Source organism: Danio aesculapii, chromosome 15, assembly GCF_903798145.1.
Source record: "Danio aesculapii chromosome 15, fDanAes4.1, whole genome shotgun sequence".
NCBI classification, from domain to species: Eukaryota; Metazoa; Chordata; class Actinopteri; order Cypriniformes; family Danionidae; genus Danio; species Danio aesculapii.
This window is the reverse complement of record NC_079449.1, coordinates 30,752,731-30,824,819: the sequence shown is the minus strand read 5'-3', so window position 1 is coordinate 30,824,819 and position 72,089 is coordinate 30,752,731. Positions and strand designations below refer to the sequence as shown.

Below are 72,089 nucleotides of genomic sequence, written 5' to 3'. Positions count from 1 at the left end.
GAGCTCCTTTTGAAGGCTTCTTTCACAGAACTCATATCTGATGCTCTTCCACAAATGTGCAACACTGTACCAGGTGAGCTACCAAGCAAGTTTACTATATCTGAAAAGTCCTACCCTGCATTTACATTTATTCTATGGTCTGTTTAAATTCTTAACTCTGATTGACTGGAAGGTGTGCAATAAAGTTGTTTAATGCAAAGTTAGTTCCAGTGAGTTTGGATTATAGTTTAAAATAAATGTGCTTCCCTCGAACATTAGAAGTATTCAGTAACTCACTAACAGTTGCCAGAGCCTTCATTCCAATGTGTGATGCCGAGGACACATGTGTGCTTCAACAAAGAGCTGATGTTTAACCTACTCACAAATGTGCTCAAAAATATTTGTGATGAGGTAGCTAACGCTGGTTACTATGAGCTATTAGATATGTCCATGTCATTTACATAAAAAAGAAGAATATCAAAGAATATTCCATTAATGCAACACTATGGGTATTTCCTGGCTTTCCACAGCGCCTTCTAGCTTTTGGGGGAGATTTACTGCTGAACACAACTGTGCTTCCCTAACAAGATGTGCAGGAAAATCGTAGGTATGATCAATCACTTTTGGGATCTTACTTTAATTATCACTGAGCCCTACGTGTGTTTTTTTATTCTCTCAATTTAACTATATTATCATTGACTTGCATATTGTGAATCGTCAGTTTAATCAAAAAAATTTACTAATATTCTACCCAAGAAAAAAATCTTACCTACAATCTGTATGACCTGAGGGTGATTAAATTAAAGGCACATCGTAATTTTTGAGTGAACTATCCCTTTAATGTGACCACTCATTGTTCAGCATGCAAGCAGAAAGGAACCAGTGCTCCATTGTGGTTTGCTTGTGGTGTGTCAGTTGTGCAGAGACTCTCCCATGAAGTCATGAGAGATGAGGTCAGTGTTGTCATTATATGTCCAGCAGAAGCAGAGGTCCCGTCTGTCTCTCTCTGCATGAACACAGGTGCAGGACTCTGGCAGAAACTACTGCTCTCAGTACTACAGAACATTGAAAACACGACTGTCAAGAGTAATATTCGCCTGCGTACATGCCTGCTCCGCTTACACCATAGAGCATGTAAATCCCAGTGCAGGAAAGAACATGCATATTACTGCACATGCTACACTCGAATATGGGTCAAAGCAAAGAATGGCTTTTCAAGTATTGAAACAACAATCTTTATTTTCCTATTGAATTTACTTTCTAAGAAAAAAATATTTTATATTTTAAATACTATATACATAATACTAACTACAGTGCTCAGAATAAATAAGTACACCCCTCACAAATCTATCTTTTCAATTAAAGCTTTTAATAAGGAGCTATTCAATATTATATTTGTGCATATACATTAGATTAAGTCAGTACTGAAGCCAAATCTTGAGCTTATCTAACAAAATAACTTACTATAACGGTCCAAAAACTAGTACAGCAAATTTATGTGTTGTGAAAAAATATTAAATACAAATTTAAAAAAGAGGAAAAAATCAAGAGAAGCAAAACTATTGAAAAATTTATTTGAAATTTTGTAGGTTGTAATTTTTTTTTCAATATTTTGCTTGAATTTAATTGTATTATCTTTCTGTTTCTAAATATGCTTAGTGACTAAAATATTATTTTCATAAATACATCTGTTTAAAAAATCAGTTTTGTTAAAATCCACCAAAATACACTGCCTTTATTCACTGAGAAATGGATAAAAATATTCATTATCAAAAAGGGGTGTACTAAATTATGCTGAGAACTGTATATATACATTTAAATACTATATACATTTTTGTCGTTTTTTAAAGAACACACATTTGATAGCATCTTAAAAATAACATATTAAATCAGAATCACTATGCAGTCCCAACGTACTAAATCACTGACGTTTTAAATGTTTAGATTTTTGCCACTATCCTTCAAACCACTAGGTCTAGCCCAGTTGTAGACAAAAAGTTTTGATATTTTAAAAAAATCATGTTCAATTGCTTATTCTTTTAATTTGATGCAAAAAATTACATCTTATATTATATATACTATTATTTTAAATTGTACAAAATATGGTGTAATTCATTACACAATAAACTGCAGAAACGTGGATTCAACTGTGAATATGCAGGAAAATAAGTATCGAACACGTCATGTTTTTTCCTGATAATAATATTTCTAAAGGAGCTGTTGACATGGAATTGAACCAGATTTTAGTAAAAACCCAAACAATACAAACATAAAAATAAAACAAAACAAAAAAATCTGAAAAATGAGTGATGCGTAATAACAATTGTTGAGACAGTGAGTGAGTATAAATACCTGGGCACCAACCTGGATGATAAACTGAACTTTAAGGTTCAACAAAAATTTTATTTGTAAAAAGGCAAAAAGAATCAACGATTGTTTTACTTGAGGAAGTTGAAAGGATTTAATGTGGATAGGCCTCTTCTTAGGACATTTTATTCTTCTTTTATTGAGTCTCTTTTAACTTTTGCAGTAATATGCTGGTATGATAATTTGAGGGTGACAAGTAAAAACAGACTTTAAAAACTGTTCATCTATCTCGAAAGATTTTGAGCACAAATCTTAACAGTACTGGACACGTGTATGAGGTGAGAGTCATAAAGAGGGCTATGTCTATTTTAGCACATAAGAACCATCCGCTTTATTCAAAGTTTTTCCTCCTGCAACATATATTTGCATTTATTTGTTCCAACTGCATTTGGGTTATTTAACAACTTAAGGTTTATGTTTTTTGTTTGGTTGTTTTTTTTTTTTTTACTTGATTATGATTAAATGTATTGTTTCTGTTACTTCCATGTTGTTCGAGTGTGACCTGTTGCTGTTAACTGTCAGCTATTGTTGTTAACCTATTTGCCCTTCGGAACAATAAAGACATTTTCAATCCAATGGAATGACACAAGGAGAAAGTACTGAACTACTGAAATGTATTTAATACTTTATATAAAAGGCTTTTTTGGTGATGGCAGCTTAAAGACGCTTCTCATAAGGAAAATGAAGTCACATGAATTCCTCAGGTGTGATTTTATTCACAGACTTTAACAGAGTGTAATAATCTTGATGGTTCTGTGGGTCTCGTCCATCAAATCTGATCTTTAGTTTGTATTTTCTATTCGATTCAAGTCAGGTGATTGGCTGGGCCATTCTACAGCTTGATTTTCTTTTTCTGAAAGCATGTGAGAGTTTTCTCGGCTGTGTTTTGGATCAGTGTCTTGCTGAAATGTCCACTCTGGTTTCATCTTCATCATCCTGATTATGAAGATGTTGGACTGAAGCAGCTAATAATAATTTACAATGACAAAGGGCAGAGGGTTGCTGAATAACTACTGAGAGATTTCAGCTGCTGTCTGGTCTTTTACTGCCTTTCTACACCTTCTTTTTTTCATTTGTTCAATACTTTTTTCTTGTGTCATTTCATTTTATTACACATGACTTAATTTGTAAACTAATTAAATTTGTTTTCTTTGGTCAAGTAAATTTTATATTTCCAAAAAGTGTGTGTGTGTGTGTGTGTGTGTGTTTAAAAAATGGCATTTGCTGTTAGTTCAAACTGCTACTTTTCATTTAAAATGAGCTGAAACAACACAATTCTTGTTTTTTGTGACAACTTAATTGCTTTATGTTCAATTCACTTAAATTTGTAAAAACTAATAAGTTAGCTTAATTCCTGTCTCAAAACAAATGAATTGGTGGAACCCAGCATTTTTTACAATGTGTGTGTGTGAATCATTAAATTATGCAGCTATTTTGATCTAAATAAAATGTTTTGTTATAAAAAAAAAAACTACACTCAACACAAGAACAATTGATATACAGCTTGTGTCTGAGATCCACTGAAGCAGCAATAATTTATGACGAATTCCACGAACGGTGCGTCACACTAATGCAATCATTTTTCATGTGCGATAATTATATCTTGCATGTATCCTGTTGAATGAGGAGGAGAGATGCCTCCCATCATCCTGTTTCACTCAGAATGTATCTAACTTATCATTAAATTGGCAGTACGGCACACTTCATCTCCAGCCAGTCTCCCACGGCAAGTTGCACATAGCTGCATGTCAAAGATTCAAAGCACATGGTGGGAAGGCTGATTGAGCTGGGTATGATCGCATCCTTCAGCCGAAACCTGAGACTCAGCTGAGGAAACGAGTCACATCAACACCCAGCATCCCTCAGTCTGTACAGCGGGTCAGAAGGCCAGGGCTGTTGTGCAAGAGTCCATTACCTCATTAGAAAAGCATGCGAACGTCGACAGATACTGTATTTCTGTTTCCCAAACAAACCTGTGTCACAATGCCAAGAACACTGCACATGATAAGGAGTGACATATTTCAGCGCTCGCATTAGGAAAAAACTGCCACTTCACTGTTTATAAACGCTTCTCACACAAATTGATCTCACACAGACAAAATGTTAAGTGAAATCATGCACTGAGGAAACTAATTTGAGACACTGCATGCAAAAACCTTTCAATTTTGAGATTTCATAAAGTGTTTCAGTCTAATGTAAGGAAAACAGCTAAAATACATGTTTCATTTGTTACTCTTAATCAATGTGTTTGTATGTCAACTTCAATATAAATTTTAAAGGCTGCTTTCTCAAAAAGAGTTTTTTTTTCTCCTGCACTGAGCCATAAATCACTTCTGCAGCACTTCATAAACATTCATATCTGTATTTTGAGGATTTTTATAAAGGGATTTGTCCATACTTCATTTGCATAACTTTATTATGTCAGCAAAATGAAACAAGAATAGTAAACCTGACAGCATCTCACGTTTAGATTATAGTGCTAGAAATGTATGCACTGTAAAACCCAAAAAGTTAAGGTAACTCAAACCATTTGAGAAGACTGATTGCAACAAACCATTTGAGTGAAAAAAAAAAACAAATCCTAATGAGTACTGTGAACTTAACTCATTTGAGTAAATGAAGCAATCTGAGCACAGTAAAACCTAATAAAGAAGAGAACTCAAACCAATTGAGTACTGTAAAAGCCAATAAGTTAAGGCAACTCAAACTGTTTGAGGAAACCTATTGCTACAAACCATTTGAGTTAAAAAAAAACCTAATCTATATGAGTATTCAATTCAGTTCAATTAAATTCAATTCAATTCAATTCACCTTTATTTTTATAGCGCTTATACAATGTAGATTGTGTCAAAGCAGCTTCACATAAAAGGTCATATTAAATAGGAACAGTGTAGTTCAGTTTGTAGTGTTTAAGTTTCAGTTTAGCTCAGTTCAGTGTGGTTGATAATCACTACTGAGAGTCCAAATACTGAAGAGCAAATCCAACGATGCGCAGCTCTATAGATCCCGAACCATGCAAGCCAGTGTCGACAGTGGAGAGGGAAAAAAAAAAAAATTCACTAAATGGCGAAAGTGAAGAAAAAAAACCTTGAGAGAAACCAGACTCAGTTGGGCACGACCATTTTTTTTTTTTACTGTGAACTTACTCCTTTTAAGTTGAAGTAATGAGGTATTTAATTAACTCATTACCTTCAAAACTGAGTTCAAAACTCTTTTCAAATGAGTAGAATTAACTTTCAGTCAATTTTGAGTTAACTACACTCATTTGATAAAGTTGACTGTTGGGTTTTACAGTGTGGAGATCAGTGCATATACTGAAATAATACCTCGTTTGCATATTTAAACAGTTTAAAAGTAACATGGGTAACAAGTGAATATTACATTTTAGAACACCTCTTATAATTAATTGAACTGTTAATGCAATCAATTAATGGGATTAGTTATTTTAATTAAAAATATGAGTAAACCCATTGCCTTAAGTTGACTTTAAAACATGAGCCATTTTGCGCCAGATCGCACACAACACACCAGCTGATTGGTGGAGAGGAGACAGAGGGATTAAGCCAATTATGATATGGGGATAGTTAAGAGGCCATGATGGACAGAGGCCAGTGGGCAGATTTGGACAGGATGCTGGGGTTAAACCCCTACTCTTTTTTTCGAAGGACATCCTGGGATTGATGGGAGGAGTGTGGGTCAGTCGATCGGTCAGTCGACAGCGGTCTCTGGTTGACAAGAAAAATTTGAGATCTGAAAAAGCGTACACAGCAACCTCTGGTGGATTCACAAAAACAAAACCTGCCAAAAACGTAGCTCCTGAGATGTATTTGGCACTCTTCAGAAATGTATATAGAGGCACGATTTCAGAATGAGCCTGGGTTGGAGGCAACAGTACTAACCACTTAGCCATTGTGCCACCCACACATAGTTTACTTATAATTGTAATGCAACAGGTTTACTCACTATTTTTTAAGTAAAGTCAACTAATTGCTTTAAAAGCCACTGGTTTATTCACTTTTCAACGTAAAGTCAACTAATCACTGTAGTGTCTTGCCTTAACTATTTATAAATGCTTCTCACAAAACCTGACCTCATGCAGACAAAATGTCCATTATATAACTGTGTGGTCAGAAAATTTTCGTGACCCTTAAGGTAAAACAGAATCGATCCTGTAAATATTTCAAGGGAGCCATGTGTGATTAAAACAAGCAAGCGAAATTTGGACAAAAAAGTCTCTCAGTTTCAGTTACTAGAGACATAATGTTCTCCCACAGGAGGATGACAAAATATAAAAGCATTTTCCCACCAAAGAGCTGAGCAGAAGGAGCAGGTGCGATCGACAAATAAATTGACGGAAGAAAAAACTTTCTCCCACAAGGATCAGGTTTAAATTGTTCTAAGTTTGCTAATGTCTTGAGCTGTGGTCAGATGCTTGAAGTATCACTTATGATCAAGGACAGCAAAAAAAAAAAAAACAATTTAGATGTTGAGGAGCACGTCTTGCACATCATACACTATGATAAAAATGGCATTCAAGAATATTATGGTCACACTTTACAATAATGTTCATTAGTTAATGTTAATTAATGCATTTCCTAACATGAACAAACAATGAACAATACATTTACTACAGTATTTATTCATGTTAGTTAACGTTAGTTAATGAAAATACAGTTGTTCATTGTTAGTTCATGTTAACTCACGGTGCATTAACTAATGTTAACAAGCATGGACTTGGATGTTAATAATGCATTAGTAAATGTTCAATTATGATTAATAAATGCTGTACAAGTGTTGTTCATGATTAGTTCATGTTAGTAAATGCATTAACTAATGAACCTTATTGTAAAGTGTTACCAATTGTATTGTATAAGACAATATACATGGTACTGTGGGGTGTTATGTTGTTTAAACATTACATACAGTTAAAGACAGAATTATTAGCACTCCTGAATTATTAGCCCACTTTATATTTTTCCCCCAATTTTCGTTTAACGGAAAGGTTTTTTCAATACATTTCTAAACATAGTTTAAATAACTATTATTAGACTAATGAATTCATTTAATTTTTAATAACTGATTTCTTTCATCTTTGCCATAATGACAGCACATAATATTTTACTAGATATTTTTTCAAGATAGTATTCAGCTTAAAGTGCCATTTAATGGCTTAACTAGGTTAATTAGGAAGGTTAAGGTAATTAGGCAAGTCATTGTATAATGATGGTTTGTTCTGTTAACAATAGAAAAAAAAAAAAAATATATATATATATATATATATATATATATATATATATATATATATATATATATATATAAATATAGCTAAATATATAAATAAAATTGACCTCAAAAAGATTTTAACAAAACTAATAACTGCTTTTATTCTAGCTGAAATTAAAATAAGACTTCCTCCAGAAGAAAAAGTTTTATAGGAAATACTGTGAAAATTCTTGCTCTGTTAATCATCATTTGGGAAATATTTAAAAAAAGAAAGAATCAAAAATTAAAGAAGGGCTAATAATTTTGACTTCAACTATATACAACAGCATACAATGTTGTAGGTATTATTCTTGATTAATTTATTAATAGAGTGTCTAAAAGAGATTGTCCGATATGTTGGTTTGGTGATATTTTTTCCCAATATATAAGCATTTTAACTGTATTTAAGCATTACCATAATCAGATATCTGTTTTATAATATTGAATTTCCTCATGTTGATAAAAATTAAGTTGTTTGTTACTATTTTGTTTAAATACATTTTTTTTATATACTGTTGGTAATTGTGCACATAAACAATCGGTATCTGTTTAAAAAAAAAAATCATATTAGACAATCATAGTCCAATTAATCTCTTGAAAGTTATAACTGAATTAAAGTCAAAATGGAAAAGTTGTTAACACATGAAGTAAATGCTTTTAAAAGCAAAGTCAAGAGTTGTGCAATGCCACTGTTATGGAAGCAGACGGACAAACAAGGGGAGTAAGTATAAACGATGTTAATTACAACAGATGAGCATAAGTGGATAATTGAGAGTTGAATTGAGTTCGGAGGAACTGATGATCTTCTGTGGCAGGTGGGATGACAGACACTGAAGGATGACCGAATGCACACACCAGAGGACTTGCGGGGAAGACAGACTGACGAGACACACAACGCTGACAGGACACCGGGAACACTAGACGGACTGGAAGGAAACAGAGTAAAGGTAAGTATATTTGCTAAGATCGCAGGGGAGTGAAACCTAGGAAGTGATTCACTCAGAGTCCGCTTCGTAGGAACGAGACAGGACAATGAGTGAAGTGCGGTGTGTGCTTTTATAGTGAGTCTGAGTGATTGGGTGCAGCTGTGCATGGTTAGAACTCAGGTGAAGGTGCTCGTTGCGTGATACTGGTGGAAGAGCCTGGCCAATCCGTGACAGCCACCTTACAAGGCAAGAAAAAATAGAACTGTGAGATAAAAGCACAATAGTTTTTAGTTTTTTCATTTTTGTTTATTTTATTCTATATGGTGGAAAACTGCCTCCTATTGTATAGACATGAAATAACCCAGCAAACATGCTACTTTGGGGCCCATAAGGGACCCATGTGGGCTACACACTGTGGGCCCAGATACCGGCGTGAAATGTGGGGCACGTGTGGGCCCCCTTTGGGATAGCCCAAAAGTGTGGGCTGACTGTGGGCTATCCCACACTAATCAGAGCGGGTTAGCCCACAGTCAGCCCACACTTTTGGGCTGTCCCAAAGGGGGCCCACACGTGTCCCACACTTCACGCCAGTGTAGGCCCAGATACCGGCGTGAAATGTGGGGCACATCTGGGCACCCTTTGGGGCAGCCCAAAAGTGTGGGCTGACTGTGGGTTAACCCGCTCTGTCTTAAAGGGGCCCCACAAGTGCCCCACAGTTGGGTCCCACAGTCAGCCCACACCATTGGGCCCACAGTGGGCTGCTTGCAATGAGCCTGGTTCTACTTTGTACATACAGAAAACCATTATACAATGCATTTTCAGAACAATTTCACTTGACAATAAACTGGGTCATGTTAATAATTATTTATTTACAGAGTTTAATAACAAAAAAATGAACAACTGTATTATATTGAAACAGAATTATATTTTATACAAAATCAAACATGAATAAACACACAAAAGAAAATGCAATTTTTAACTCCAAAAAAATTAAATTAAATTCCCTTCCTTGGCGCCCACCATCTCTGTCTCTTGACTTTCTTAACCATGATTTTATTGTTGCTTTTAGTTCGTAAGACGTTCCTTTGCTGGTTTTTGTTACAGCGTCTGAGAAAGAAAACAAGTGAAATACAAATGTTAAAATCAATATAATGTTATTTAAGTTCTATGGACCCTTTTCACATTTCCTGGTTGCTTTGTAGCAGAAGTCATCATAGTAAACTTAAGAGTTTTGCATTCTAATTTGCTTTCAGAAAAAGCAATAAATAAATAAATAAAAATAGTGTGAGAAAGTATAGAGTATATTCAGTATACAGCAGTATAAAACTATAGTGGTTTGGTGAAAGTGTACTTACTCGTAGCCTAGTGGATAGAGAGTTAGACTTATGATTCCAAGGTTGCAGCTTTGCATCCTGGCACCTCAAGGAATTGTGTTTGTGTGTGTATTTTTTATTAGTGTGCAGTTGTAATGGTTAAGTGCAATGGTCAAGTTCTGAGCATAGAATAGAGTAGAGAAACTAAATATTTACAACAAGTATTATAAAAGTACACTACTCAGGAGTTAACTTGCAGTACAAATGAAAAATGTCATTGTGTACTTGTGTACTTTTCAAGTAGTACACTTACAATTATACTAGTAGTTAATACATAAAGTATATCACCTCTATTGAATCTGAGATTAGATTTTCTTTTAAGGGTTTTTCTGTTTCTAAATTGTTAATACTCAGAGCAAAAATATTATGATTATGAAAGAGATGTGCTCGACAGGCTTGAAAATGAGACAAATTGACCAACATTATAAATTAAGTTAAAAACTTATAGTATTATTTGTAGTTGTTACAAAGCCCCTGGGGTTGTAAAAAGACTCCAGGATAATGAAAAGTGTTTCAATCTGTGAAAATTCTGACAAATAAACGTTACTTACATGTAACTGGTTCTACTGTTCTTACTGTACATGACTAGTAATTTTTCCTTCAGATTTCCTTTATTACTCCTGTTACAGAGGGTTATTAACAAACATTAAATACTCTACCTATACTTTGCAGATCAGCATGCTCCCAAAGGCTTTTTTATCTGGTCAGAGCCCTTCCAGCAGTTGCAGGGCCAGTGGGGTGTCAGCACAGTATCGTACATCTTCTCTGCATCTCTAGCTCTGTGTAATCCAAACGTAAACAATTCTGTTACAGCCGTTGAGTGTAACCCTCGTCTTTGGCCAAAAGTGCATTTATACAAACAAAATTGATATTAATACCGTTTTTAACAACTTTAAAACAAAAACATAACATTTACAGAAGATTTCAGCGTGATTGAGCCCTTTAGTAACTTTGCAGTTATCATATAACACACCCGGGCTGCTAACTGTCGTTTTGATACAATGTCAGCAAACAGATACAATATTCGCTATTAATAATTAACTCTTTAACTGCACGTTACTTCACTAAACTTGTTAACACACTTGAGCAACATGTTATCTTAACATTTCATCGATATTGTGACAGGATTTACCCACCTAAATGATGAGACGGCTGCGTTGTTCAAAATCGAGGCGTTCAAGTAATGACACTCTTGCGGTTCACTGTTACCATAGCAACCCTGTAAACAAACCATCCCGGTTCCATCCATACTCTCCACTCAAGATATTTCATATATATACAGCTTTAGATGAAACAATAATGAAGAAACTAATAAACAAATAGAAGCAGAAATTGTAATATATAATTATAAGAAAAAAAACATACATATAAACACCTGACTAACCATTCAGGGTGCCACACTCTTCCCAAGAAAATAAATTGCTCCAGTCATGATTTTTATTTATTTATTTTTTTTTTTCACACTTAAGGACTTTTGGTGTCAAAACTGTCTAAAAAAAAAGTGGACGATAAACAAAAATATTTTTGGGGCCTGCACTGGGAGCCCACATGTGTTTTTTCAGTGGGATTGTCCTGCCCACACTGTCCCACAGAAAACCCACACTCACCTGTACTGGATATACAGTAGTCAACATTAAAAGTGTATCAAAACCTTTCTTCAGAGCTATCCTAAAACTATTCAACAACACCCATTATTGTCTTAGGACAATTTTGAAAATAATTTTGATCCACTTCAAATGTTGACAACTGTACTGCATGTGATCATATGTGATCAAGATTCTATCTAAAACTATAATTTCTGCATGATTTTCTCTAAGGAGCAAGGCAGTTTTTTTTGTCCTTTACAGTATTTAGACCAAAATGCTAATTATTTTTTCTAATTTTCATACAAGCTAAATGTAAATTTAACTTAAATTTACCCACAAAATACAGGTTGGGGCCACAAAGGGAAAATCCATTGGGCCCTGCTTGGGCTGACCTAAATGGGGCCTACATGGGTTTTTCTGTGGGCAATCCCACAGTGGGCTTGCCCACAGAAAAACACATGTGGGCCCCAAAGGGGAAAATACTTTGGGGCCTGCATGGGCTACCCCACATGGGGCCCACATGTGTTTTTCTGTGGGATTGTCCCACAATCCCACAGTGGGCTTGCCCACAGAAAACCAACATTGGGCCCCAAAGGGCAAAATCCATTGGGCCCCACATGGGATGACCCATATGGGGCCCACATTGTTTTTTCTGTGGGCAATCCCACAGTGGGCTTGCCCACAGAAAAACACATGTGGGCCCCAAAGGGGAAAATACTTTTGGGGCCTGCATGGGCTACCCCACATGGGGCCCACATGTGTTTTTCTGTGGGATTGTCCTGCCCACACTGTCCCACAGTAAACCCACACTTACCCACAGTGGGCCCACACTGGCATGTTTGCTGGGAAGCATTCCTAGGAAAACTAGCCCTCACCAATATGTTCTATAAACTATAATCACATTTTAAAACAGTAATTGTCTGCAGAAACTAAAAGCGTGTTGCAAATAACTTAATTATTTAACTTTTTATTAACTAACGATTACTTTTTTGTTTTAAAAAAATACAATAATATTCTGTCAATACATTTCTTCTGTCAAGAAGAAATAGTCAAACCAGTCTGGAATGTCATAATGGGAGAGTAAAATGATGAAGACCATGAGTGAATGAAATGAAATGAGTGAATGAAATGAGTGAATGAAATGAATGAAAAAAATTCCATGAGTGGTTTTTTTTTTACACAGCAAATTACAGCCAACTGTAATTTGTACCTTAAGCATTGGCTTTAAGTGTGTCGGTCATTCTCTGTCGTGCCTGTTGGATGAAGTGAGTTTGGTGCAGAGGATTTCTCACTTCATCACCTCATCTTTTCTCAGTGCCAAATGAGCGGGTGCCCAATGCTGCCATACTCTCTCTCTCTCTCACACACACACACACACACACACACACACACACACACACACACACACACGCACGCACGCACACACACACACACACACACACACACACACACACACTGCACTTTCCAGGAAAACAGTCAACACAATACACTTAAATGACTGCATGATTCGTATAATAGCCAGTAGGAGCAGGACATTAGTGAGATTAAACTTTTTTTACATTTACAGATTATTATAAGCCATTTATCAGTTTACTTCGTAAGTCATGAGACCATTAACTAGAGAATATGTATATACATACATACATACATACATACATACATGCATACATAAATACATACATACATACATACATACATACATAGTATAGTAGTCCCACAACTTTATGACACTTGATGACACTCGAATACCCTGTCAGAAAAGTCTAGTGGCTGGAAATTAGCTTTTTACAGTGTCTGCTATAACGTTAATGTTGTTTTCGTATGTTTACATAGAGAAATGGCCCGGTGTAAATGCACAGTATAGTTACGATCTTATTGCCATTTATATCGTTATGATAACATGCTTTTATTGTCTTCGGTGATTTCTTGAAGTTTAATACCAAAACTTAACGTAACTGGAATAACTACAGCCGTCGCGGTCGTCTGATCTTATATAAAGCAAGAGATCGGGATGACATATGATGAGGTGTGCAGGTGTTGTAGTGGTGTACTGTTTCTTAGGAGTAAATTTTGAAGCTCTTCCCATTCACACTCAGTTTCAAGGGGCCAAGGGGAAGGGGAATGGGTAGGCATACAAAAATAGAATTGAGGTTGGGCCTTAGTGTCACACCAGTGACAATATACAGGCATATCGCACTGCTACGACTGTGATATTGCATTTATACAACAGTTTGACGGCATAATCATGTATAAAAAAATGAATTTAGTCTCAAAATCCTTTTGTAAGAGGAACTACTTTCTTCCATCATTCATACACATCTGCAGCTGATGTCCGAACAGCAGAAACCATTGTTACTTCTCAAACGTCACTTTTAACACACTTTTAACAAATTTATTTATTTATTTATTTATTATGTGTTTATTTATTTATTCATTCATATTAATTCTAGAACAGAATGAAATCTAAAATGCGTTTTGCATTCATTTGTGAATATATACATCCTAATGTTGACGTGTAATGATATGTGCGTTTGTCTTTGAGAACGTGACCATATAGCAAGTTTGATCAACCTTCCCTGAAATACGAAGGGGTAACATGTTTGTTAAGTGTTCCTTCATGATTGGTTTATATGTGTTTAGTCCCGCCCTCCGGTATGGAATGTGAAATGTGATTGGCTGTTTGGGAGGAAGACGGAAAAAAGGGATGGACAGCCGGCAGTTTTGGAAACTGAAAGAGAGACGCGCTGCGGGCTGTAATGATTGAGAAACAGACCCGGAGTAAAAACACGACACTGTAATGTAGATCGCGTGTGAATAACACAGTTCTGATTACTTTGAGTTTGTTTTGTGTTTGTTTTGAGTTTCGCTGTGTGTTTTGATCAGATAAGTTTCCATTGTTAGTTATAAGTCAGTTCAGAGTGAGTAGGCATTTTTTAAATGCCTAGAGCGTTAACTGACAGTAGTAGGGATTTAAACTGAACTTCGAAGAGGGACAGTTTATACGGAAAAGCAGGAGAAAAAGATGATTGTCAGCTTAGCATGAGACGACGCTGAAAGGGTCTTAAAGAAATTGATAAAGGGACTAAGCCAAAAAGAAAATGAATGAGTGAATTCACCTGTACCGCATGTCTTAGGACTTGTGGGGAAACTGGACCACCTGGAGGAAACCCATGCAAACACGGGAAGAACATGCAAACTCCACACAGAAATGCCAACTGATCTAGCCAAGGCTCGAACCAGCAGCCTTCTTGCAGTGAGGCGATTGTGCTACCCATTGTGCCACTGTGATGCCTAATATAAAATGTAATGTAACATATACAGTAATAGTACTATATCCTTATTGTACTATAAAAACCTATGCCTGTAACTAATTACTTTTGTTGTAATTGTTATAATTAATCTTGACGTAACATTTTTGAATCGTTTATTGGTATTTTAATTACATGAAGACATCACTTCTCTTTGCATTGTGTCCATATAGGCTACTTGGTTCACTTACCAGCATGAAAAACAAAATCTATTCAAATTCTCAATAGATTTTAGAAAGTACAAACTTTGTATAATGACAAGCAGAAACCTCCCGCTCTCCCTCGTGAAGCCAATGTGGAAGTAATTGAAACAGCAATTCATTGACTCACCTTTGGGGGCTGGCTCCAGGAAGTCCAGATGTTCACTGACTGCAATGCTAAATGGGCCAATTTTACAGCTGATAAAAACATGTTTACAGCCTGGTACAAAAGATGGTTGTGGTGTATATCTAATATTACACTTCATGACAACTGTGAGGGGGTGTTTTTTTTTTTATAACTCGTTCAATTTGTTTTTATCAAGTTATATTAAGTCTGCATAATGAAGGGTGTGGCCACTTGAGTGACAGCTAGATCTTGCTGGTTGCCATCATGTCATTCCGGCTGAACTCGGCATATAAATCGTATGTTTGTTTTATTCGGCTTTACACAGTCACAAAGCCTTTTGGAATTATTTCCTACAATTATCAGATAATATGGCATGCTGTGTGCACTTATTTGTGCTCACAAACCATTCAAGTTGCCTCCATATCCCAGGTGAGTGAAATTCTTACATACTTATATACCATATCTATGAATGAATTTGTTTTATTTAGGATAATTTATCATTTATAATTTTCTTAAGACCTGTAAAGCACTCCAGACTCTGTCAGATTTATTAGCTGTAGGCTATAAAAGTCATGTAAAACACTGTCATACAGTTTTATGCCTGGATTTCATCAATAGTCTTGCATTTACTAACACAGACTGTATTTGAATTATTTGGAAGTAATCCGCGTTTTCTTCCTGTAGAAAAACATCATAAGAACAATGTATAGTGGCTCAATGTATTACAACAGTGTTTTTAAAAGACTAAACACTTTATTGATATAGTGTACAACCAAGCACATGTGGTCTGAACACAAACAAGTCGCAGGTAATGAAGTATTAAGCGTTTCTCCCAAAAAAAAGCCCATCTAAGCAAAATGCTAGCAGGCGTCTGTAGCTCCGCTCACTTTCCGCCTCTGCCCTTGTTTGGTATCCCCCGGTCGGTGCGATGACGCACGAACAAAATGGTGACGATTGGCCATGCCTACTTGTAGCTTCATTTGCACTCTTCAGAAACCTATGGGTGACGTCACGGAACTTTGTCCATATATTTTACAGTTCATGTAATGACCAAAAAAGTTAATATACTGTACATCTTTCTACACTGCAATAGATATTTTTTTCCATCTTGTGCGTATTTCTTTCTAAGAGACGTAGTGCATTCTGCATAATTTTTACACTTCTGATTGGTTATGTTATGTTCAAAAGATCGTCAGATATGCCTTTGATCGTCTGCTTGCTTAGCACTTTAAAAACACATTGTGTACTGAAACATTGTATACCTTTTTTTGCCAATATCCTGTTATTCTAGAATCCCTGTAGAACCAGGCCTGACAGTTTACACCAGTAGAAAGAAACCTGTGGCTGGATCAGCCTGATATGCATTGGAGTTGGTTGAGCTCTGTCACACAATTGGTGAGGATTATCAGTCCTGATGCAGTCAGTGAGCCCCTCCACCCCTGGAAAGACGCCTCTCAGCAGAATTCCAGTGTCATTGAAAGCTGAGGGATTGTGTGTGACACTTCATCCAGCCTTTGGTGAAGAGATGAGCTAAGCTGTGTTACGGCTGACAGTGTTCACGGCTCCCTATTCCCTGAGCAGGGGATATCCGCTGAAGTTCACTTGACTTGGCAAATGCAGTCATTCGGAACACACTGATTTGTAATCACAGAGAGGAGAGGAAACTCCAGTTGTGCGTGTTAGAGAGGTATACATACAGTTGAAGTTTACAATTATTAGCCCTGCTATGAATTTTCTTTTATTATTTATATTTCCCCTATTTATGTCTAACAAAGCAAGGAATTTTTTCACAGTAATTCCTATAATATTTTTTTCTTCTGGAGAAAGTATAATTTATTTTATTTGAGCTATTTTAGCATTTTAAGGTCAATATTATTAGCCCCTTTAAGCAATTTTTTTTTTTTCGATTGAACAAACCACTGTTATAAAGTAACTTGCCTAATTACCCTAACTTGTCTAGTTAACCTAGTTAAGGCTTTAATATACACTTCAAGCTGAATACTAGTATCTTAATCTAGTAAATATTATGTAGGGACCAATCATGTAATATTGGTGTCGTTATCAGAGCTTGTGCAGTCCTCTTCAGATGCTGCACGGTCTAATTCAGTCGTCTGATCTCGGAGCAATGTCGCGGTACTTTGATGCCACATGTGACAGTCACGTGGCGTCGGCGCAGCATCAATCCGGACAAAATTTCTAACCAGCATGCACCGCTTTAAGACAGACTTCGATCGATCTGCGCAGTGCTGCATGAAGTCGAATGCACCTATTATTTGATAAACACTTGACAACACTGACAGCCAATCAGCAGTAAGGGGCGTGCATTGTAACTATAGCGGACATACAAAAAAGGGGCTTGGTCTTATTAAGCAGGTCGCACACCAAAAGCGCACAGTGGCGCCCCGCGTAGCGCCACACAGCGACATACATTTCAGAATTGTAAATATAGGTTTCTATCAGGGTACACACACCGGCGCCGCAAGTCGGCAGCTGTCTGTGGCTCCCAGCCACGACTCAGGACACTGTTCATTTCTCTGCCGAGCCACAGAACGCCCTCTGATTGGTTTCATGTTAAATATCATGCAAATGTCCGCGTCTGGTGTGTGATACTTTTAACTGTCATGTGCACGCCGTGTCGCGCCGCTTCCAGTGGGCGACCTGCTTTAGGGTATGGTCGTGTTTGTTTTAGTGCTTTCAATATCGATACATCAATATTTAAATGATTTATCAATATTGATAAATAACAGTGGCTCAGTGGTTAGCTCTCTCACCTCACAGCAAGAAGATCGCTGGTTCGAGTCCTGGCTGGGCCAGATGGCATTTCTGTGTGGAGTTTGCATGTTCTCCCCATTTTATCGTGTGTTTCCTCCAGGTGCTCTGGTTTCCCCCACAGCCCAAAGACATGCGCTATAGGTAAATTTACTAAACTAAATTGCCGTTAGTGTATGTGTGTGAATGATTGTGTATGGGTGTTTCTCAGAATTGGAAGCTGGAAAGGCACCCGCTGCGTAAAACATATGCTGAATAAGTTGCCGATGCATTCTGCTGTGGCAACCCCTGATGAATAAAGGAGGAGAATGAATGAATGAACGATAAATAAGAATATTGTTTGGCAGAAATTGCTCAGTGCTCCACTAAATGTGTCTTTTATCTTATTTTATTTGATTATGTCATTTACCTTATTTTATATTAATACCCCATTCGGCCTGATCTCACAAGATTATTTAAGCTATTTTACATATTGGCAGAAAAGGGACTATTAAGTACAAATTCATATAATTGAATTCATACGAAAACACATGATTTTTAAAAGGAGTGTTTATTATTAACTATGGTACTGTATTACTGAAAGCAGATAAGTCATTAAACAGCACAAACACAATGCAGACTCAGTCACTGATACGGGCACTTTGCTTTCCTTGCAGGTATAACAGGACGAGAGCAACAAGGAAACAAGGTGGAGAATGGAAGAAGTGTTAGAGTGCAGGAAAGTAGAATCATAGGTAAGAGTGATTGTGTAGACATTTCCTATAGCACAATGATAAATTTGTAAAAAAAAAATTTTTTACACACACACACGTGTATGTATATATATATATATATATATATATATATATGTGTGTATATGTATGTACAGTTGAAGTCAGAATTACTAGCCCCCTGAATTATTAGCCCCCTGTTTATTTTTTTCCCAATTCTGTTAACGGAGAGAAGATTTTGCCAACTCATTTCTAAACATAATAGTTTTAATAACTAATTTCTAATAACTCGATTTATTTTATCTTTGCCATGATAACAGTAAATAATATTTGACTAGATATTTTGTATATCGAATAAAAATATAGCTTAAAGGGGCTAATAATTTTGATCTTAAAATGGTTTTAAAAAATTTAAAACTGCTTTTATTCTAGCTGAAATAAAATAAATAAGACTTTCTCTAGAAGAAAAAATATTATACTGTGAAAATTTCCTTGCTCTGTTCAACATTATTTTGGAAATATTTTAAAAAGAAAACAAAATTCTAATGGGGGCTAATAATTATGACTTCAGCTGTATATACTGTATCTGGTGAAAGTCGTATTCATTATATTTTGAAATATAAGCAATTTAATGTTTTGAGGTTGAGGCTATTATTATTAGAAAATAAATTATTAGAAATCTTGGCTACAGAACAAACCACTGCTGTCCAGTGATTTGCCTAATAAACCCAACTTGCCTTTTGTTAACATAATAACCATGTTAAGCCTCTAAATTGCACTTTAAGCTGAAAACTAGTATCTTGCAAAATATTATGTACTGCCATCATGACGAAGACAAAAAAGGAGTTATTAGAAATGAGTTAGTAAACTATTATGTTTACAAATATGTTTTTGAGGGGACTTATAATTTTGACTTAAACAATATACAATATTTTCAAAGAATTTCAAATGTCAACGAAACTTCTAGATTCCTTACGAATCAAAAGGAGAGTTGTTGATCAGATCCAATTTCCTTGGAATATGAAAATATATGAGTAAGAAGATCCTTCAAAACATTTTATATCATTTCTGTATTTATTTGTGCACAGTTGGTGGATGTATACATAGTATACAATGGATTCCAATAAAAAAAAAAAAAGTGCCTTTTGCTGTCAAAAGAAGAGAAGAAAACAAAACAAGGAAGCACCTTTCAAATGAACGAAATGCTCTCAGCTACAACATCTGGATTAAAGGGGTTGATCGCACAAGTTACAATGTGTCTTCATAAATCCAGCAGAGAGTACATGAAATACACTTACAATAAACACTGTAGATTTTCCTTTCAAGAAACATGGCGATTTTACAGGCCATAGCAGCTACACCTGTCCAGTGAATACAGGCCCAAAAAAGACAATATTTTTTTATATAAACATCTAAATTCTGATGGGGTTTAGCTAATTAAGTGACATCATATAAAATGTTATGGTTATGGGATTGTATTATAAAATGGCAATAACAAATGATCAGAAAGTGTCATATTTCACCTTTTTTATGCGACCTGGATTTAGCTTTAGGGCAGTGTTGTGTAGAATATTTGCAGTACCATGGCTGTATCAGTGTCTTTTAGCAGAGATTATTTTTACAAAACAATATCTTAAAGACTTTCTTATGATATACTTGTATAAACAGCTGAATAGCTAAAATATATTGTTCTAAAGTACACTAACTGAATTGTATATACTATTTTACCTGTTTTATCTCTTCATGTACAGTACTTTTTTGTAAAACATTAACATTTATTTTAATAATAATGTAAATATGTGTTCAGGATATGTCTTCTTCAGCCCATCTAAAAGGACAAATGACTGATTACTTTAACTAAATGCCTACTTTTGGCACACATATTTTTGTCTATCTGTAAAGTCTCCTCTCAAACCTTTGACGATTAGAACAGTTCAATCTAATGATTAGCTCATCTTAATAACCAAATACAAATGAATAGTGCATGGACCAAGTCGCCCTATTTTTTGCATACAATATGCTTCACATTTAGGTCAAATTATTCACATATATTTAATGTCTGAATACAAATGCACACATTAAGTCTGACATCTTCACTTTATCCACAAACCACATGCAGAATGAAAGTCTGCTATTGTAAGTTTAATGCTGTAACAATTACGTGGTTCTGTGTTGTTTGGTTGCGTTAAAACACCCTGTCCTTTTCGAGGTAGGTGATGTCTAATTTACAACGGTAAAAAGTTTATCCTCATGGTAAAAGATCTGTATTTATTTCATGATGACTTTCCCATTATAAAAGCGAGGCACCACAGGATGCATATGTAAAAAGATCACTATTTTTGATTTGGTTCCATGATATGCAACCCGGGCTCAATGGAAATACATGACTTAACCAAGAGTTCTAGAAAAAACGACTTGTGCCTACATTTAACTGCAGGTTTCAGGTGACCACTAGAACCTGTTAAACAACATTTGTTTCTGAGTGTTTTGTGTTCATTTTAGGTTTTGGTGATGGCTAATTTGCTGAAATTGTGTAATCTCATTTGTTTATTCTCTTGCAACTCGCTCATGCCCCAGTTATAGATTTTTCAAAATGTTGTATTCTCCAGGACAATTTTATGAGATTTTGTATGACATTTGTATTAATTTGTACAAAATGAATTGCATGAAAATGTATAATTTTAAGAAATGGCAAATTAGCAACTAATTGGATGAATTTGTACATTCTCATTCTTACAAAAATCTTTACACAGAATCCCACCCATAAACAGAACAGGATATATTTTTCTTTATGTAGTAGTGTCATGAGATTATGTTAGTTTTACTGAGATTGGGTTTAAATGCATTTATTTGAATGTTTTTGCCACAAATCTTTCTCCACATTGTATGGCTTTTCTTAAATGGTAGACTTGCTTGGTAGCTCAAATAATACAGCGTTAAATTTGTTATGTGGTGTGCTTGGGTTTGAATCCAATGAAATACAGTTTGAAAAATGTTTCAAATCAGTGTAAAAACAAGGTAAAAGGGTATTTGCCCTAAAAGAATTGAGACAATTTTGTATTGTAAAGGTTTAGTGCCATTTTAAGGAGGATATATTATACCCTTTTGTAAAATAAATCTCTGATGTCCCTATAGTGTGTATGTGCTAAGTTCAACCCAGGCTCATTCAGAAAATGACCTTTATATACATTTCTGGAGAGTGCCAAATAGCTTTTTTTTTTTGCAGTTTTTGTTTTTGCGAAGGCGGCTATGTATGCTTTTTTAGATCTCAAATTTCTCTTGCAAGTGCCATTCGCACCTGCTGTTCTCTCGTAAATCCACCAGAGACCGCTGTCGACTGACTGACTGACTGATCGACTGACCCACCTTCCTCCTTCCCTAAACCCAACCAATAATGTTTTCAAAACCACCGATCGACCCGATTAAAAATGAAATGCAGCCATGTGTACTTCTGGTTGCATAATTCACGATCTCCAGAAACATAGGGCTACGTTTTCAAAATGAGCCTATGTCGGCTAAGTTTCAGCGCAAATAACTCCATAAATAATGTTTACTAACTCTTTGAAACTGCCCCTTTTAAGCTTTGATCCTTATTGTGTCATTTTGGTGACTATCACTTTAAGTTCAGATGAGACTGTACTTCCAGCCTTCTTTTCAAAAGAGGAATGAGCTACAAATGCCTATGTGTCAGCATAAGGGCAGATTTAAAAATAAGACTAACGTGCTATGCTAATGAGCGAGAGACTGTCATTAATGGACTTTCCCCTCAGATGACACATACAAAAGAAGAATGTCAATCAAAGTGTTTCTGCAGACTGTAATCATCTAATCTAAGTGTAATCATAAAAAATTAAATTAATAAATGTTTGCCATTAAAAGCTGGTTATATTCGCAGACTGTTTCACTGTTTCAGACTGTTTAAACTGTAACTGTTTTGCATAATAGATCCCCTTTAAATGTAAAAAGCAGTAAGCAACAACTAAAGATGTTTAACTACTTTTGAGAAAATAAAATAAAATTTATGATTGTCACTGAACTGTGCTGTTTAATAAACTTCACAATAGGGTATAATTTATGCAGCTTTTAGCCACTGTTGTGGGCATGTCATCTGTAAAATGTAGCAAAATGTACAGTACCTGGAGCAAATTTGTTCAGGATTTGCAGAAATGTAGGCTAAGTCATGTAATTCCACTGAGCCTAGACCTAAAACACACCTGAACAGTCACTAGCAGGACCGAATAGTGCAAAAGTCAAGTTCCTGTGGCTTTTTCTTGCCTGAGCAATGGTCTCTAGGTAAAAACTGTCCAGTCTGAGTGATGCACCGCAATGGGCGTCTCTTAAAGCCTTTCCCGCAGGTTTTAGAGCATGAGGACCATTCGCCGATGCTCCATGTTGGGCATGGATCACCACACACCCTCATGGAACTGGGCTTCTGGGATCCATCACAATTTGTGGCCATTTTCCCATCTGAGCCCAAACACTGTGTCAGTCTACTCTGGACTCCGTTCCCACAGCTAACCGAACACTTACTCCAGTCCGCCGTGACCCACTTATAAGATGGTGTCTGATAGACCGGTTTCTTTAGTTCTACTTTATTGCTGTCTTCCAGCACACTGTTCTGCGCTGGGATCCTCTCCTCTTTCTTGAAGATCTTGCTCTCCTTATTGCCCACAGTCTGGTAGTAGGAGTATCGCACACGAGGAGGTGTCATTTTACCCACAGACAGCAGCTCCACCGTAAGAGACTCTTTAAGAGGTCTTGAGGTCTGGAGTGTCTCCACCGATGTGCCGGTTCCACTGTAGCGCAGCAGACTCCCCTTCACGATGATGTCTTTTTCTACTGCCGAAACCACAAAGTTTCCATTCAGGAGATATTTGCCGTGAAGGTTCTTTACTGCTAGATAGTTGTCATCGTTCACTAAGCCGCGGTAACCACGCTGCCTTACATCCACATTTGCAGCTCCAATAGGCAGAGCGATGACAAAGTTATATCCATGTCTGAAAGAAGAAGATAACAGGGATGGATAGTATGCAGAATTAATTGAGTTTTTGGCTACACTTTACTCTCATATTGTACAGTTTCAGAAGCACCAACTGCATTCAAACAGAGTTGAGGATCCTTAAAATTGTTTTTTGTGTGTGTATGAAACATGACTGACTCAATCCATCCATGCATCCGTCCATCCATCAATCAATCCTTCAATTCACCAATCAATCCATCAATTCATCAATCCATCCATCCATTTATCCATCCATCAATCCACCAATCAATCCATTTATCCATCAATTCATCAATCCATCCATCCATCCATTTATCAGTCCATCAATTCATCATTCAATCCATCAATCAATTCATCCATTCATTCATCCATCCATCCATCCATCAATAAATCCATCTATCCATCCATCCATCCATCCACCCATCAATCTATTCATCAATCAATCAATCCATCCATCCATCAATCCATCGATTAATCCATCAATCAATCCATTCATCCATCGATTAATCCATCAATTAATTCAACAGTTAATCCATCAATCAATCCATCCATCCATCCATCCATTAATCCATTAACTAATCCATCAATCAATCCATCCATCCATTTATTCATCCATCAATCCATCAATTAATCCATCCATCCATCCATCGATTAATCCATTAACTAATCCATCCATCAATCCATCCATCCATTCATCCATTTATTCATCCATCAATCATCAATTAATCCATCAATTAATCCATGAATCAATCAATCAATCAATCAATCAATCAATCAATTAATGAATGAATCAATCAATCAAGAATCAATCAATCAATCACCAACCAATCATTAACACCTTTCTAGAATCTTGTACAGTTCCACTATTTTTCTCTAAAGTCAGTACAGCAATCATTAACTCATTGTTGCCATGTCTACTTACTGTACACTTATTAAGTGTTTTGGACTTCAGTGATCCATCTTATAGAGTTAATAAAGCAGACTGGTGTTATATTTGGTCAGAAAAAGCATTTAGGTTAGTTCATCATGGACTTGTACTTATTGCAACGATAAAGTTCTCTAAGGAATGAAGTAGTCATCATTGGAAGGGGATCAAAAAGGACAACTTTGATGAAAGTCAAAATTTTGATCCACTTCAAATGTTGACTACTATATACCTACTATATATCTTTACCACTGGATCTGAAAAACCAAGGTTCGATCCGAGACCTGTCTCGGTTTGGTTCCTAAACGTTTATGTGTGCCTCAGACATGAGTCAGGTTCAGTATGAAGGGCCTTGGACCTAGGGTGAGAAATCCATCCATGCAGGAAAGTGCCTTTCGTTTTGTGAACAAAGTGAATCCTTGATTTAGGCTCTTTTTTCGTATTAATTAAAAAATATATAATTTATCCACGTCATGTTCTATTAAAAAAAAACATACTCAGAGATGAAGCACTTACATGGGTTTCGTGAACATTCCAGAGACTTTCTTGCAGTTTCTGTTTTCACCTCCACACACACCACACTTGTCAAACTTCATGTTGGAGTTCAGTTTTCCATCACAGCCGGCCTTGATGCACTTTCCCTGAACACAGACGGCTGAGGTATCAGGAGAACAAGGGGTTCCATCTACTACCTGTCACACAGATAACACTCACATTCACTTCACCAGCAGACACTTTTCAATTACATCAACATAAAGGTGCTGAGTTTTACAAGAGAAATTCATAGTGTGGCCTTGATAAACTATGGGAATTACTCTAGCTTTTCCTGTCAATGTTCCAAACTAATATAATCATTAGGCCAATTAAGCCAACAAGCACAATGAAAACTATACAAAAATAACAGAATCGTTAGTTGAATTTAAATTACATTGCATCTACATGCCAACTAATTCGCACTAGATTATAAGTAGACTATTAGGTTGGGGTTAGGGTAAGTGTAAGTTGAGATGTACTTGCAAAGTTTCTTATAGTCAGTTAAATGTCTGTTAAGCAGCAGTATCAATGGATAATAAACAGACAGTGTAATAATGGACCAGTAAAATAAAGTGTTACTGATTAATTATTTTGTAACTTTATTATCTTTATCATTATTAATTCAGCCAACATGCACAGTGAAAAGTTTACAAACACACCAGAATCTTTATTAGCTAAAACAAAAATATGCTACAGGCTACTAGAGAAAAATATGCTAGTAAATGTCTGCTTTATCCACTGCATATGTAGAACTTCCTCTGAAACTTCTAGTTTTACATATATTCATTTTATTGAATCCTTATCTATACATTGTGTTGAAGCTCTTTTTTGCTGTTCAAAGAAATCTTCACTAGACATTACACCAGATGCACCTCCTGTCTAATAATCTCAAAAACCTTTGTGTTTTGTTACTTTTAATAATAATATTTAAAATGATGTCCATTTTGTCAACAATTAGTGCCGTTTCAATGTTTTATGCCATGACAGATTCAAAGGCAAATCAGCATGATCATAACTTTCTCTTTGCTAGTCAAAGAACAAAATGATAAATGTACAATAGGTCTTATAAACATTTAAATCAGCCATCATTTCAAACAGCCTTGTTTGTTTAAAATTAAAACGTAATCTCTCTGGTTACTGTTGAATCACTTGTAGCTGTAGAAGTAAATGAGCACATAATCAAATCTGAGGTTAATCAAAGCTATACAGAGAGAAAGAATCCAAGACAACCTGAAACAGAACATAGTTTCAAAACAACATACTGTATCGTAACATAGTTACCAATAGTTGTGTAACTGACTAAATATGATACAGCTGTATAGCTTATTGATGATTCTACAAGTCTTTCCAACACAGTCTCAAGCCACGATTACACTTGAGTTTGAGTATGTGAAATTCTGTCATGCAGCGCTTCTTAAAGGTGCAGGATTAAACAAGCTTATTAGACATTAAAAAAGTTAGCGATTGCTCTAGTTTACATTTCTGTACAGAGAGGTCATGTTTTGGTTTTCTATTGGTCTCACACAATCATGTGATACGATTTTGCAGGTCAGAGTTTACCATGCTTGATCTTCAAATGCAGCAACATACGAAACTTGCGCAAGCTTGCGTTCCTGGTCTGCCGCGTTTGCATGCGTATAAATAGAAGTGCAGTGTGATCGCTGCTTTAAAGGAAATACGTGCTTTAGGCTACAATTTTGTGAAACTGCAAAAATGCACTTAAACATATTTGACTGCAGTTTCTAGATAAAAGAGTTTAGGTCAGAAGTTCGCTAGGTGATCTGTATGAAAACCACATGGACATGTACAAGTACGTCTATCTGAAACGTTCAACAAAATTACAACAAAAGTAATGTATTTCAAACATTTACACTGCACCCTCTAGTGGAATGGAATGAAATGTACCAGGAGCAATGTATTTTACAATTCGTAACAATGTATGTTGTAGCACATATTTCCAGTGAGCCTGGGCTTTTACTGTGATTTAAGCTCTCGCTGTCACTTTTTAAAGGTATCTTATTTGCTTTGGAATACCATGTCATTCATTTCATGAGATAAGAGATACAGAACTTCTCCTGCATATGTCAAACAACTTTTCCATATTTAAGCAAATAAATCAATTTATTTACCTTTGGCGCAAGGACATAGAAGTATCCGGTGCCGTTGGCTCTGCAGATGAGCTTACATCTGTCTTTAACAGAGACTCCCGAGTACTTCGGGACCCAAACCACAGATGGACTCAGTCTGTTAGTGTTCAGTGTAAAGCCATTGAACGTCTCACACTGCTCCTCTCGAAACGTTTTCCCTGTCACAATCATCATCAGGCATGAATTTTCATGTTGAGAATACTATTTGTATACTACTTTTTGGTAACACTTATTTTGATGGTCCATTTGAGTATTAGTAGACTGTCTGCTTAATATCTGTTGATACTGTACCGCTCCTTCAACAGACATTTAACTGACTATAAGAAACTTTGCAAGTACATGTGCACTTACACGTTACACTTAACACTAACCATAACCCAAACCCCAACCCTAACAATCTACTTATAATCTAATTAGAATTAGTTGTCATGTACACGTAGATGCAATGTAACTTAATTCAACAAACGGACCATCAAAATAAAGTGTGACCTTTTTTTTTAAATATAATGACAGATTTGTTGTTTACCTGAGTCTTTACAAGGCTCTAAGTTGCAGGAGCGATGCTTCACTCTCAGGCCTTGGCAGTATTTGCCCCCATTTTCAGGGACAGGATTGTTACAGTCCCGTTTGGCAAGCTGCACTCCTCCTCCACATGAACGGGAACATGGGCCATACAAACCCCATCGGCCCCAACGGCCATCTACCTGTGGAGAAAGTCAACACACTTCAGAATAATGACAAGATTGAGGAAAATTATGGAAAATTAAACAACTATGACATTTTACAAGACATTTTAAATTATGCTTTTGTCTTCTATCAAAAACATTAAAAATTGAACTGACCTAAAGATTGTGGACTTATTGCATATCTAGACATGACTAACATATGTCCAGAAGTACGAATCAAGAGCATTTGTCAAGCCAGGCTCATTCTGATTACGTACCCCATATACATTTCTGGAGAGAGCCAAATACGTCACAGGCGCTATGTTTTTTTCATTGTTTTTGCAGAGGCCAATGTGGACGCTTTTTCAGATCCCAAATTTCTCCCGCGAGTGCCATTCGCACCCGCTGTTCTCATGTAAATCCACCAGAAGCCGCTGTCGACTGACTGACTGACCAACCGACCTATCCCCCACCATACTCCTTCCCTAGACCCAACCAATAGTGTTTTTAAAACCATCGATTGAACCAATCACCCCCTTCTCCAAACCCTAAAGTAAACCCAAAAGTGTTTTCAAAAGCAATCCAGAAAAAAAAAACCTTACGGTAGCCTGATTTTTACCATGTTTCAGATTTTACCACATTCCACCCTGTTATTTACTTGTTTATTTTTTTGGCTTCTGTTTTGTCTTACCAGCTTTCTGGAGGCGTTCTTCACCGGACTCAAACCCCGTTGTCACAGTCAACTCCACTCTGCTTCTCAAGTCTGCAGACATACATGTCGAGCTACCGAACAAACTGGTAACATCGGGAAAGCTTTTTAAAGATGAAATGCAGCCATATGTAGCTCTGGCTACATAATTCTCGATCTCCAGAAATGTATATAGGACCATGTTTTCAGAATGAGCCTACAGCATGTTGTTACAGTCCATAATATATAAAGAAAAATCTCCATTTATACTAATGAAGCAGTATTCCAGTTTCCATAGGTGGCTTTATGATTTCGAGGACCGTCTTTCTATATTGGTGACAACTGAGGGACTCATTAAGTGTAGGATTACAAATCTTCTTTAGAGGGACACATTAAACTGCATTTCATATTCATTAGGATCCAGTAAATATTCAGAGATACAAGCTTTTGCACAGAATGGTTGGGGAGGAGGGTTTCTGGGAATTATGTGAATATTTTATGTAGCTTATGAAGGGCAGTACTGCATACAAAACTATCTCTGAACAAAAATCAAAGCGATTACCAACAATCACTGTGTTTAAATGTTTACACCCCCATTTGCAACATTTTTCCTACTGGAGCATCAGTGAATCCTTAAAGCTTTTGATCATCTAGGTGACTTAAAACACCTTAAGAATTAAGTATTAAGGGTATGTAAACTTTTTGGTTATTATTTTGTATTGTGGCCATCATGTTTGCATTTATGCTTGTTTTAAAATGGTTGTTTTAAAATAGTAGTACTAAATAATTTAATTTTTACATGATTTGGATTTCAAGAGTGATTTCAGATGTAGATATTTCATGATCCTGATGATTTTTTTCTTTTTACAGGACATAAAGCATCCTTTAAATGATTCGTATTAACATACAATTTCGTTTCTAATCAAAGGCCGCATTTACACCGCAGATCTTGATGGTCAATTCTGATTTTGTGACTGTATCTGATTTTTTTGATGACCTGTTTACATCATCTTTGGGTCATTTGAACCATGCAGTGTAAATGCAGCCTTTAAGAGAATCAAAATAGCTTTATTTTACATGTAGTTTTGGCCAACTATTACTAAATAATGCTGCCCCACCAAGTTTTTGAAATGCCTCTACATTTATGCTATCATAGAACCGGGCCAGGTATGTATTCACATCTTGCTCACCTTGTTTTTGAAGGTATTTTGCTTTTCAGTGCAAGTCCCCCTGTAGCACAGCTTGTTGGTTCCACAAGTAGTGCCATCAGCCCAGGGAAAGTGGCGCGTCTGGCAAACCAGTTGACCCTTAGCCTTCCCGGTACACCACAGTTTGGAGCAGGCCTGCATGTAGGGACAAGGCTTGGATCCGGAGCCAAATGCCAGCTCACACTGACGGCCTAGAGAGTAGCTGATGCCTGGAGGGTCTTCTGGAAGAGCCATAAGCTTCTGGGGCTGATCCAGAAGACAGTCGCCTAGACAGCAGTACAGTACATGTTTGATTCATGTAGCTGAGAATATCCTTGGTGTATTCGTTCGATATTCCAGAGATAAACGTGTCAGAGTGAATTGCAGAACTGCGGTCGAACTCACCGTGGCCAGAGTCCAGGAAGTCAGTGATGATGGCAGCGCTGCACACAGACCAGGGTGTGTGGTGGTCAATCTGGATCAGTGTTGGAGACATCATATGATTGTCCTTCAGCTTTCCAAATACATCCTCACAGGCCTTCACATTGTCATGTGGCATGCTGAAGACATGACCTGGAGGAGAGCCACAGATACGATCAAACTACCTTAGTCTTTCTCTGTCTGTCTGTCTGTCTGTCTATCTATCTTCACCACACAGTGCAAATCAGTTATGAGATTTTACATACAATATTTTTTTTTGGACATTGTCATTTAATTTTTATAAAGTGTTACAAATCTCAAAGCATTTATGCTAACATTGTCATATAATATCAGTTGTGTAAATATCTTAAGTTAAATAAATTATTAGTATTTTTCTTATAAACTATCTTTTCGTTTAAGAACATATTTATTCATCAACTCATATGGGTCATATGGTCATTTTGTATTCACTTTGTGCACACTATCTTTAGATAGTGTCAGTCTTTTGCTGGCATACAGGATACACAAACAAAAACCTGAAAATGCATGACTGGTTGCCGGAATTTGGCTGTTAACAATGTGATAGAAACAATTCTAAGTTTACAGTAAACTACCGTATTTCATTACAGTTTTTCTCAGTCGCTTTGGTATGTTTGTCAGAAATTTTGCAAAACAGTGACCCAACAAATACGTCTACGTTGTAGCGATGTCTGTGCAATGTAGCATTTTTTCAAAGTACTTACGTGCTCGCTACATTGTCACGATGTAGACATGTAAGACATGAGAAGGCTGTAGCAATGTTGTCCTGTAACATTCAGCAACCATGAGACGATGTTCTTACTACATGTATTAATGTTTTATTGTCCTGGTTTATCAATACTGCCTAGAATACAGGATAAGCAGTAATAATTTTCCAGTATTGCTTAATATTAAATATTGTTCATTCATTTTTCCTTTTTAATAAAATAACTGCATGTATTAACTTTTAAGTGTAAAAGTGCCACACAAATGAATATAATCAAACTTTTTTATTATATATTTCATATTTTTACATACAGTACACATCTAATTATAAGCAAACAGTAAAAAAAATTGTTTAGATTTTATTACATAATTAACTATATATAATTAAACTAAAAGGGTAGGCTAAATTAAAATGTCAATTGAGAGAGTAAAGTAAACAAACAAGAAAGCAAAATGCAGACACTGGGCATCGAAGCTCTGGACTGGAGAATACAGCAGACCAGGGAGCGCAGCCAAAGACCAAGCATAATTGTTGGTTTGGAGAAAGCAGTCAAAGAATTAAACAAATCCAACAGAGAATCTAGTTCAGAGATGGATCCACAGCAGCCATAAGTCAAAATCATTCAGATTTTGACTTATGACAGATCAGAGCTTGACACAACAGGACCACACAAATGATCACTGATGTCTTATTTAGCAAGAAGATATAAAGCAATACTCCCATCTCCTCTGTCATTGTTGAATGAGACACCCAACGCTCTGTTGAAATTTAAACTGATTTATTGATAACTAGTAAATGTGGTACAGTGGTCGTCCATACCACCTAAGCACAACCTAAAGCAACGGCCGTTTAAATGCCAACATTATGACACTGTTGTGACAACCTTCAGCAACAACGTAGACCCTCAACCTTTTTACAAGGTTGGTATAATGTTGTATGAAGGTCGCTACGTTGAGGCAACGTTGTGTTTGTTGGGAAGTACAGTACAATCTCAAAACAGCACATACAAATTGCAAAACAGCATGGATTACCTGCAAAAGCCAGTCTCCTGCTCAAAATCCTCAGTTCATCCTTCAAAACTACATTTCTGTGTCAATGAATGTGTCAGTGCCATCAGAATTAAAAGTCCTAGTGTCGCTGTGTATGGATAAGACATTACTTATTCATCTTGTCAATACAATGTGTATTCTGGAGGGCTATTCTGATGTAAACTATGCCTTTTTTTTTTGCTGTTTGTACTGTAATTTGTTGCCAGATCATGGCATTGTGATACAGAAAGGAAAAGACTAAACAAAAGTAGAAATGTGATGATAGGAATTTCCTTTGAGATGACCCTTCATTAGAAAAAGTCAAGAATCACTTAGGAGAAATTTACCAACTATATACCGATTTAGAACAAAAAGTCTAATGGAAATGCATGAAAAATGATCCATGACAAAATATTATGGGGGGGGGGGGGGGCTTTTTTGATGTGCACAAGTAACACAATGATGTGAAGATTGAACAGGTAGTACCAAAGTGACTGAGATAAACTGTAAATTACAACAACATATTGAAATATTAACATCTACACATTGTTCCTTTGTAAAACACAGACAACAACTTCAATGAAAGCAAGTGGTGATAAGAAATACGGTATGATGAACCAAAGTGCACCACAAACAGCTTATCCACAACAGAGAATACAATTTTGTGCAAGTCACTAAGTGTTATTCACACTACTAAACACCATCTTGGTAAAACACACGGCACTAAAGTTATGGGCTAAACATTTATTAACATTAGATGTAACATCAAATGAGCCATAATAGTTCAGTTCAGTTATTTACTGTAAATAATATGCTTTACTAAACAGAAACAAATTATAGTATATAACAGCTAAAAAAAAAATCTAATAAAACCAGGTGTTACACCTTTAAAATACTATAGTAATTTATAGTAAAGGGAAATATTTTGGAATAAGCATTATATTGTGTGTGTGTGTGTGTGTGTGTGTGTGTGTGTGTGTGTGTGTGTGTGTGTGTGTGTGTGTGTGTGTGTGTGTGTGTGTATAATAATAATAGTATTTTTGAGCACAGCATCAGAAATTAAGTTATTGCATCTTAACATGTACTTCTCGAGGTATAGTCACGAGGAATCCTGCTTTAGAAATAACTCCTCTCCCTCAGTCATCTTTCCATCAAGCAAGTTTCGGTTGGCGACGTCACCAACCAGAGGTGCCAGTAACGCACCAAAAACGTTGTTGTCGAACACCGTAAAACAGGAAAAAGAAGAAATCGTCATTCTCGCCATCATGTGGATTTACTTTTATCGGCAAGACACCGGCCTCACATGAGAAATGTTGAGAAATGTTGTTAAGCTAGTAGTGTCACTACTTGTAGCGAAGCTACAGCCCGACACTGATTAGGTAACACTTTATTTTGAAGGTCCATATGAGTATTAGTAGACTGTCTGCTTAATATCTGTTGACACAGACACTTAACAGACATTTAGCTGACTATTGAAACTTTGCAAGTTCATGTCAACTTACAGTAACCTTAACCCCAATCTAAACCCCAACCTAACAGTCTACTTATATTCTAATGAGAATTAGTTGCAATGTAACTTAAATTCAACAAATGGACCATCAAAATAAAGTGTGACCGATTATTATTTTGTCCAATTACTTTTGGACCCTTAAGAAGTTGGAGGCACATATGCAAACTGTTGCAATTCCTACATCGTACACCTTATTTGGATGAATTGTGTCGATGTCCAAATATTTATGAACCTAACTGTATAGTAGGGAAACTTACTGTTACACAGGTAACAGATTTTACAGTACAATTTATACAGTTTTTTTACAGTTAAAAAGACAATTGTTTATTTATCATAAGCAGAAAATGATTTTTTTTTTCCGAAAAAATCTTTGAGATCATCTAAATGTAATAATGTAAATTTAAATCTGATGTCACGAGAGATTTAAGATTTTAAATTGTTCTTCTGTGCTGCATTTTTGTTGTTGTATGCAGCATATCATCGATTTGTTTCTAAGAAGTATCATGACTAGCGCATTCAAATATTTACAAAGAGTTTAACAGGTCTGTGCGCACCATATAAGGATGGCACTGATGGACCAGCCCTGGTCAGCATGGTTTTCTCAGCATCTGCTAATGTTTTCCCATCTGTCATTTATTAAACCTTTGTTTTCACAGGGATCAAGAGATGTGGAAAACGCTTGAACGCAGTTGTCATTGTTCTACTAAATTCATAATAAAGCATGACAGGGCTCTTTTTCAGGAACAGCTGGCACAACATTCATGTTTAAAGATCAAGGAATCGGAGATAGAATTTCAGAAGTCATCAAAATCCCATCGCCCTAAGGTATCGACTTAATTTTGGGATGGGCACTATAGAGAAAACCCAGACGCGACCTTAAATTCAACGTTTTTGCTCAAAATGCTGACTTTAAAGCCAAACAAAGCTCTCACCTAGTTCATGTGCGGTGGTGAAGGCTGAAGGGAGGCCATCATCTTCAATAACCGAGCAGCTTCTCTTAGGATCACACATGGTGCCCACGTCAGCCATACCAAGAGTGTCACACGTAGTGGCCCCACACAGGTCCTGTGAAGAGGATGATTGTAGTGTGAAAGCACTAATGGTAAACAAGCATCAAATGTTTCATTAGCAGTTCGAAGACGACAGTAGTAATCTCGCCTTTAAACTCTGTAATTGCTTCAAATCCCCATGCTTCCTGATTGAGCTTTCCCCAGTGATTAGATCTGATCCACAGCATATGTGTGTGAATTGTCTATTTCCGATTTGTCCGATCTGAATAAATGGTTAATGGCTATTGACATAATTGGAAGCACAGGGCGGTGTGGACCAATGAGGGTGGCCAAGAATGCTTGTAAACATCTGTAGTTACAACATAGTAAAGAGGACAGATGGACCCGTGTGAGAACATCATAATGTAGCCACCTGGAGCCTTGAGAGAGAAAGTTTGGGAAGTCTAAATACATTCCAATATTTTCTTGACAGAAAATGGTAGATATTTTTCATGCAATTTCATCAGCTCTGTGTATTTTAAAGGAATGCTCCTCTTTATAGGTGGAAATTTTACAAGTCACCTAGAGTTAAATGGTTCAGTTTTACCATTTTTAAAACCATTTTTACATGTTTTAAGCTTATGTCTGGGTCTGATGGACAATAGTTTCTGGATGCAGTCCTGATGATGCAATCTGAGACTGCATATCTCAGTGATACAATGTCAGACACAATGCACTCAATGCAGCTAGTGACATCATCATGAGGGGTAGGGTTAGGTGAGAACATTAAAAAGCATTGAGTGCAGCTCAGATTTCACTGCACCAGGTCTGCATTTAGACCCCTGTCTTGGTGGGAGCACTTTTAGCTTAGCTTAGCTTAGCATAAATCATTGAGTTGGATTAGACCATTAGCCTCTTGCTTATATATTACCTTAAAAGAGATTCAATAATTTTCCTATATTTTGGCATAATAATCATGCAATGATGTTACGCAGTGCCTGAAAATAGTCCCTAGCTTGGTAACAGTGATTCGTAATACCGTTGCGCCTGCTGCAGCCATTTAGAGCAGCAAAATTCCTTAGTTATTACACTGGAATGAGAGTATTCAAAGCCATATTGTTGACCTATTAAATAGCTTCTTTTATTTTCTGTTGAACATAGTACACGATGTAACTACAAAAGAGTCAAGCTTTAAAAAAGAAAATTATCAAACTTCTTTTTTAAATATGCTAATGGCCTTATCTGATTCAACAATTTATGCTAAGCTAAGCTAAGCTAAAAATGCTCCCATCAGACATAGAGATCAGATTGGATGTTTTTGAAAATGCTGAATATTACATTCAACTGTTTAACTTTAGGGGACTTGTAAATTTCCAAAGTAGGTGGAGTGTTCCTTTAATATTTTAATCAATACAGTATTTATTCACTGCTTTATTTATGTGTAAAATGAACATATGGATTAAATTGTTTTGTTAAATAACAGGTGCAGAGCAGGTAACTTGGCATAGCGGTTAGTGTTGTAATGACAGCTGACTTGGATCAGCCCACTGCTTGAGTCAGTGTGTTTTTGTAACAAGTCATGATGTGTGCTTTCAGCTTTCTGATGATGTAATGGTGCTTTTAGGTTTATATTGGAATCAAATGGTAGAAAATTATGTTTTCTTGCATGGGTCACTCCCGAGCCTTATTTGCTGAAATGTTTTACTTTTTTCTATCCAGATGGCATGTCATGACGTTAGTATAGAATTGTTTCTGCTGTTCCAAAACTGTTCAACTATGTAATGCACAATAAAGTCATCCATACCAGGAACAACTAAGGAAAGTTATGTACGACGTGAATCATGATGTTAAAGAATATAAAGAGAAATCATAAGGAAAAAATATTTTAAAATGCATTCTTTGTGTAATTGCTGGCTTCATGTATTAAAAAAAAAATTCCCTCAAATGTGTTGGATGTGTTCATAGTTCATTCAAAATGTATTTATTTCTTCATTTTATGCATACATCATTATGTGGAAGCTCACATTCCAGACTGCCATGAATCCACTCAGGACTGTTTGCCAAGGCTGTTTCCCAAGAGTTTTCACTTTAAAAGACCTTAATTTATTGTCAGGAGCCATTGGTATTAATTTTGCTTGCCTGTATATGCTTTTTATCTTTCAAAGACATCTGCATATTCACCTACATCTTGGAAGACTTAAGAGTGAGTAAATAAACATTTATGAATCAAGGTTATATTTTACAGAAATGTGCTTCCTGTGAAATTACACCATTTTATTTAAGGATTATATGAATATTCTTTTTTACAAAAACTGCTTAAAGTGATGGTTCACTTAAAAATGGAAGACAATTGTTACAGGTTTCCAACATTCTTCAAAATATATTTTTATGTTCAACTGTAGAAAGAATGTAAAACATGTTTGAAACAAGTGAATGGCGATTTTCAGTTTTGGGTGAACCATACCCCCTAATCAATGTATTAAAATATTACAGAAGGTTATACCAAATTATATAAACATGTTTTCAGCAAAACTTTTAACTTTTTTTATGCATTCTAGCAGCATCAGTTAGAGATTGTTTTGTTTAATTCCGACCAAATACCAAAACATCAAATCAGAAATCCATTTATTTATGTCTTAACTGACACATCCGGACGAAAAAGTCATTGACCCAGATATGTGAACATCATTTCTTACCTGCTTTGTAAATAGAATAGCCGTGTCCCAGTACTCAGGGTGTTTGTCGTTGACTTTGTTGAGCTTCTTCTGCCAGGTGCAGAAATTGCGCAGCGTTAGTGCTGCGTTACTGGATACTTTGGGTCCCTTTTCTGCCTCATTAATCACCATAAGCTTTACAACCACTATACTGATGGCATTCAAGATACTGGGGTGTTTGTACAGCTTTGCAGTGACAGACAAAAGAGTCAGAAGGTAGTGCTTCAGGTCGTCACCATGAAATTTTGCCATAGACTCATCAGCAACAACCAGCACCTCCACGTATCTCGGGATAGAGGCGAATCTTTTCGACCTGCTCATACTTCTCAACAAAGTTTCAGTCAAGTTCTTCGTGTGTCCTTTCAGATGTTTGTACTTTTCTAAGGACTCAACAACCTCCTGGTTTGATGTTACTCCGCACTTGGATGTCGTGTTTTGAGCGTTTAGATTTTTCCTGCGGATGACGTGCGTTTTTCCAGCATCATCTGGGGTCAGTTCTGGTGCTGTTCTGCGCTCAATGATGTACTCCATCCCGTTATAAGAAAACGCTCCTCGGACACCTCCACACAGACTGAGAGCTGCGTATGAATTAATGTCTGCGTTGATATCACCAGAGTAAAAGCATCTTCTCAAATCATCCCCTGTAAGCGCCCTTGGAGATGAGGTGTCGTGAAATGCGCCGTCAGAAGCCAGAAAACTGGTGTCAGGTAAAAGATTAAGATAGAATTCCTGATTAAACGCTTTTAATCTGTAAACAACAAGTTCTTTGCTCGGTTTGTCAAAACTTGGGACATGTTCACGGTCAAGTCGAACAGGTTCACAAAAATCAGTTTCCACACAGAGGTATCTTTTCGTTAAAATCAGCACATGCAAAAGACGAAACAAAACGGGGAAAACCGACATCATTGTTGGTGGTGAAATATCCTTTTAAAGTTTAATTCACACCGTGATGCTCTTGATCACGGTTCTGTATATCCGCCACGAGAATTAAGCTAATCGCCATCCTCTGTGAAACCAGCTCACTCTTTTTATTTACTTCTTTTGAGTCACATGTAATCATTGCAGATTGTGATGAGAGATTTTGGGAGGTTCTGATGAGAGCTCATGGTTCATGTTGAACACCGCAAAGGCATCTGACTCTCTTAATATGAGCATCAAGCCAGGCGCGCTTCAGAAGTTCCCTCCCACTCCATACAAATCACTGTCATTTATAGAGGTGTGGAATACTTGGCAAGGGGCTTTGAGAGGAAAAGACTGTGCAAACGGGTGTATTTGTTGTTATTTTTATTTTTATTTCTTTATGAAAATCCCTAATTTTATTTTTTTATCCTTTACATAATATTTTTTTATCCTATAAAGTTCAATTAATTAATAAAAAACTTCATACGGTGACTTATTAAATTAGATAAAATAGATGTGTTGTTTATTGAATACATTTGGACACGTTTGCATTTGGACACACAACACTTTATATGTTATTTATATGAGAAAAGATAATAATCCAATTAAAACAACATATAGTTTTGGTCGTTTTACCTTAAGTAATACTTTATTAAATAAGAAAATAAATAGGGGCTTGGTTAATTAAAGAAAATGTCAGTGAGCAAAGATATGAATGTGAGTCCAATAGAACTGTATTCCTGAAACATAAACCCGTCACTTCATTTGAATAACTTTGCATTTCATTTACAGATGAGACTAGGATGTGAGGCAGAACTTAATCTTTGCAATAAACATTTCTAAACTTTTTTTTTTTCATTTTGTTTTTAAAATGCAAGCTGAAACAAGTGGTGAACAAATGCCAAATTCCTCCTTCAGAGATGAGACCTTTTATCAACGTTTTCATTTTAAACAGGTGGCAAGAGGAGTGGGATGTATTGGAAAATAGTAAATTGCATGAAATACAACATGAAATTTCAAACAGAGTTTTAAGACTAGATTGGATCAGGTGATTGAAAACCTCACTCAATGTTTGTACTACAAAACTCCCCTTACTGTAAAACACATTTTACTGGACTGTCCTGCTTTTAATGATTTCAGAAGGCTTTTTTTTTATGAAATGAACTCTCTTAAGGACATTTTTAACAAAGTGACACCAGGAAATTTTATTTGAATTTTTTATAATGTATTGACACTAAAAATCTTATTAAATTTATGTATTCATCTGTTTGTTGTTTTTAATTGTTTTTTTATTATTGAACTATTCTTACCATGAAAATAGCTTTAGTTACTGACATGGCATTAAATAAAAAATACATTACATTAAAATGCAAGCTCTCTGTCTTAATTTCCATTTGTGAAATATGCTAATGTCTTGGGAACAGCAGACTGTAAAAACAATTCCTGTTCACACTAATCTGCAAAAAAGACATATTGCATCCAAAACTGACTTCTGTTGTCATATACTTTCACTTGTCACAAACCTGTTATTATTATTGTTTCTGTTGAACACAAACAATGTTATGTTGAAAAATGTTAGAAACCAGTAACCATTGACTTCCATAGTATTTGTTTTTTCTATTACAGACTTCAATGGCTACCCATTTCCAACATTCTTCAAAAAAACTAAAGAATTGTGTTCTGCAGAAAAAAGAAACTTATTTTTGCTCATTGACTGAACAATAGCATTCATGGACTAACATAGCTCTTTTCACAAAATCACATTTTCTCTAGTTTAAAAGGAGACAATTATAGTCAAGTCCATCAACTTGCACTTTGAAATCATGTGTTCAAAAGTTCAAAAGCCACCAAAACCCAATTGTTATGCAAATGCATGGCCCACGTGCTGATTTTTATTTATTTATTTATTTTTGTTTAAAATGGTGCAGTGTTAATACTTTAAACTATGGCATCTACCTTTGAGCAGTTTATTACTTTAATAATTTATTTGATTACTTGTTTAATTTAGCAACAGGTAATTCCCCAAAATTGCTAAGGAATATCTATTTAAGATATTCAAATTGATATATAATGCAGATAACTTGAAATTATACACAACAAAACTTTTTTTATAAATACAAGATGGCTTACAGTAGTAGGTGTACATTTCTTTCTATTTAAGGACCTGACAAAGGGCTGACAATGAGCGTTTGTTGCACAATCTAACTCGACGTTTCAGAATTTAAACTAATATTTAAGCCCTGCCAGAGAACCGAACATAAATTTGCATTTGGTATAAGTCACAAGTGTTTATATTGCTATTTCACATAAGAAAGAATCTAGAGATTCATAATTCTTATTTCAGATATTATTTGAGATTCATAATCCTATGTTTGTAACTGTGTGCTCTGCAGGTTTGTGCACTGCTGCTTGATGCTTAAGTCCTTCAAATTTCTCCCAACCCCCAACTCATCAGCTGACTTCAACACACGTGCTCATGACAGGGCCGTGAAAGCCAGTTCTGGGCCAGTTCTGTGTGAACTGCCAGATGATCTGAATGTAGAACATCGCCGCTTCTTTGCCCTTGCCCACAGTGGAACAAGTCATATTTGATAAAGTGGTTCTATGGACTAGCCTAGATATTGGAATATCTCCATCGTTGTTCTGCTCATAGAATGCATTTCATGACCTTTCTTGATGTTTATGACCCTCGACTGCCATTCTGTATAACCTTGCTATAGGTTTAGAGAACTGAGATCTCAATTGTGGTGTAAACCAAAGGATATCTTGTTTTGTCATATTTTAATATAAAATTTCCCTCTTAATGAATATGCATAAAGATTAGTGGGTTGAGAGACCCCAAGAGGCCCTCCACCAACCTAATAAAATAGTAATACACAGTTAAAATAGCACTACATAAATTAATTTTTAAATTAATTATTATTTCAAACAAATTAACACATCATAATAACTGTATAAAATAATAACAAAAATGGCATTCATTCATTCAACTGTTGTCATAAACACAATTTAGCCTAATATAGCCTATTTGGTGTCACCTTCATGAACATAATATTGTAACCTTGGTGGAGTTTAGTCCCAACACATGTGCAGTGAAATGCAAATGAAACCTTAAAGATGATAAACAAATGTTTTGAAAAATATTAATCACAATAGACTAAAAATGCCACAGTGCAGCTCGATCTGGACATCAGCAGTCTTGCAACTTTATATCTGAGTAATCTTCGCCATCTGGTGTCCGTGTCGGAGAATATCAGTAAACCGCCTGAAATAGAACAAAAATATGAATGAAGCGGGTGTGCGCGTCTGCACTTCCATACACGGTGTCTTACCGCCACCTCGTGGAAATTTTATATTAAGTCCTACCTCTACATAATCTGAGTTGTCAACTACAATAACATTGGTTTATTTTAAGAGCATTATAAAATAGTAATAATGTTTAAATAATGATGATCCCATACACTGAAAAAAATTATTTTTGCAAAATTATCGCAAACAATTTATATGTGTTGAATTAAAACAATTAGATTAAATATGGTAATTTTCTATTTAATTTGTTTGTTTAAATTTAGCCCAAATATTTTTTACAACCACTCACCTTTAAAATAGTAAGACCAAAGAATCATCTTTGAATCGTTTTTTTTTTTTTTTTTTTTTGCAGTGTACGAATTTGTTTTATAGCCCCTCTTGTGCAAAGCACTATCCAGATTTATAAACACAGCAGTGGCGTTAGTTCATGAATCAGCACTTTTTTGATGTTTAAATAATTAGGCTAAATTAGCCAAAAAATGAAAGAACAAAGGAAACCTCCAGTTTGTTCCAGCGTTCATAAGCATAAATACTCATTATAATTACTAACTATCACTATCTATTCATTAAAGTTCCCTTTTTGATATTAAAAAAAAAGCTGTTTTGGGGCCTTTTCCTTTTTTAAAATGTTTCTAAATGAAGGTTTTGGATCAATTCTGATCTAAACGCATGCTGTTTGGCCATTACAGCACTTTCAGTCTAGAAATACACTATTATAATTACACTATCTAGAAATATATTATAATTACTTACTATTAGGCTACATGTATTTATTTATAAAAGTTCCCTTTTTATATTTATAAAAGTTTTTTATTGGACTTATTGCGGGAACATATTATCTACTACAGTACGTTCAATCTAGATATACACAAATATTAACAACTCAGTTGACAAACTGTTGCTATTTAGAAAGGAGTGTGCTTCTCAGTTTTCATTGGGCAAACCCGATCCAGAGGTTTTTCATGCGCGCTAGTGGGAGGAGAGACTACAGCAGCGCTGGATATCAAAAATAAACCTCTCATTTCTCAGAAAGTATAAATACCAGCGCCTCAATCCAGAGACAGTCCTGTGGACTAAAGAGCTCAGGAACTTGGCTCCGATTTTAGCTATAATTCAATCTGTACTCCAAGTAAGGCTGCATTGGGTTTATTCAGTTTATTGTTTTATTCAAAACAGATTTAAGCTATAGTGAAGGCATGTGCTGGATAGTAATCATAAACGTTAATAATATTAATATAATATTAATATAAGTGAAAGTGCTTCAGTAAGGTTTATGAAAGTTTGTCAGTCACATTAGATTAGTTTATCAATAAGTTATAAATATTATCGATATTTTTTATTTAGGAATAGCGGTGTTTTAATAAAATGTGGTCGTGTTTAGTTATATTTGTTTGCCTCTTCGCTGAAACATCTGCTCACTCGTTTGAGACTGAAGAGATTGTACCTGTTCGGCTGACTGGAAGAAGCGGTGGACGAGTAGCAAAGAGGAGTGAAATGCAGCCCAGCTTCAGGCTCTCGGCTTTCGGCAGGAATTTCACACTCAATTTGACACCGGACAGCACCTTCATATCGCCAGCGCTGAAAGTTTACCGCGTCAAAGTCAAACCACAAGAAAAGTCAACCAGCAACCTGACAGATTTTTATCAATCCTTTAATCAGACTGAGGAGACTGGGACAGAGTTTTTAAAAGGCTGCTTTTACACCGGCTCTGTTGACTCCAGTGAAGACTCAGTCGTTTCTGTCAGCTTATGTCGTGGGATTTTAGGATCGTTTATTTCAGATGGTAAAGAATATCTAATTGAACCGAAACCTTTCGGTTTGGGGACTAATGGAAAGTTAACTGAGCAGCTGCATGTCATTAAAAGGAGACGTTTTGCAAAGTCCTCGCAGGTTTCTAAACAGCTGTCAGATATGAGAGATGATCTTCAAAACTCAAGTATCCAGATGCCATCTAAGCGCAGACGCTTTGTCTCAACGCCCAGGTTTATTGAGACGCTGGTTGTGGGTGACGCCTCCCTCACACACTTCTATGGAGACGAGATCAAGGTAAGAGCTCACAGGTGTTGAGATAAGCAATTTCGACAGCTTAAAATCTTATTTTTTGTTTGTTAAACCCTTTATGGTGCACTTTATGGAAAAACAAATAGCCTGGCCTTTCATTGGTTGAAATGAATACACTCTTTCTTTTTGATAACCTACGGAAAAAAAGGTCAGCCAGGTGATTATATGCCTGTTAAAGCTGGTTCAAGATGTCCCAAGCTGGTCATTAATTGACTGACCATTGATTAGTTGACTATTATCTAACAGAATCCAACCTGACCATTTAAAAATGTCATGACCAATTAGTAGGATTTTTGCTGGTTATAGTTCACTAGCTTTACCTAAAGGAAATACAGATTTCACCAATAAAAGATAGACAGTTCCTATTTTTTTGGGAATAGTTCACCCAAAAATGAGCATTTGCTCACTTTCAAGTGGTTCCAAACCTTTACGAGTTTCTTTATTATGTTTAACAAAAAATAAAATATTTTGAAGAAAGCTGAAAACTTGTAACCATTGACTTCTATAATATGGAAACAAATACGTCATATGTTACTTGTTTCTATGATTCTTCAATATATAATCTTTTGCGATCATCAGAAAAAAATGTCTTACAGTTCTGCAGCAAGTAAGTAGTGAGTAAATGAGTAAATTGCTGTCTTAGCTGGTTTAAATGATCTCCAGTATGGGCAAACTGGTTTCCAATTGGCTTAGTGGTCTTCCAGTGTAGTGCTTGCTTAAACCAAACAACAGACAAGATTGGTGATGCTGGAGACCACCTAAAACCCTTATAAAACTGGCAAACTAGACAAGTATGACTATGCTGAAGACCAGTTAAGACCTGCAGACCATCCCAGGGATTTAAATATAAGCTACACCCCCCATTTTGAGTCAAATACCTGTTAAAAAATCTAAAGAACAATAAAACTTTACCGCTAAGAGCAATTTAGTGAACCTCGAGGGACGGGGCAAACTGTTCATACCATGGAGTACAGTTAGAAGAATGAGTCACGGTTCACAAGAACTGTACTGATCTTCACACCCACTTATGATCCACCTCCCACTCAAATTCTCCATCATCGAGTCATCAAAAACAAATGATTGGAAGAGACTGGAGTGTGAAAAAATGCACTGTCCCGGTCAGGATCATGAGGCAGATAGCAATCCAGATGTTGATATTGGGATCCAACTCTCCAAATTTGCAGATGGAAACACAAGGCCTCATAAAATCCATGGACCACCAGCTGCTCTTACTGTTGATGTCAGGGATTTTCAACAAACAAACAAACCACATAACTATGCGAATAGCATTAGAAAAGAAATGTTCAGACTTATCTCTGGTCTATGACTATCAACTAGATTTCTCCCCATTGAAAGCCTATACTGGATGGAATATTTATATAGACTGTTTTGTAAATTCTGCCTATGGATTGTTTGCCCCATTGCTGCTTACAGCTATATGAGCAATATCACACGAGTAGCAGTGCAATAAGGCTGTATATTGACACTGGTAGGAGGCATAAGTAAGTGGTTTAGTACCCTTCCACCAGTGCCGATATACAGCCATATTGCACTGCTACGAGTGTGATATTGCGTTTACAACAGTTCAACGACATAAGCATGTATATTAAAAAGTAAATCACACACAGAGTTTCAAAAACCCTTATGTACAAGGAACTACTTTTTTCCGCCATTCATTAACATCTGCAGCTGACATCAGAACAGCAGAAACCATTGCTTTTTCACAAATGTCACTTTAGAGCTCATATTCGAATGATTCTCTAGCTTAATGTCTAAAGTGATGACAAAACAGGTAATTTTTGCTCACATTTTAACATTATAAGGCTGAACGGCATGAAATGCCCTCAATCTACAATGATTTCCTAGTATTTCTCTGTTGCAATCAAGAGATCACAATAATTAACCCCAAAAAAACCAAAGCAAAGCAAACACTACCTGTTTCTGTGGCAAAATTGCAGCACTACAAAATACAGAGAGCGATCGGCTTAGAATGTCACTTACCTGATTTATAATGAATTGTTCAGCTGTAGTTTGAAACTTGTGCTGGGAAAATGCTGTTTTTCTTACCTAAGGATTTATTATGCGGTCTCTGTCGCCATCTTGTGGCGAAACGTCAACCGTCACTTTCTTTGACCTGCTCAGACAGGCTGATGGGTGCCGATACACTAAATCCGATTATGTTGCCCAACAGCAGGAATATTTGTGAAACTGTTGTATAAGGCACTGGATATGACTATAATAAGAAATTACGTCTATTTTGATACATTCCTGCAAAAATTAAACAGTAATCCTGTCTTATTTAAACAGGTATATGGCAAAAGAACCAGTCATAGCTGTCAATTTTTGAATTATTATCTGACTTTCTGTATATGAAATTTGAATTAATAAGCTTTCTATTGATGTTTTAGAACATGACAATATTTGGCTGAGATGCTTCTATATGAAATATGCAACTGAGGGTTAAAAAATCAATAATGAAAAAAAATTGCATTTTTAATGGGTCTAAATCATGTTCTTAGCAATGCAAATTACTAATCGAATTGAGTTTTTAGATATTTACAATATGAAATTTACTAAATATCTTCATGAAACTTGATCTTTACCTAATATTGTTATGTTATTTGGTGTAAAGGAAAGAAATTAATCAATTGAACCCAATTGATACAATTGTTATTTGGCTATTGCCAATAATATACCCATGCAACATAAGGTTTTGTGGTCGTGGGTCACATATTTCAAGTCCACAATAGCTTGGAAAATATGTCACACAAAATACTTTCCGTTCCAGCAGTTTTGAGCTAAAGGGCCAAGATTTCATCATGCTTTCACACTTATCACACTGTTGACTTCAGGAATTTTAAACAAATGAACCACATATTTATGTTGAGTCAGTAAAAAAAGAAATATCCAGAATAATCTTTGGTTTATGGCTCTGCCACCTCATTTTTATTTTTTTTTAATTAATAGACTGTTTATTAAGGAATACATCAAAAAAGTAAATCAATAATATTGTCTTATTTATCACAGTACTTGATTCTGAAAAAGCCTGAGATATAATAGTCCACAATAACTTACAAATTATATAATGCAAAATCTTTTCCATTCCAGCAGTTGTGAACTGAACTGCCAGGATTTTACTGTGCTTTCACACTTATACTGCTGACATCAGTAGTTTTCAAAAAATAAACCATATATTACTGAGAAAAGTCATTAGAAAATAAATCTCTAGAATAATTTTTGCTCTATCAGCTAAAAGTGACTAACTTTACTTTAAGGTGTCTTTGTTACACGTTCCATGTACTTACATTAGTAGTTACAATGAATTATGGGTAATTACTTAACTGACCATAAACGTAACCCACATTCTAACTCTAACCATATGATAAATACATATAATTAATTAATATTACTCATTACTTAAATGAATAGTGCAATGTAACAAGCACACTTTAAGAAATTATAAAAATCACTATTTTAATGAAATATTGCTTCTATTTTTAATGCAAGTCAACAATTAATAGCTTTATTAATAAGCTTTTCAGTTCCAGCAGTTGTGTGCTGCACTGCCAAGATTTCATCACATTTTCACACTTAACATTCTGCTGCACTGTTGGCGAATAGCAAGTTGTTGTTTTTCTCTTTTTAGCACTACATGCTGACCTTGATGTCAGTGGCCGCTCAGGTTTACAAACACCCCAGCATTAAGAACTCCATCAACATCGTGCTTGTGAAGATGCTAATTGTGGAGGATGAAGAGGTCGGGCCGTCCATCTCCAGTAATGGAGGCGTCGCTCTGCGTAGCTTCTGTGCCTGGCAGCAGCTCTTCAACCCGTCCAGCCACAGGCATCCGGAGCATTACGATACAGCCATACTGTTCACTAGAGAGGTGAGCATTGATTTATGATGTATTTGAGAGTCAGCCGATATCCATTTATGGGACCATGATGAAGTGAGATTTTTGACGTGAACTGAATTTAGAATAGCCAGTCCTTGTGAAGAAAACAAGAAGTTCTTATTATGAAAATAATAGTTTAATGTGGACTGAATGAAATGTTTAAAGGGATAGTTCACCCCAAAATGAAAATGTAATCATCATTTGTTTGCTGTCAAATGGTTTCAACCCTTTTCATATTTATTTATTCTGTTGAACACTGAAAAAGCTGAAACATGTAGCCATTTACTTTTATAGTACAAATACTTTAGAAATCAATGATTATAGGTTTTCAGCTTTTTTTCAAAATTTCTTGTTTTTTCTTCAACAGAAAGAAAATCAAACAGGTTTGGAAACAAGTGAAGGATGTGTAAATGATGTCAGTGTTTTCAGTATTTGATGAACTATCCCTTCAATTGCATGCTATTTACAATTAATCAGATATTAATTAAAATTTTAAGGGCACCTATTTTACCCCGTTTTCAACATGTAAGATTAGCCTTTGGTGTCTCCAGAATGTGTCTGTAAAGTTTCAGCTCAAAATACACATCAGATAATTTATTATAGCCTCCAGAATCTACCCATTTTGTAGCCTGTGGCTTAAATTGCAAATGAGTTGCTTCTCCTCGCTCACCACTCCCACATGCGTGTCTGCTTCTCATCATGCGTTACGTCAGATAAACAGCAGTCAGTGATAGAGACAGACTCAGATGAAGCTGAAATACAGCTCATTAGTCAAAAATACCAAGTAAGTTTATTTCATGTATTTGTGGTGAAATGTATTCAAGCCTTTCTGAAATGATGAGTCTCACACAAATGCCATTTGCAGTACACACAACACATGTGCACGTTCACTGACACCATGCGGTCATGGTGATTATAGCAGTTAAGAATTAGATATCAATTTTACTGTCTTTACAAACATGCTCTGTTTTAAAAATGTTTTAATCTTATAAAACTTGAGAGTTGTAACAAATATTTGAATCCCAGTTTATTTGCAAATATGTTTCCTCTTCGGGAGGGGAACTTCAATGCTATGTGGAAACTTCCACTATGGGGATTTCATCAGAATCCAATCATCTGAAAGAGTATACAAACGGGCCAACGAAATGCCAATGAGTTTGCAGTGTCAGCATGCACAGCTGGCGCTGCTTACAATCAATTTGGAATACAAGTGCAGAGCGTGCCAAGCTGAGACATCCTTTTCACTTAAAATCCTTTCACAAAGCCTCTGAGAGAGTCGATGAGGGTTCCTTCAGCTGTATCTACAGAGAGAGAGAGAACGAGAAAGTGGGCTCCCGGTCTAGAGTGTGTGATATGCGGCGGCAAACCACAAATTTCTCCCTTGCCTGGCGTTCTTTAGGTCAGGTCCTCCAGAGCAGTTTGTATTGTTGGCAAGTTCCCTAAAAGAGCAGCACAGTTGTGCAGCGCGTCTTTTTCAAGATGTCGCTCCGACCGTGCATTTCTACCCCCAGGCTTGCGGACCTCCCGCTCCTCCAAGCGCTCCATCCAAGCTTCGAGTGAAGGAAGCGATCTGTCTAACCAGATGGTAGCCCTTTTGCTTACTGACACTGGGGCTCAGACGTCCACCACTGCATCGGAGAGTATGCTTTCACTGTCCTCCTGGGTGGTGAGAGCTTTGTCAGATCCCGAAGCAGACATGTTAGCCGTGCATTCCCGGGCTGCTTCGGCCGTGGGTTTGGAGATGGTTTATCACCCAGTCCCGCCAGACCGACTAGATGGGTGCTACGTGGAGGATACTAAGAAGGCCAGACCTTCTAAGCCTCCCATCCCCTTCTTCCCGGAGGTGCACAGTAGGCTCACGCAGTCTTGGAGGGCAACTTTTTCTGCCCGATCTGCGTGCGCCTCTTCTCTCACTACCCATGATGGCAGAGCAGCCAGGTGGACGAGACGAAACAATCACACAGATCGAGCGTGCCATTGTGGTCATCCTTTGTCCGCATGGTGCCTATTCCTGGCGGGGTCAACCTTGTCTACCATTCAAAGCCTGCAGGTTATCTCCCTCTGAGCCAGATCCTACAGAGCCATGGGCCAGGCTGATTCTGCCCTGCAGGCTATGGCCACCTACCAGCGCTACCAATCGCAGATGCTGGTCCAGGAGCGCCACTTCTGCCTAAACCTGGCAGATATGCGCGAAGTTGACAAAGTCTGCTTTCTTGACTCACCCATATTGCAGGCTGGCCTGTTCAGGGACACCGTCGATGAGTACACTCAGGAATTCACAGCGATGAAGGAGAAGTAGGACGCGATGGGCAACGTCATCTATCGGCGGGAACGTAAGACCACTACTCCCAACGAAACATCCACATCAACTGCTCCTTGCAGAGGGTGCCCGCCTACAAGAGCACTCCCACTCCGCGCTGCCCCACTGCTGGTACGTCAGCGATTTTAGCGATGAAGCCATTAGCGAGGGCTCTGCCTGCCTGGTTAGCGCAGACCAGCACTTCGCAGTGGCTCATACACACGATCAGACTCGGCTATGCGATTCAATTCGTGAAATGGCCTCCCAAGTTCACGGGTGTGTATTTTACAATTGTCAGCCCTCTGTCCACCCCTGTCTTGCGAGAGGAGATTGCTGTCCTCCTGGCATAGGATGCAATCGAGCCGGTCCCTCCAGCTGAGATGAAGAGAGGGTTTTTACAGCCTGTACTTCATCGTACCCAAAATGAGCGGTGGGCTACGGCCAATCCTAGATCTGCACGTTTTGAACAGCTGTCTTCACAGGCTGCTGTTCAGAATGCTTACGCAGAAGCGCATCATCTGGTGCGTTCATTCTCAGGATTGGTTTGCAGCAATAGACATGAAGGATGTGTACTTTCATGTCTCCATACTTCCACGCCACCGTCAGTTTCTGCGGTTTGCGTTCGAAAATTAAGCCTGGCAGTACAAAGTCCTCCCATCCAGGCTCTCTCTGTCTCCGCAGGTTTTCACCAAGCTCGCGAAGGATGCCCTAGCAGAGAGTACAGAGTACTCCATATGAGACCACTTCAGCACTGGTTTCACGATCGAGTACCCAGACGCGCATGGTGCGTGGGCACACACCGAATGACTGTCACTGCGCTGTGTCGAAGCACCCTCACCCCTTGGAATGACCCCACGGTCCTACAAGCTGGAGTGCCTTCCAGCATGGGTTGGGGGCCATGTGTTGTGAGCATGCAGCCACGGGCCTGTGGAAAAGAACCCAGTTGCATTGGCACATCAACTGCCTGCAGCTGTTGGCAGTGTTTCTCGATCTGCGCCATCTTTTACCGGTGCTAGAGGGGCAACACGTGGTGGTCAGGATGGACAGCATGGTGACAGTATTTCACCCGCATGTGGGGTATCCGCTCTCTCCCCATGTCTCAGCTCGCTCGCCGTCAGCTCCTCTGGAGTCATACGCGGCTGAAATCGCTGCGTGCCATTCATATTCCAGGCTAGCTCGACCGTGCAGCCGATGCGCTCTCATGGCAGCCTTTATGTCCAGGAGAATGGAGACTCCACCCCGAGTCTGTCCAGCTGATATGGGCGCACTTTAGGGAAGCCCAGGTCGGCCTGTTTGCTTCTCCCGAGAGCGTTCATTGCCAGTGGTTCTTTCCCTGACCGAGGGCTCCCTCGGCACGGATGCACTGGCCCACAGCCGGCCTCGGCGCATGTGCAAAAATGCGTTTCCCCAGTGAGCCTGCTCGCCCAGTTACTGTGCACGGTCAGAGAGGATAAGGAGCAGGTCTTGCTAGTTGCGGCTCTCTGGCCCAACCAGACCTGGATATCAGAACTCTCACTTCTCGCGATGGCCCATCCATGGCAGATCCCTTTGAGAGAAGACCTCCGAGGCCCCCAGCATCTGACTCAGCGGAGGAGTCATGTGTTGGCCCGTTACATTGTTGGCATTCCCGCTGGTCATCCTGCGTTCTGGGTATTGGTGCTTGCTATTTGCGATCCCCGCTGGTGATCGCATATGCTCACTCAGCCACAATGCAGTCCCCCCTCCTAGGCGGGCTCGTGTTTTTCCTCCCTGCTAACTATGTTTTTTCATATGAATGCTCCCCCTTCTCAGGGCTAGTCCATATGTCTTCTTGCCACCAGATCTCCCCACTTGGGCAGCAGGTAGCTTCCGCAGCATCCTCCCTATCGGGACTGCACACTTTCCCAACGTACTGTCGATTAAAGTTCTTAAAAATTAACTAGACACATTACGACTCCTGAAAAATATATCTAAATATGTAAAACTTCTGTTGAATTGTGATAAATAAGGGCCAGGGAACACGTTGGAAGATTGCGCCTCTGGTGATGCAGGTGCGCTTGCACACTTGGCTTGGCATAGCCTCTCATCAGGGGCAAGGTAAGGTTCAATCATTGTGGCATTTTCCATGGATTTCCCCATATTTTCCACATAGCATTGAAGTTCCCCTCCCGAAGGGGAACGCTCTGGTTACAAAAGTATCCCTCGTTCCCCGAGGGGGGGAACGAAAATGCTATGTTCCTTTGCCACAATGATTGCCGATTAGTGGCTGGGCGTGAAAGTCTCTTCAGCTAGATAAGGATGCCTCAGCTTGGCACGCGCTGCTCTTTTATTGCCAAGTTGATTGTAAGTAGCGCCTGTGCATGCTGATCTTGCCAACTCATTGGCATTATTGGCCCATTTGTATACTGTTTCAGATGATTGGATTCTGACGAAATCCCCATGGTGGAAGTTTCCACATAGCATTTTCGTTCCCCCCCTCGGGGAATGAGGGTTACTTTCGTAACCGGAGCGACACATGTTATTATAGAAACATGGCACCTGTCAATCAATTCGGTGGATGAGGAAAACCACACTCCCATATCACTTATTAGAAGTAGGACATAAGTACATCATTATTTCATTTCATAATTAAGTCTTAAAATACTGACAGGTCTTTATGGTAAAATGAAATATACCTTAAGCCTCATAATGCATTTGGTTCTCTTTTGACAGGAGCAGCAGATAGATAATATGTTGTAATTTTTATAAAAATTCAAAATGTACAGGGAATTAGAATTTTTTTAATGCCATATTTAGATTAACAAATATCAATAAACAATTATTGATTAGCCTGCTGGGTGTCACGGTGGCACAGTGACTAGCACGATCGCCTCACAGCAAGAAGGTCGCTGGTTCGAGCCCTTGAATTGAATAAGCTAAATAGGCCGTAGTGTATGAATGTGCATGTGAGAGTGTATGGGTGTTTTCCAGTGTTGGGTTGTTGCTGGAAGGACATCCGCTGCGTAAAAGATATGCTGGATAAGTTGGCGGTTCATTCCGCTGTGGCGACCCCAGATTAATAAAGGGACTAAGCGGAAAAGAAAATGAATGAATGAATGAATGAATGAATGAATGAGATTAGCGAACTGCAGTTAAAATGAACTTTACATGTGGCTTAAATGTGCTATGCATTGTAAACGTGCCAAAATAAGTGTACTTTTTTAAGTCATTAAAAAGATTATTATTAAAATATAATTAAAAATGTAAGTAAAAGTACATTCCTTTATTTTGACTAATAATTTAAATAAGTACAAAGTGCATAAAAAAGGCTGTTATTTTGATTAAAGTCACGTTAAATTCTGTTCAGTAAAAGTGTACATTCTATTCAATTAAAAGATTCTTTTTAAAAACATTACTAAATTACTACTAAAAATGTGTGTATGTGCTTGGGTCCAGCAGCTCCATATGAGCTTGACCTGTGGAAAAGTGTGTGGTGCATTGCTCATTACTAGAGCAGCAGACTTTATTGGCATATTGAAACTGAAAACGAAGCTGAAATTAGCAGCAGACTCGCTGCAGACAGCAGCTCCTCTGAAAGGTGAACACATGTGAGTCCGACTCTCAGACTGAGCCAAGGCCAGATGTGCCTTGAATCATGTGTGTTTTGTGGCCTTCTGCTTTGGAAACATTTGTCTCCGTCTCGGATCTCTGGGCAAAGGATGGAAAAGACTCTAGGCATGTTTTTGAGATACATTTTCTCACTTCATAGGTCTGCCTCTGCCAAAACTATTTATTTGCTTGGTTTTATGATGGAAACACTGGCAAATATGTGTTTGCTTTTGCTATTAACCAGAGACCTGGAACGGCAACAAGAATTACATTTTTTTTTTTAATTCTAAATCGCCTTTCAGGACATCTGTGGACATCAGAGTTGCGAGACGTTGGGTGTAGCTGATGTTGGAACCATGTGTGACACTAAAAGGAGCTGTTCTGTGATTGAAGACAACGGCCTTCAGGCGGCTTACACAACTGCACATGAGTTAGGTGAGGATAAAATGAGTAAAAATAAACTTATTTTTTCAACACAGGCTCATTGGAAATACATGCTTCAGCGTGCATCTCTGTGAAACCACAAATATGTACTTCAACATACATTTGACTGCAGTTTCTAGTTAAAATTAACACCATAAGCAGAATGACATCAACAACAGTTTTTCCTTTTCACACTAATGATATTTTAATTATTGTCAAATAAATGATTATTTCTGTGCAATTTTTTGCACTGCACCAAATGTCACAAAACAGCTTAACAGTGTCTGTGATTTGTAATATATTGAATACACTTAGACAAACCTTTCTAGAGTGGTCAGTTTGTCCGGTAGCTCACCTTGTACAGAGTTGTACTTGTGATGCAAAGTTCCTAGGTTCAAGTCCAGCACAATTTCACAAAACAGATAAAAGCTATGTAAAAATAAAGGAAACCTTCTTGATTGCTGTGCACTTTTATGTCTGCTTTTGAATTGGTTTACTATGACTATTACTATTCATTGGGTTTAGGGAAGGGTCTCTGAGCCCTGCCGTCTTATGTGCAAGAAAGACATGCATCTGAAGCAATACCCATTCTAAATAAAGGGTGTCCTCGGGGTCTTAAAAAGTATTAAAAGTTGCTAAATCAATTATGAGAAAATGAAGGCCCTTACAAGGTATTAAAAAGTCCTAATCACATTTTATTGAGGTCTAAAATTTTGTTCAAGTGTTGTCCAAAGTGTTTGACTCCAAAAAAGCATAAATTTATTTATTTTCCTTCTAATATTAACAACGGCATGCTCGATTCACTTGACTGATTCGGGACGGTTTGCGCCCGGCCAAGCTCCTTCGTCCGGGTCATGTCATGTGATTTGCGACAAAAGCAGGTAGGTGATGTGACACTCTCCACATGTAGTGAAACCATAGAGCGAAACAGACGTCACAATGGGAAAATGTAATTTGCATACTCCTGGTTGGAGAAAGATGAGTTTAAACAGTGGCTGAAGCCTGTCGCTGAAAACAACCGCATAATTTTTCCTTTCAAGGTTAGTTTCTTCTGAGCTTATCTAAGTTCTGTTGCATGGTTGTGCTCCTATGATTTACTTAACTACAACTGTTTATTAACAACTGTTTATAAAGTTAAAGGTTTAATACTGATTAGAACTTGAAGTGGCGATGAGGTCCTAAAGTATTCTGAGAAGGCCTTAAAAAAAAGTCTTAAAAAGGTATTGAAATTACCTTTAGGATTCCTGCAAATACCTTGAAGTATCATACTTCAGATTCACAACAAAGTAAACAGTGCCCTCTAGTGAATTTGACATCTGAAACATGCAATAAAATGTCCCTGTAGAAACATGTTTTATGTTTCACAAAAATGAAGGCTGAGGCTTGTATTTCCAATGAGCCTGAATTGTATTTATTGGGCATCAGTGGTTCCATGAAGAACCTTTACCCTCCAAGGAACTATTTTATACCAAAAAGGGTTCTCTAAAGTGAAAATGTTATTTAGATGATTAAAATATTCTTCACATTAAGTAAAACATGATTATTTTATTGGAACTGTTTACTCATACTTTGTCAAATAAGATTTATTTGTTCATTGAATAGACTTAAGGCGGCATGGTGGCTCAGAGGTTAGCCCTGTCGCAAGAAGGTCTGTGGTTGAGCCCCGGCTGGGCTAGTAGGCATTTTTGTGTGGAGTTTGTAAGTTCTTTTCATGTTCGTGTGGGTTTCCTCCGGGTGCTCCGGTTTCCCCAACAATCCAACGTGAATTGGATGAACTAAATTGGCCATAGTGTCTGAATGTGAGAGTGTATGGGTGTTTCCAGTACTGGGTTGCAGCTGGAAGGTCATCCGCTGCATAAAACACATGGAACATTTGGTGGTTCATGGCGACCCCTCATAAATAAGCGACTAAGGAAAATGAATAAATGAATGAATAGATTAACAATAATCACAAGTTCCAGGATTCATTTTCTGATATGCACATAAACTAAATCAAACAAACAAAAGGAAATAACACCCCAACCCCAAGCCTGTAAGTATACAATACAGTGATTATCAAAACAACTTTACTCGAAGGTTTGAAGCTGAAAAAAGTTCTTGTATATCATTGCAAAAAGAACTCTTTCTGATTTGTTGATGAGCTCTTGTAATCTCTAATCTTCCATCATTTGACTTTGTGTCTCTTTCAGGTCATGTTTTGAGCATGCCTCATGATGACACTAAGAGCTGTGAGCAGCTTTTTGGACATCTAGGCGCGCATCATATCATGGCTCCTGTATTCACTCAGCTCAGTAAAACCTCACCCTGGTCTCCCTGCAGTGCTTTGTACATCACTGAGTTTTTCGACAACGGACATGGTATGCACATCCTTCAATTTATGGGCATCATGGTATATTTTGCATGTACTGTTTTTTTTTTTTTCCACAATCTAAGTTAGTCAAGTTTAACTTAAGCATTGTTTGCCTCCGTAAATTTATTTACAGAGGTCCAATTGTCTTTTGCTAGTTTAATGATGGGAAAACAGTCAACATACTTGGTGCATTATCTAAAAGGGTTGCACCTATTCTTGTTGCAAGTATTGGGCATAACGTGTGATAAACCAATCAGAGTGTCATCTTTACAATGCACCCGAACACATTTCATTTACAGGCCAGCAGCCATAGGGTAAATAAATATGTGGAAATACATTTGCTATTTAAACAACATGGCACAGGATGTGAAAAAGATAACTGTGTCAGGCTGAAACCAGAAAAAAGCACTAGCATGGCACTTAGCGCTGCATTGTGCCAGGTGTATGATCTCTAATCATACACTCGGCACAAATAGGCGCAAGATGTGTTTGGCATGATTTGTTGCTATTTTCAACGCAACAGTAATTTTCACGTTTTGCGCCACATTGTTTAAATATCAAATCAATGCGCCACTTTGTAATCTCATGGGCGTGCTGGTCTATAAAGGAGGTGTTTTAAGGCACATTGTTGGCGTGTTGCTGTGGAACTGAAATAGACTGCACCACTGGCCAACTGAAAGCTGGTTCACCATAGAGCGCTTTAGTTATTAGTTAGTTAAAAGCTTACACATTGATTAATACATACAGGATGTACAGCAATACACAAATATATTTACATATGAAGAAAAATAAAAGATTAAATTATTTTCTACATCAATATAAAAACTACTGCCTCCATGCCTTCTTCAGGTCAGGGGGCTTTTTTCAGTTTATTCTTGACAATGTGCATTTGTATAAAGTTATTTTTATTAGCAGTATTATTTATTTTATGCATATTTATATTTGTTTTAATAAAAACAAGTTTATATTTGTCCACCTGTCGGGTTTTGGAGACGTATGCATTATCATATAGAGCATAAGAATAGGATGTGTGTTTGGATATAACTCAGTTTTTTATTTACCACACTTCATTATTATTGTTCATTTATTCTTTTGCTGGAAATTAGAACTGAATTTAGAAATAGTTTTGAAACAAGTCTTTGCACTTAACAAACTAAATAAATATGTAGGCTAATGGATGTCTTCAGTGGAGTGCGCACAACACCGTTTCCTTATCCACGAAAGTAAAGGATTAAAGTAAAGAGTAAAGTAAAGTAAAGAGAAAGTAAAGAGGACAAATGAAGGAGGCTCATTATTTATCCTCGTGCTGCAGATGGTCTGTTTAACTGTTTTCTCACTAGTGAAGCGTTCAGTTTTTCTTCTTACAAAGTCCGTCATGTAAATTGTAAATGCGACAAGGCGCAATGCAACTGACTCTTAAAGGAAATCTGAAATGAGAGTCTGATTGGTTTAATGCATGTCAAGGTCAAAACACATCTATAACTCAATATGCCTAGAACATTAAAATAGAGCAGTATTTTATGTCAAAATCTTACATTTAAATATTTTTTCAATAAAAATACGAATGCTTGAAATATTATGGGATTGAATGATGCATTCATTTGTTTGAAAATACATCAAAATAATCACGTTTAAAAAAATTCTTAGCTCATAAATTGAAAATGTCATGCTATTGGAATGAAGAAAAAAGTATACTTTAAAGTTTTGAGAAGTCTTGAAAATAAATAGTGTAAACTATCATTATTTTAAAAATTCCTAAGCGTGTTTAATTTAGTTTATAGTGCGTTGTTCCTGTTGCATAATGATGCATGCTAAGGCACAACTTTTGGGGTGAACTACCCTTTTAAATCAAACCATTTCTTTCAAATAAAAATTACATTTTGAGCAAAATATAAAATAAAAATTTAATGTAATATGCAAAAGGTTAGTAAGGGAAAAAATGCTAAATCAAAGTATATTAGCAAGAACTGAGTTTTTTCTGTCTAACTTTTTTGTCAATGACCCAGCTTCAACAAATATAAGAGCTTGCAACATGTTAATGTCAATACAAAATACTTTCCTCTTGTTTATTGTAAAACTTTTGCATCACCTTTTAATTATAACTATGCGAATTCATATTCATTTTCAAAACCTTTCCATGGAGTCAGTAATCAGTCCTTCCTGTCACTTTACATTCCAGCTCATAAAAGGGGAATGTAACAAATGTTTCCTTTCCGAACTGCTGTATCATTTGAGGTGGGCAGTGGCCCATGTTCCCCACGTGTGTTTCTGCTCACTCGTGTTCCTCCTTGCCGCTTCACTCCCCCAGATGTGCATTCCTGCAAGTCTCCCGAAATGTCAGCTCCGGGAGCCCAATGTTCCTACTGTTACACAATCCTTTGATTTAGCGATTTACTGCTCTCTCTAACTCTTCCTCTGGATAATAACAGGAGACTGTTTACTGGACGCCCCTGAGACCACAGTGGCTTTACCCACTGAGCTGCCAGGCCTAACTTACAGTCTGGACCGCCAGTGCCAGCAGATATTTGGAGAGGAGTTTTCACATTGTCCCAACACCTCATCCAGCGAAGTGTGTGAGCGGCTTTGGTGTCAACAGGAGGGCCGATCTATGTGCACGACCCGAAATGGGAGTCTGCCCTGGGCGGATGGCACAAGCTGTGGCACCAACAGGACCTGTCTGAACAGTGTGTGCATGTCCTCTGAGGATGTCCTGAGGCCGCAGGTAAATCAAGACATCCCTGTGTTACATGTTTTAGACTTGAATTCACTCATTTTATGAGTACAAGATGCTTCAAATAGAAAGGGTCAATGTCTAGAGCATAATTTAGCTTTATCAAATCAATTTAAAAAATGGTTATTTGGTGCTCAAAACACTGCATTTATTTGAAATAGATTTTAAATAATGTATGCAGTTTATTTAAAAGGGTGGTCCAGAGTATATTTTTAAGGCTTGATTGTGTTTATAAGATGCAATGCAATGTGTGCTCATGCTTGATTTGTAGAAAATCACGTTATTTTTTGATTATACTTACTTTGATTATATACAGCTACTCAGCTAACATGAGAACGACATAATATTTTTTAGTTTCTCTGAAAGGCCCGCCCTCAAGAGGCTCTGATTGGTCAGCTAACCTAATTGATTGGCTTTACGTCACCAGGAAAAGTGTCACGCCCCTACAAGCATGCACTTTTGCGTTGTGTAAACACTTTCAGTAAGAGTAGCTGTTAGCCGTTTCAGTTTGTGCCTAAATCAGATAGAAAATGACACAGAGGACACAACAGGACCTCACATCTGCTCTCTAAAATAAAATCTGACGAGTGTCTTTCATATATATTTGGAATAAGCATGTGTAAGTAATATGAAACGCTCACATATATTTTGCGAGTTCGTTATGTGAGATGTAGAATGCAGGAAAAGCGTCCTCATAGAGAGACACTGCAACGCTGCTGAAGATTGTGGGTATTTACAGCGGTTTGACGAATAAATATGAATTTTAGCTAAATTGTTAGTAGTGCCAAACAGAATTTACCACTGTTTCCATTCTTGTTTACATCCTTGCTACAACATACCATTAATGCTAGAAACTGTACATGTAATAGATCAATTTCAACAAATGAAAACACTTCGTTTATTATGGTTGGAGAAGTTGAATCTCTGAATTGGGATCACTGAATTGGGAGAGATTCTGGAAGCTGTCCATTGTCAAATGCTAGCTATATATTTTGTTATATATATTGTAGGCACTTTCATCTTTGTGTCGTGTCCTTTGGAAGCCAAAATACAGAAACAACACAATCTGTGGAAATAGCAGCATTTAGATAGCATTTTAGCTTTCTCTGCTACATTACAGCATTACAGCACCTCTGACCACACCCCCTCGCTACGCAGGGTGTGTGCGTGTGGTAAACACACGTAGCCTGAATTGTTTGTGTTCTCACTAACCTGGATGTATTTTTTGTAGTCCCCAAACTTTGTGAGTTTAGGCTTTGCGAAGCAAATTTTGTAAAAGCATTAACAAACATTAACTAAGTATGGGTAATCTTGTAAAGAATTTATTAACCGTAGACCATTTACTAATGCATTATTAAAATCCACAGTTGTGGTTGTTAACAATGCACAGTGAGTTATCTATGCAACTATGAACTAACATTTTTCAATTTAAATAACGTTAACAAAGAGGAATAAATATCATAATAAATATCAAAACTAATTGTTTGTTCATGTTGGTAGACACAATAAATAACATTAGCTAATGGACAATTATTTTAAAGTGTTACCCTAATTTCTTTTGGCTTTGCCACGATTACAGTGCCTAATATTTTACAGGTTATTTTTTATGTTTTATTTTGAAGTTAAGTTTTCTCTAGAGAAAAAAACATATAATAGGAAATACTGTAAAGATTTCCTTGCTTTGTTAAATATCACTTGGCTAAAACTTTTAAAATAATGTTATATGAGGGCAACTAATTTGTAAAAAATTTGTTTTATTTAGTAAACTATTGATATTTTAATAGTTAATGAAAATCCTTCCAAATTTTTCAAATAAATGTTGTCAGTTTGAGCATTTGTTTTAACACAAAATAAAAAGGTGCCATGTTCTCAGATGTCAATATATAAACAACACAAAACCAATGTATAAATGTAATTAACTTCAGAAGATAAAGCAATATTTAGTGGAATAACCCTGATTGTCAATCTCAAGAATTAAAACTAGGGCTAAATAATATATCATTTGAGCATTGATATTGCAATGTGTGTATCCACAATAGCCACATCGCAGGATTAGATTATTTATTAAAAAAAAAAAAAGATATTATTTTTTTATTATTTATACAATAATGATCATGTTATTTTACATTTGATTGTTTAATTTCTTTTTCTTGAATACTGTTAGAAAACCATAAAGCACTGTTTATTTGTTTATTTTTGCTTAATTTATTATAATTTATGCAGATGCACTGCAAATAGGAAAAGACTTGATCATCACACTCAATCTAAATGAATGAAATCTTTCCAAATAGAGCTATTCAAATCATCTAGTGAAACTATACTCATATCGCAATATATATCATGGCAAAAGAAAACATTGCAATGTCAGATTTTTCCAATATTGTGCAGCCCTTGTTTTTTTGGACCAATTGTCATTTTCAACATATTGAATGAGAAAGCAATATGTTCACATACTCACGTACACTTATACATTGGTGGTCTTATTTTGTTATTCAGTAATGCCACTGAAATCACACATATTGAAAGTGCAGTGAATGATTGTGGTTGTGGTGTGTTTTCAGCCGGCTGTGGATGGAGGTTGGGGTGGGTGGGGATCTTGGCAGCCGTGCTCCAGGTCATGCGGAGGTGGAGTGATGTTCTCCTACCGAGAGTGCAATCGACCGTCTCCTCAAAACGGAGGAAAATACTGCGTGGGCCAGAGAGTCAATTACCAGTCCTGCAACAAACAGGCCTGTGAGAATACCCGAGGTGAGTTGATCTCTCTAATGTCAGTCCTTCTGCCATTTCATATTGTGCTGTTGGTGACAATTCTTCACAATTGCAGGAAAAAGTTTTCGAGAGGAGCAATGTGAAAAGTACAACAATCCCAATCACTTTGATATTCATGGCAATGTGAAGCAGTGGATACCAAAATACGCTGGAGTGTCGTTACGGGATAGATGTAAACTCTTTTGCAGAGCACGAGGCAGCAGTGAATTCAGAGTGTTTGCACCTAAGGTACATTATTCATTGTGTTACACATGCAAAAATTTACATGTACACATTTGGGAGACACATTTACATTCACTCATTTAGCAGATACCTTTATCAGAAACTATTTACAAGAAAGGATAAAAGAAGAACTTCAAATGCTATGAGAAGTCTAGGTTTTTTTTAAATGCTATAGAAGTCTATCTATCTGTCTGTCTGTCTGTCTGTCTGTCTGTCTGTCTGTCTGTCTGTCTGTCTGTCTATCTATCTATCTATCTATCTATCTATCTATCTATCTATATATATATATATGTATGTATGTGTGTGTGTGTGTGTGTGTGTATATGTTTGAGCATCAATATTGCTGTGTGTGTATCCGTAATAATCACATCACAGGATTACATTACAATCTCAGAAAAAAAGGTACACAAGCTGTCATTTGGGCAGTACCTTGTCAAAAGGTACATACTTGTACTGTATATACTGCCCCAGTGACAGCTCCTGTACCTTTATTTCTGAGAATATATTTATTAAACGCTGTAAGAAATTCTATCATCAGTAACGAATGATAGATCTTGTTGTTTTTCTTTTCTTTTATTTTCAGTTTAACTAAAAATTTATCAGTATGATGGTAAATACTGTACATTTCTAGTCAAACTATCCTTCTGCAGTCATTTACCAAAGAAAACACAAACAAATAAGGGCAGTTATAATAGCTACAAATGTGGGAGAGCATTGCTATACGTGATTGTATTGTATTGCAATGTGGAGCAATTAAGTGTTGATGTTAAATCAAAAGTAAATCACAAATAATTGAAAATGAAATTATTTAGTGACAATATTTATGTACGGTTACAACTGAATTAGTTACAAAATAACTGTATAAAATGATAAAAACAAGGAATGATAAAAAAAATATGATAATACTTGTACCCAGCTTAAATTAAAATAAAGTTACCTTAGAGAGACGATGAGCAGTGAGTTAGCCCCAAAGAGAGCCTGATAGCAGTAGAGGCAGAGAAGATAGCCTTCCAGAGCAAGAGATAAGCAGAGCAGAGCAGGAAAAGACCAGTGCAAAGTTTACCATCTATTTTGTATCTTTCTTGACCACATGACCAAAGCCCAATTCATGAGACATACAAACTGACCAATCAACATGTGACCACATCGTAAAACCCCCAAAGTCCACAAACCAGTCCCTGATCTTATCAGTATCTACCTTTGGAATCTGTATGGACCTTCTTAGTGAAAAAGACATGTTTTGCCATATAAACAAATGCATATGATAATTTGCCTTCCTACAACATCATATACAGTAGTTGAATTTGAAATGATCTGTATCGCCGAGTTGATCATACTTTAAAAAGTTGCAAAGCAATTAAACCTAATAAATGTATAAAATATACAAACTGATTTCAATTGCTTCCATTTTAGGTGATTGATGGAACCTCATGTGGTCCTGATACCACATCATTCTGTGTGCAAGGCCAGTGTATCAAAGCTGGTTGTGACCTGGAGATCGATTCTAGTAAGAAGCTGGACAAATGCGCCGTGTGTGGAGGAAACGGCCAGAGCTGCAGGATGATATCTGGCTCCTTCAATAAAGTCATGTAAGAATATCTCATTGCTATGTATTACAAACTATATTCTTTCTTATAAAATTGTGTGTTATACAGTATTTGCCCACATTATCAGTGACATTGCTTTCTGCAGTACTTCTTCCACTTATTTTCTAGCATGGGTTTGAAATAATAAGCCATGAAAAAACAACAACCTGCTACAAGGAAAATCACAACATTGACACAAAATTGATTTTGAGCAAAAAAAAAAAAGAGAAAAAAAAAGAAATACAATCCCTTGAATGATTGCAAATGACATATTTTTGAATGAAAAGGGTCCAATTATGCACATTTAAAACAAGTAAGTGTAAGGTGTCAGGTAACTCTGTTTCAGCTCAAAATAAAGTGTATTGTTCATTACAGTATACCGGGCTGTAAATACCCATCTTTTGATCAGAAGACACAGTGCACACTTTCTGCAAGGCTGTACCTCAGTTACTCCGCCAACAACAAACAATGAATCAGCATGTTTTAACATAAGTTTATAAATAAAGATTTACTGCAAACACAAACACAAAGCATAAGGTCCAGGGTCATATTTGTCAGATTTGTATTAAATGCAGTGGGTGACACGATCGCCTCACAGCAAGAAGGTTGCTGATTCAAGCCCCCGGCTGGGTCAGTTGGCATTTCTGTGTGGAGTTTGCATGTTCTTCCGGGTGCTCCGGTTACCCCCTCAGTCCAAAGACATGCGCTATAGATGCATTGAATAAGCTAAATTGGCCGTAGTGTATGTATGTGAATGGGAGTGTATGGGTGTTTCCTAGTGTTGGGTTGTAGCTGGAAGGGCATACGCTGCATAAAACATATGCTGGACAAGTTGGCGTTTATTCCACTGTGGCGAACCCTGATTATTAAAGGGACTAAGCTGAAAAGAAAATGAATGAATGAATTTATTAAACTTAGATATATTTCATGTATACCGTCAAATACTGTAAGTACAAGGTTATGTCAGAAACATATGTTCAAAATATTTGGTTATGTGTGCAAATGTAATCAGTTGAATGTAAACAGTTGAATCTGTATTAGTATATTCAGCCCACCCAGGCATGACTTGGGTGGGTATTATTGAAATTTGGCAAACTTTGCAGATAAAAGTGGCCCAAATTTAAAACTTGTTTTTGCCCATATGTAACTCAAATCTATTTGGTCATCATGACAGTGTGAACAACACAAACAGCATGAAATCTGATCTTTTCAATTCTGATTTGTGCCACTTTAATTTGTGGTATTAAATCTGTATCAGATCTCAGTTTTTGTAATGTGACTTCAATGTGAACGGTTATGTCAAAATTCATTTCCAATGACACATGCCATCATTCTGCACTGGCACATACTACAAACATCCTCTTACACTTAAGCCTTTATGAGTGCACTAGTAGTCATTCTTTGCTGTTCTCTAGCACACAATCACAGGCATCCTGTGATCAGCTGAAAAATTCAAATCAATTTGTTAAGTCAAACCTGTATAGGCTGACATTGAGAAAGACGCATGCCCGCTTGTCATAGATTATAATTTATAGATTAAAATTTACTCTTATTTTACGTTTCAGACAATGAAATACACATTAGTACTGGCAAAACAACCAATTATAGTTCTTAAAATACACAAAATACAAAATGGCTATAATAATTACATTAAACATAATTTGAAGACATGCTTTATTAAGATCATACAGTATGTATGTACATTGTGTACATAATTAGAAAGTTATTATATATATATATATATATGTGTGTGTGTGTGTGTGTGTGTGTGTGTGTGTGTGTGTGTGTGTGTGTGTGTGTGTGTGTGTGTGTGTGTGTGTCTGTGTGTAAAATATATATATTTGAAGATTTATGTACATAATTCCATAGTATATAATTACAATCGCTGAAAAAAATTTACATATGTAAACGGCCATTTTTTCAATATTTTGTAATATATGTGGCATACGTGAAATACAAATATGAACTTGTATTTCATATGTGTAATTTGCATTTATTTTCATATGTCAGCACTTTCTGATATATATACAGTTGAAATCTGAATTATTAGCCCCCTTTGAATATTTTTTCTTTTTTTAATTTTTCCCAAATGATGTTTAACAAAGCAAGGAAATTTTCACAGTATGTCTGATAATATTTTATCTTCTGGAGAAAGTCTTTGTTGTTTTATTTCGGCTAGATAAAAGCAGCTTTTACTTTTTAAAAACCATTTTAAAGACACAATTATTAGCCCCTTTAAGCTTTATATTTTTTCGATAATCTATAGAACAAACCATCATTATACAATAACTTGCCTAATTACCCTAACCTGCCTAGTTAACCTAATTAACCTAGTTAAGACTTTAAATGTCACTTTAAGCTGTGAAGAACTGCCTTGAAAAATATCTAGTCAAATATTAATTACTGTCATCATGGCAAAGATAAAATAAATCAGTTATTAGAAATGAGTTATTAAAACTATAATGCTTAGAAATGTGCTGAAATAATCTTCTCTCCGTTAGAAAGAAATTGGGGAAAAAATAAACAGGGGGCTAATAATTCAGGGGGGCTAATAATTATTACTTCAACTGTGTGTGTATATATATATATATATATATATATATATATATATATATATATATATATAGGTCCTTTTGGGATAGACATTCTTCATATTCAGACATTTTAAGCTCATAAAACCATAACAAACACTATTCATATACTGTACTCTATTTCCCATTTGTTTAGCCATGGATATAGGGACATTGTGACAATTCCAAGTGGAGCCACTAACATTAACATCAAACAGCAGAGCCATGGAAGTATACCCCATGATGGCCATTACCTGGCTGTACGAAGAGAAAATGGCGATTACATCTTGAACGGGAACTTCTCTGTATCCACGGTGGAGCAGTATATTCCGGTGCTGGGCGCTGTTCTGAAGTACAGTGGCTCTTCTACAACACTAGAGAGACTTCAGAGCTTCCGGCAGCTTCAGGAGCCCATCACAATACAACTGCTCTCCACCGTTGCTGAATCCATCCCACCGAAGGTCAAATACACCTTTTACATCCCTAAAAGCATGACGTTCAGCAAACCAAAAGACAAAAAGATTGCAGGCAAGTTGATTCATCCCTTTGGGGTGCCACAGTGGATCTCGAGCGAGTGGTCCGAATGCTCCAAAACATGTGGTTCTGGGTGGTCCAGAAGAAATGTGGAATGTAAAGACAATGCTGGCTTCTATTCAAACCACTGCAATAAAGATCTCAGACCGTCTGATATCAGGCCTTGCGCAGATCTGCCGTGTCCCATATGGCAGATAGGACCTTGGTCTTCATGCTCTCAAACTTGTGGCCACGGGGAACGACAGCGCAAGATTCTCTGCATCGATTACACTGGGAAGACTGCAGAGCCAGAGAACTGTGACCCTGCCAAGATGCCTGAATCTGTATCTGAAAACTGTTTCTACCAAGGGTGCTGAGGACTTCATCTGCAGTAAATGATTCAGTTGTTCAGACGTTCCTGTGAACCGAAAGATTACCATTTGACCATGCTTCAGGTTGGAGCAGGAAATTTTCAGTTTTAGACAGAATATGATTGACGTGTGGAGTGAGCTTGGTTATAAATGTTGCACAGATTAATCAGTTGGGCTTTGGTTTTTCCAAATTTATATATTTATAACCACTATTGATGCAATAGATATCTACCTCATCAATGCTTTATTGCAGTTTCCCTAACTTCTAACTCCTAGATCCTGTTCACACTTGGTTTTAAGAAGCATTTGGTCACCCAAACACAAGTGGATGATGCTAAATGCAGGTGCAAATGGGGACTGACGCGTTTTGTGCTTGTTCGTGCAAGTTGAAAACACATCATATCAGATTGCTTTCACAGTTTATATGCTCATGTGGTAGAATGCATTTCAACAGCCGTATAAAACTACCTATTCTTCATCTACTGATGTAATTCCAAATCATTATGGGATGCATTATTAAAATGAACTAATCACTGTCACAATGGACTAAAGTTTACTGTCGAACGAGAATTTTAATTTCTTGATTCTGACACAAACCCAACGTGTTGGGCAAACATTTCAAAGACGTCTAATGGACATCCAACAAATACAAAATAGAATAGACAAATACACAGATTTCACATGTGTAGTCATTCATTCATGTCTATTTGATGACTTTTCTGTGTTTAAACGTGTTAGACGTTTATTAGATTTTCAACATTTAGCTTAGAGCTCTTGAGGAATTTCGAGAGGAGCATGTGATATAATTGATCGTGGCTGGTTTCTCATCTACAATCATTAATAAACCAATCAGATTATTCCAGACTCACAATAAATAGCCCGTCTCGCCTAAAGCTGCGGTCACACTGCCCGTTTCTCCCCATAGACTTCCCTTCATACGCATGCAAATGCGTCAGACTGGAAACCGCAGATCGTGCGAAAAGTTTCGCAGTACGCTGCATTGGAAAATTCAAGCTTGGTGATCTCTGACCTGCAAAATTGCATCACATGATTGCGTGAGACTAATCGAAGATTAAAACATGACCTCTTTGGACAGAAATTTAAAACATGGACCCATCGCTCGCTTTTGTAAGTGTCTAATCATCTTGTTTAATCCTGCCCATTTTCACAGTGCTGTACGACAGAATTTCGCAAGCTCAAACTCTAGTGTGACCGCAGCTTTATTCCTTTATCTTCATTTTTGAAGAATCCACCGCATTTTCCTTATTTACCAGGAGGAGCTCTCAAGAACTACCTGATCTCGTACCCCCTTACAGTACATGCTTTTTGACCAGGCGGGAGCCCTGGGCTCAATTATCTCAGAGCTCAGGGTTCTCTCCTGGGACAGCACGCCAAACCTGCTATTAATATAAAGCAATATCTAAGTGTGAACTCTGGAAACATCTTTTAAACACACACAGAAAAAATAGCATCTCTGTAAATTGCATAAGCTTATTTTGTAACATTAGATCAACAAATCAAGAAAAGTCCATATAATGCAGTCATCCATAGACCCTTACCTTAAAGAAATAAGATAAGTGGTTGAAAGTGAAAAGAAGAGATGGATTTAACAAAAGTGTAAACATAAATGCATCTTTATTTACTTTTGATCCGGTCAACCACAACAGATGTTTGCTGTAAACAGGGCCTCGGTCGTTTTTTGGAGCATTCCACAATAATTATGGTATGATTTTAAATACATATGTTATGATTTTAAACCATATAATCCAAGACAGATCAGCGAGGATTTTCACATTTCATTTCATCTTATGCTGACATTTTTAAAAAGTAAAAAGAAAGGAAATAAAATCCTTTTATATTTGTACATTCAGTTGTACACATTAGTATTGCAAAATGAAATTCTTAACATATAATGGAAAAAATCATACTTAGAACTGTCGCTTTGCTAAACCACTATGAAGGTGCTGATATTTTTGATTGGGTCATTTATTTTATTTATAAACCTTGACTTGCATTTATTCAAGGCTTTCAGAGTTCAAGTCAACGAGAACAATTGATTATTAAAGCATCATCATATGAATCTATTAAACCTACTCTTGAATGTTCTTAGAGGTAAACAGTTGTTGAGCCTTATTTATATTTTGAAACATTATTAATCACTCATTTGAAAATTCCTTGACAAGCATTATTTTTGTGTTGAGTGGGTTTTATAGCTTACCATTTCCTGTCGCTGTTCTTTGTAATAAACACTGTTATTATAAAAGTGCACATAGCAAATTGTTGTGAATTTCTGCATGAATGAAAACACGGAGGTTTGGAAACATAAACCGTTGTCATCCTTCAAGTGTGGTAACGTCTGCTGAGGTTTAAAAAGTGGACGTGAGCGTGACCTATAACAGTTCAGCATGAAACTAAGCTGAAAATAGGTAATGCTTCTTTACAGTGATTGTATATGAATGCTAATATTGTATTGATCATTTCTGTTATGTACATTTCATATATTAGTCATATTAAATTGCAGCAAAACATATGATCCCTTCAGTGAAGGATTGTACTTTGTTACGTCTTCATTGTAAAACTATTTATTTTTGTAAATGTCCATTGTATAAAATGTAATGTTCTTTTTCCAGATGCTGCGTTCCTTATTTTGTAACTTATCAATGAAATGTCTGAAATAAAAGAGAAAAACATCACAAACTTGCCTTTTTTAATGAATGTATTTAATTAAATGAAAACGTGAAATATCTGAAGGTCCGCAACCTGGACCAGAACCTGCATAATTAGACAGGAAGGCTTTGATTTCCCACATTCTAGTGCAAAGCATAGATCTGCATGCAAATATGTGGTTACTAAAGTTCAAATGGATGTCAAATATGAAAGCAAGAATTCTGGCCGGCTGTAGTGTTGTTGACCTCGGCAAGGTTTAGCTGGAGGTGGTGTTCCTTCATCCAGTCCAAAATGTCAGAAAGATTTGCTGAGATATATGCAGAGATCATGCGGCCGTTGAACTGGAAGGACTGTTTGTCATCTTCAATGACAGGCGAAGTCGCAAGTGTGTTTGCACTTGATTTGGTTAAAAATCTTTGCGCCAATTGCTATGTTAGTGGGGTTTATTTGAAGAGCACCAAACAAGCAGACTAATAGTGCCTAAAAAATAGGTCTCTGTCCAGTTAAAAACAAAATCTGGTGTAGTTCAGATGAAATATGAACACAATACAGAACAAAGACATAAAAATAAACCAAAAACAGCACATGGAACCACAAGATGTGACCAAAATAAGAACAGAATGCTAAGTCATGCTCTTTTTTTGATCATAGTTAGGATGTTGTCCATTACACTTCAGTACATACTAGGTCTGGGCAATATTGCAATAAAAAATATCACAATATCATTTTTCAACACCAACATTACTAAGGCAAATAGTTTTAATAGTCAAAAACAAAAATATTTAAACAAAATATCTCATCTCTTCATAATAAACTCTGTAAACAAAACAAATTATGATAACAAATCTGAGCTTTTAGGTAAAGGTACTATACTATTTTAGGTAAAGGAATTATTTAAATACAAATTGCAACATTACAAATTGAGAAGTTGGATGACTACATTACCACTCTTCTACAAAACCTTTCAGATGCGGAGCTAGTGGCTGGGATGCACAAGAAAAGAAACCAAAAAGCCCCTCTGGCAACATCCTTACATCCTTTTTTATTTACAGTCTCCTCACTGCTGCTAGCCGCCGCACTCATTTTCGTGTGTTGTTATTCTGACCTGAAGTGACAAGCGCGAGCCCTTTGGTTTCCTTGACCATTTTCAATGTGCTTTGCGCTTACGCTCCCCTGCAGTGTTTCTGTAACTAGGTTTCTGTAACTTTATGGAGAAAAGAAAAAACATTGCAGTGTTTGGATGTGCTGTGTATGTCTGAGGTAATTAGTCTGCCGTTATTACTGAAATTTGTTTATTCTAAACAAAGTGTGAAGCAGATTGGTTAGTTTTACTTACATGAATTGCGGGCGTTCGTGGCATTTGATAGTGGAGATGTATTCTAGTAGCATTTGATAGTGGAGATGTATACTAGGTGTGCCTGGAAAATGCGTGCAACATGTGCACGTCGCTCAAGTCATATGCCTCCATTGGAAATGACAAACTTACATCCTATGCTAAAAAAATTGGCATTTCTTCCAAGACACGCGCTCAGCAGCCACATTTTAATAAAACTATAACGCTTCATCCCGCAACTTTTTAATCGATAATGACAATGGTGTTCAATAAATACCAAAGCCAATTTTATAGCCCAGCCCTTGTACATATATCAGAAATGTGGCAGCTTGTGGCAGCTTTGGGTATGTCTGGAATCTCTTCTTTAGTAATTGGATGTTTGAAAAGTTTCATAGCAAAATATACCTTTACAGTAGGTTTGCACTTAAAATGACCAGGATTAATGTATCTTTCTTGTCTGGAAGAACCAATAGAACTTGAAGAGTGAGCTTACCTAAAAACACTCTAAGATGTTACTGTGTGAAAAAAAGGAGAGGGCCAAGCACCAAACCCTGAGGTATGCCAGAGTACTTCAGACACTTCTCTCCAGCTTGGTCTCTGATGGTCTACTAACAGCAACACTGTGACCCCAATGTGTGGCTTTGCAGTTGAAAGAAACTCATTTTGGCAATGTATTCAAATAGTAACAACAACTCCAAGCTTCACTCTCTCCCTTAATCAGATCTAATTTATTGGGCCAACATAGCCTCAGAGTTTTTTCCCTAATTTTGGAGAGGCGCTCTTTCCTAAAAGAGGCCCCCTTTGAGAGAATGCTTGTTTGATGGAAAGTCCTATTCCTCAGAGAAAGTACGTCTGAGAGGCAGCTGCTCTCTATCTAGAAAAGGTTTTGCAGTTTGGCTCTGAAAAAGATGCATCTGTTAAAATTGTACATAACTTTGCCCTGTATCTTCTGTCTAACTCTATACCGCACTTTTAAAACTAGGCTGAGCTCTAAAATTATTTCCAAGTGGTTTGTTAATTGAACTGTTAATTGCTTACCTACTCCAGACATCATGTTCTCTTTAATTACTGCATAAGAACAAGGTGCACACTTGTATGTTGTGTAAATCTACCTCAATGATGCGAGACTCTCAACCACAACTCCACCCAAAAACACAATGCAAAACAAAAACGTTTCTGCTAAATTGCAACAACACACACATTGTTCTGATATGCAGCTGCGATTTACAGGCTATTATTTAGCCAGAGCTTTTTATCCAAATTGAATTATATTGAACAGATTATGTGCCTGACTTAGCGTAGCACGAATACTTGACAAAATGAACCAGTGTAATTTTGAAGAAACCAGGCCAGGATAAATCTATT

The 72,089-nt window shown here is 36.9% G+C and overlaps 2 protein-coding genes across 2 annotated transcripts; one reads left to right on the top strand and one right to left on the bottom strand.

Annotated features, from left to right (window-relative positions):
• Positions 1 to 19,671: 19,671 nt before the first annotated feature.
• LOC130241932 (A disintegrin and metalloproteinase with thrombospondin motifs 15) lies at positions 19,672 to 38,270 on the bottom strand. Its single transcript, XM_056473925.1, has 8 exons — positions 37,141 to 38,270; positions 34,388 to 34,520; positions 30,158 to 30,325; positions 29,756 to 30,039; positions 27,739 to 27,916; positions 27,195 to 27,370; positions 25,048 to 25,223; positions 19,672 to 23,604 (listed from the first exon to the last, which is right to left on the bottom strand). The coding sequence occupies exons 1-8, from the start codon at positions 38,062 to 38,064 to the stop codon at positions 22,833 to 22,835; spliced, it is 2,811 nt and encodes a 936-aa protein (XP_056329900.1). The 5' UTR covers positions 38,065 to 38,270; the 3' UTR covers positions 19,672 to 22,832.
• Positions 38,271 to 42,420: 4,150 nt separating this feature from the next.
• LOC130241812 (A disintegrin and metalloproteinase with thrombospondin motifs 8) lies at positions 42,421 to 68,625 on the top strand. The gene is made up of 9 exons (XM_056473774.1): positions 42,421 to 43,413; positions 47,075 to 47,314; positions 53,492 to 53,624; positions 55,802 to 55,969; positions 58,392 to 58,684; positions 61,255 to 61,441; positions 61,518 to 61,690; positions 63,098 to 63,273; positions 65,998 to 68,625. Exons 1-9 carry the CDS (start codon positions 42,733 to 42,735, stop codon positions 66,728 to 66,730), a joined length of 2,784 nt encoding a protein of 927 aa, XP_056329749.1. The 5' UTR covers positions 42,421 to 42,732; the 3' UTR covers positions 66,731 to 68,625.
• Positions 68,626 to 72,089: the final 3,464 nt, after the last annotated feature.

Coding starts and splice junctions, on each gene's coding strand:
- LOC130241932 (XM_056473925.1), bottom strand. CDS start 38,064: ATGATGTCGGTTTTCCCCGTTTTGTTTCGTCTTTTGCATGTGCTGATT. Junction 30,326..34,387: donor CACCACCGCACATGAACTAG/GTGAGAGCTTTG, acceptor GCTCTCCTCCAG/GTCATGTCTTCAGCATGCCA. Junction 23,605..25,047: donor GGAATGTTCACGAAACCCAT/GTAAGTGCTTCA, acceptor TTCTTCTTTCAG/ACATGGATATAACTTTGTCA.
- LOC130241812 (XM_056473774.1), top strand. CDS start 42,733: ATGTGGTCGTGTTTAGTTATATTTGTTTGCCTCTTCGCTGAAACATCT. Junction 47,315..53,491: donor CCATACTGTTCACTAGAGAG/GTGAGCATTGAT, acceptor ATCGCCTTTCAG/GACATCTGTGGACATCAGAG. Junction 55,970..58,391: donor GTTTTTCGACAACGGACATG/GTATGCACATCC, acceptor GGATAATAACAG/GAGACTGTTTACTGGACGCC.